This window comes from Balaenoptera ricei, chromosome 17 (genome assembly GCF_028023285.1).
Source record: "Balaenoptera ricei isolate mBalRic1 chromosome 17, mBalRic1.hap2, whole genome shotgun sequence".
NCBI classification, from domain to species: Eukaryota; Metazoa; Chordata; class Mammalia; order Artiodactyla; family Balaenopteridae; genus Balaenoptera; species Balaenoptera ricei.
The window spans coordinates 79,326,908-79,398,996 of NC_082655.1; the positions used below are offsets into that span (position 1 = coordinate 79,326,908).

A 72,089-nucleotide genomic window follows, 5' to 3' on the forward strand; every position below is an offset into this window, starting at 1 on the left:
GAAGACAATCCCAGGAAGAGGGGCTGTAGTCTTAGCTGGGGGGAAAGTTTCTAGATTTAAGCTTGGTCGTTGCCGGTTGCGAAGAATGAGTCTGGGAGATAATGAGTGAGAAGAGCAATGTCTCTATTTTCAATTTTAGTGGGAATTATTTACTGCAACAAAATAAAGTTCAAACTACGAATCACTGTATAACCTCACATTCATTAAATCTAAACTCTGTTCACTTTATATGCCTTAATACCATTAAGGGTGTTCAGCATTTCTCTTTCTCATCTTACTCTTTCTAAACTAGCCAATGTTTAATGATGCTGAATCCAGTATTGACCCGTCCACTCCCTCTTTTTTAAATAACAGCTCTTTTTGAGGTATATTTCACGTGTCATACAATTCCCCCTTTAAAAGTGTCCAATTCAATGGTTTTTTTGTATACTCACAGATATCTGCAACATTAACCATAATCAATTTTAAAAGATTCATCACCCTGAAAAGAAACATTTAGCAGTCACTCCTAACTTCCCCTCCAGACCTCCAGGGCCCCAGGAAATCACTAATGGACTTTTCTGTGTCTGCAGTTTTGCCTATTTTGGACATTTCGTAGAAATGGAATCACACACTATGTGGTCTTTCGTGACTGGCTTCTCTTACTTGTCAAGATGCTTTCAAGGCTCATCCATGTGGCGGCAGTTGTCAGGACTTCATTCCTCTCTCTGGCTGGCTAATATTCCATTGAAGGGATATGCCACATTTGATTTATCCGTTCATCGGTTGATAGGCATTTAGGTTGTTTCTACTTTGGGGCTATTATGGATAATGCTGCTATGAACATTTGTATACAAGTTTTGGTACAGATTCACGTTTTCAGTTCTCTTGGGGTGAACCATACAGTAAATTTGTGTTTAACCATTTGAGGAACTACCAGACTGTTTTCCAAAGTGGCTGCCCCATTTTAAAATCCTACCAGCAATACGTGAGGGTTCTGGGAATTCCAGTGGTTAGGACTCAGTGCTTTCACTGCTGTGGCCCTGGGTTCAGTCCCTGGTCGGGGAACTAGGATCCCACAAGCTGCAGGGTGTGGCAAAAAAAAAGTGAGGGTTCCAATTTCTCTACATCCTCACCAATACTTGTTATTATCAATCTTTTTGATTATGGCCATCAGAGTGGATATGAACAAGTATTCTCATTGTGGTTTTGATTTGAATTTCCCTAATGACTAATGATATTGAGCATCTTTTCTTGTGCTTATTGGTGATTTGTATAACTTCCTTGGAGAAAGAGTCCTATTCAGACTCAAGCTCATTTTGAAATTAACTGGTCTTTTTATTATTGACTTGTAAGAATTCTCTGTGTATTCTAGATCCAGGTCTCTTATCAGATATATGATTTACAAATGTTTCCTCCCAGGTTGTCTTTCACTCACTTGGTGGAGTCCTTGAAAGCACAAAAATTATCAATTTTGATGAAGTCCATTTTTGTCTATTTTTCCATTGGTTGCTTGTGCTTTTTGTATCATATCTAAGAAACTATTTCCTAATCCAAGATCATGAAGATTTATGCCTATGTTTTCTTTTATGAATTTTATAATTTTAGCTATTACATTTATGTTTGATCTATTTCTCAGAATTATATTTATTTTTAGTGATAAAAAAACAACACAGTTTACCATTTTAACTATTTTTAAGTGTACAGTTCAGTACACTCGCATTGTTGTGCAATTAATATCCAGAACCCTTTTCATCTTTCAAAGCTGAAATTCTATAGCAATTAAACAAGAGCCCACCCCCCAGATGAAAGATGCAACCATCTTTCTACTTTCTGTTCCGTGAATCTGACTACCTCCTAAGACTAGAATGGTTGTCTTTTGTGACTGCCTTATATCACTTAGCATAATGCTCTCAAAGTCTATCTGTGTCGTAGCATGCATTAGAATTTCCTCTCTTTTTAAGGCTGAATAATATTTTATTGTATGTATAGACCACATTTTGTTAAGTGTTCAATGGTTTTGAGTTCATTGTTGTTTATGGTGTGAAGTAGTCCAATTTTATTTATTCTTTTGTATGTGGAAATCCAGTTGTCTCGGCACTATTTGTGGCACATTTATTCTTAGCACAGATGAGTAATTGAATTTATTTTTTATTTTTTTTAATAAATTTATTTTTGGCTGCGTTGGGTCTTCGCTGCTGCGCGCGGGCTTTCTCTAGTTGTGGCGAGCGGGGGCTGCTCTTCGTGGCGGTGCGCGGGCTTCTCATTTTGGTGGCTTCTCTTGTTGCAGAGCACGGGCTCTAGGCGCACGGGCTTCAGTAGTTGTGGCTCGTGGGCTCAGTAGTTGTGGCTCGCGGGCTCTAGAGCGCAGGCTCAGTAGTTGTGGCACACGAGCTTAGTTGCTCCGTGGCATGTGGGATCTTCCTGGACCAGGGATCGAACCCGTGTCCCCTGCATTGGCAGGCGGATTCTTAACCACTGTGCCACCAGGGAAGCCCAGTAATTGAATTTAAATGACCATTATTTCAAACTCTTAAATCTCGGGGGCGGGGTGGGGAGGTAGGGTGGGATATCCAAAATCTGTTTTAAAAGAAATAGTGCATGATTAGGATACTTTGTGTTGTGAGTGATCATCTGTATTTCAAGACAAGTATTATATATATATTTTTTAATGTGAAAATGTCATGTTTTTGCCTCTTCCTTGTACTCCAGAATCTTTCTACCTGTTTCATTTTACTATTGCAAAGCAGACCATCACTGCATGTGCTGCTTTAAGAGAATTGTGAAATTGAATAATTCAAACCATAACTTTAAAGTATTCGATAATAATTATTATTACCACCAATACTTAAATATACTGGGTATCATAAAGTATGCATATGGACATAGACATTGGGAAAAAAAAAAGAGTCAAAATCACCTCTACTTACTGTTTAAAGGGAATGTCAATCACCGAGATTCAATGTATACTTGACTACCAATAGGTGGCGCTAGACATTTAGTCAGTATTACACTCATTTTTACATTGCCTATAATATAAATAACTATAAAGTCTTCCACCGGAAAAGAAACCATCTCTAGAGGGAATATAAAACCACTGGGAGAAAATGGACTCTCTTCCTCATAGTCCCATTCAATCTGACAGTAAGTGAAGGCAGCTTTCAATTAAAGTGACCTCGCAGGGACACGTTTACAGATTTGAGTTGCCCCAGCATCCAGTAAGAAACGTCCTCCTTACTCCTATTCAGGCAGCTCTTCAGGTCAAAGATGCAATCAGTCCCTCTGGAACCTACCGAGAAGTAGCCAGGAAACTTTGGAGGTATTGTTCATCATTTCTTTAAGTCTTGAAAGAAGAAATGCAGCTACAGCAGAAAAGAATTTGACTCCATGTAGACAGTTACAGAACCACCAAACAAATGATGGAGAAAAGAACAGAATTCAGCCTCTTGTGTGTATGCCTTTATTATTACAATAGCTGTTAATCTGATCACTGGTCGATTAAATATTATAAATATGTGTGTGTCTATTTATACACACACACATATCCTGTTGATGGTTGTTACATTGATATTGAAAAATGGAAATAATAAAAAAACTGACTTTTTGCATTAAAAATCTACACATTAAGAGCCAGATTATACATTGAACATAGTCTTCTGGATCAACCTCATTTTTGTTTCTGGTACCTCATGACATTGAGGGATTGTACTTTTTTTTTTAAACAATCATTTTTACGTACTCCAGGAAACAGAAGTCTAACGTAGAAGAGAAAGGCACAAAACAAATAACCTGTACTCTCTAACCTATCCCTAGAGTATGTTCAACTCCTTCTGTAGATTGATTGGTTTTGGATAAACTTGGGACAATGTGAGGATTGTTCCAGAGTCCTGAACCAAATGCTGTACCTAAGGATCCTCCCAGGTCTTTAGTCCTAGGACCTCACCTTAGTCCTAGATTCATCCAGCTTTGCAGATGACCTAGTACAAGGTGAAACTTTTGAGACGTCTCTAAAACAGTGAAAACGCTCTTCCTCTATTTTTCAGCATCCTTGGTGAGTTCCTGCATTCTTTATTTTGTCTTTCTGAAGTACAACGTACTCCCCAGCCAGATATCTGCACCCGCCCACCCAGCACCCCTACACCATTTGGAATAATGTCAAGTGTAGCGTCCTATAGTGGAAAGTATCCACTATGCTTACTAACACCAAATGAAAGAAATATATGGAGAGGATGAGCAAAATATTTTTTAATAGTTCCAGATAATGCAACACATGAAGGAAGCTTCTTCACAAATTGTTTTCCTTCCTGTGATGAAAGCCAGGCATTTAAAATTTCATGTGAATTCAATTCCAATCAAACACACTGAGATTTCTTGGTTCATTTAAAAATTTTTATTGGTTAATTTTTCATTTACTTCCACTCATCTTTAGCAATTTAGGTTTTGTAATTTATTTAGCATTTATAAGAAACTATTGCCCTTCCTGGCAGGACTCCATGGGATACTGAGTATACTTATATTTTTTTGTTTTGTTTAGTTTATTTATTTACTTATTTTTTGGCTGCATTGGGTCTTTGTTGCTGTGCGTGGGCTTTCTCTAGTTGTGGCGAGCAGGGGCTACTCTTCATTGCGGTGCGTGGGCTTCTCCTTGAAGTGGCTTCTCTTGTTTCAGAGCACGGGCTCTAGGCGTGCGGGCTTCAGTAGTTGTGGCTCACGGGCTCAGTAGTTGTGGCTCATGGGCTCAGTAGTTGTGGCTTGCCGGCTGTAGAGCGCAGGCTCAGTAGTTGTGGCACGTGGGCTCAGTAGTTGTGGCTTGTGGGCTCTAGAGCGCAGGCTCAGTAGTTGTGGCGCACGGGCTTATTTGCTCTGCGGCATGTGGGATCTTCCCAGACCAGGGCTCGAACCCGTGTCCCCTGCATTGGCAGGCGGATTCTTAACCACTATGCCACCAGGGAAGTCTCTATACTTATATTTTTATCACACCCCAGGTAACTCCTTAAAGGCAGGAGAGCTTTTGGTAGACTGTGTACATTCATATGCTTGTCTAGTGTTTTTCAGAGTAGGATCCATGGACCTTAGGAAATCCCAAACATTCTTAGGGATCTATGGATTTTCTATGAAATGTAGTAGTTTTTGTTTTTTGATTGGTATATATATATATATATTTTTTTTTCCCTGTGTCATGAAGATAACCAGCTCATAATCACTGACAGTTTCAGTTGTCAGGTTGGATTGGTGTTTACCCACAGTGGCACCAAGCAATATGACTTTAATTGTTAGGAGAAAAAGAAACTTGGTGGGGTGGGCAGGGAGTGCGGGGTACCTCTTAGTAATGCTTTGTTGCTGGTTGAAATTACACTCTAAGTTTTCAAATAAAATTTGAATGATGTTTAGTGTTTTCTAAACACCGTTTAAACTTTTCTGTTTTAAAATATGGCAGGTTTATAATAAAATTTAAGATAATTAAGTAGTTAACATTTCTTAAAATTTCAGTGCTAATAATATTATAGTGTCTGTGGGATGATTATTTCCGTGCAGATTATAGTTGCTGTACAGAGCAGGTGGGGTTAGCTAGCATTTCACTACCTGAATCAGAAACTTCACTGTTGAGATACAGACTACTATATATAAAATAGATAAACAACACAGTCCTACTGTATAGCACAGGGAGCTATATTCAATATCCTATAATAAACCATAATGGAAAAGAATATGAAAAAGAATATATACGTATGTATGTATGTATATGTATATGTATATGTATATATATATATGTATGTACACCAGAAACTAACACAACATTGTTAATCAACTATACTTCAATAAAAAATTTAAAAAAGAATCTTCACCATTGAAATAGCTAGCAGGCGGTATACTACTAATATCTACACTAAAAATGTATTTGTTAATCTGAATAAAATGTACTAAATAATTTTTTTGTTGGTAAAAGTTGTAGTGACTCAAAGGATCATGGCCCTTTTGTTCTTGCATAAATGAATTACAGCATCTTAATCCCCTCTTCCAAGCCTTCGGGGCCAAGTAGAAAGAGAATACGATGCGTATTAATTAATAACCCACAGAAGTATGGAACAGCACCCTGTAAGCACACAAACTAAAATTTCAGCACACAACAGGCACATTCACACTCAGTGGATAAATGAAATTAGAAAGAACCCTCAACATCAATTCTTTTCTGCCAAATAAGTTGTACAAATACTTTTGATTCTCCGTGTTTTTTTTTTGTTTTTTGATGTTTAGAATTTCAGATGAGAGGCTGTGGACCAGCTGAAGGCTCCACCCAGCCCAGGTGGCCTTACATCAGAGTAAAGTTGCAAACTGTCATGTGGGTGCTCTTTGGAGTGACCGAGGACAGACAGGAAAGATTTCTTTGGGTCTAGAAGATCAGGAAGTATGACTTTTTAAATTTCCCGGCTAAGCATTTATGCATTTGGCAGGATCTGGCCCAAGGTTTGCAAGTCTCACGAGAGAGACTGTATAGCCCCAAGTACCTCAAGCTGCGGGAGGTTACTGATATTCATCAACGGTGCTCGGCCACGTGGGTGTGGTCAGTGGGCTCACCACGAGCGGTGAAGCCTTCAAGCCCATTAAAGTGGGGAAGAGCATGCGTGTTTTTGTCTCACTGACTTGAATTTTACATTAAGTCCTGTAAAAACCGCACGTAACCCCCGCATAACTGAGACCCGGTCTTGTCGGGAGTTTTTAGAGCTGCTTGAACTGGGGATACAGGATGATGGACTTGAACACATTCTACCACCTGAGCTTTACGTGATTTTGAGAGAGTTACTACTTGATGCCTCAGGATCGTAGTTTATAAACTGGGAAATGACTTGTCATGAGGACTAAACCAGCTGGGGTCAAGCACAAGGCCATGAATTTTATAAGAATTCCAAAGATGTGGGTTCTCTGGAGCGCCAGCGCCAGCGGTCAGATCTGGCTATTTAATCAGAAGGGCATGGCGTGGAGAGCTGTAGGTGAATGAGGAAACCTGAAGGAAGGACGAGCTGAACCTTCAGGAGGGGCCGGAGCGGGAGGAAGAGGAAGTGGGGTTGATGTGGAGGTTCGGCTCCCGTGACCCCCTGGGTGTGTCACTCCGGTTCAGCTGGGCTCTGGAGCAGCACCAAGGGGGCAGGGGGGTGGTGGTGCCAGCACCTGCGCTGGAGGTGGAATCCGGGGCTGTTTCCATCCCTCCATCTTTAATTCCTACACCAAGACCGTGTCCTGTAAGAAGCAGCCTTCCAGCTGCAATAAATAATTCATTACAAACTCAGGGGAAATGAGGAATAGGTGTCATTTATGTACCACAATGTTTTATAGTCTAATTCAAATCTTGGCCCTGCCGTTTATGTGTGTGACGTTGGGCAAATCACTCTGAGCCCCGTCTTTAAGGCAGGTTATAATTGTGCCTGTGTCCCACGGCTGTGGTCAGTGCGATGGTGGCTTGATGCACTTACACTGACCTTACACTGAAATCTGACCTTGGCAGATTTCAAACGAAACATCTCACCAAACAGGGTACATTTTCATGCATTTCTGTTGTATCCGTAGCTACCCTTGGGAGGGAACGCAGTTCACAAAGGTAAACACAGCAACCAGAGAATGAATAGCTGGACATCAAAGCCACTCCCAGGGAGGGGGTCTGTGACAGCGGCTGGTTAACGTGTCACTAGGGGCTCTCTGAGGGCACAGTTCGGTTTCATTCTTTCCCTTCTTCCTTCCTTCCTTCCTCCCATCCACTCCACTGCCAAGGGCTGGGTGGGTCACCAATGCTTGGGGGCACTTGGGGCTTAGAAATAGGTTTCAGATATGTTTTAAGATAATGCTAACTGATTCCCTCCTTTTGAATATTACTTATCTCACCAAAATAAAATGACTCGGATAAAGACATACATTAAAATACCTGCTCCTATATATTAAAGAAAAAACAACAAAACTACACCACAGACAAAAGAAAAGGCATGTTCTAAAATCACAGATTATGTCAGGAGAGCAGAGGCATATTTGAGGTGATGAGAATTATCAGTAAGGAAATTCAGTCCCACAGGTTCTCAGTAGACGCTCCACAGTCTTTCCTTATCTCTCAAAAGGTGATACAGGTCAGGAGTTGGAGAGTATCAAATCTGATAAGTTTGGTGGATAAAGGAGTCTGGAAGAAGAAAGGAGGAAAATGCTGAATTCTCAAAGGGCAGACATTCCCTCCTGCTTCCAAGCGTCCCGGTGGCGGCCAGGCATCAGTGGAGGGACACACCACCCAGATTGCGTTTTCTCCTTGCCGGACTTTGTCTGAGGTTGTAGCGACTGGAGTTCTCCTGTTCTCAGGGCACAAGGTGGAGTGGGGCGGGGGGGCGGGGGACTCCTGCCCCTGGAGGGGGCAGAGAAGTGACCCCGTGGGATAAGCCTGCTGGGCCATGCCTGTGACTCAAACCGTGGGGTGGAGATCCGAGGTGCAAGTGTGCTAGAAAACATCCCTGGGGGGGGGAGCTGGAGCACACCTAAGGGACCCCCGCGGCCTCGTCACGGTGTTTACTATTTTCAGTGGTTTTCAGCCAAGAAGCCCTCAATGAGGGGCAGCTATGGAATCTGGCATCTCTACTTCCACCCCGGAAGGATGGGTTTCTCCACTGCTATGTCATCTACTTTCTCTAAAATAAGCAGTCAGAGGTAATCCCCAGCCCAACCCAGCCAAACGGCGCTATTCAGCCTGCTTGATAAGAGGTGAGCGAAAACAGACCTTCTCTGAACAATCAAAGTAAATCTGAGGAATGTTTAAAGGTCCAAGAGGCATAAACTGTCCGGGTGGTGATGGGGCCGGTCACTAAGAGACTAAGGGGGGTCACTAAGACTAAGAGATGACAGGCTGGGAACACTAAATGAAGCCACGGGGGTGTGGTAGGTGCCAGCGGCCGGGCGGGAGGGAGATGGAGGGACAGAGGGCGGAGGCCACAGCCCTGATGCTCCCCGAGGAAGGGAGCCCTGTCAGAGGGCCTGGCTTGACCCCTGTAGGGAGATGGTGATATTTGGGGTGGCAGCGGGCTGGGAAGCGGCTGAGCTGGGCGGACTGTGCGGTGGCCTAGGAAGAGCCAGCCAGGGTGGGAGGAGGCGTCACCCAGAGCCCGCTGAGCGCAGAGGCTGTTCTCTCTGCTGATTTGTTCGACGGCAGCCCAGGTAGAGAGAGACCCACACGAGGATACTGATCACAGCCAGAAATAAACAGGAATCCTGGAAGTATGGCCCGCCTCTTGCTGAGCCATGTCCCAAACTGCTAGAACTCTTGTGAAGGGCAACCTCAAAGCTCAAGAACATTTCCTCTTCTTCACATTCGTCTGTAGGTGATGTCACCTCTTTAGAAGTGCCCTTTGATGTGACCTGTGAGCATGGCAAGCGTGTTGCTGTCCTGTCCTGCCCAGCTTTGTTCTCCGTAATTCACACGTGTGTCGACTCACCTCAGTTCAGCTCGAATATCCAGGGAGGTGGGCCTGTTCTCTCCACTCTCAGTCGCCCGTTTGGCCAGAGCCTGTGAAATGAGGCCTTTAAGTACCTTCTAATTTTGATATTTATTATAATAGTGTAAGAGTCTGACTATATTTTTGAAAGGAAAACCGATTTGATGGTCACTGAGCAATTCGATAAAAGAATTCCTGATGTGAAAAGAAGGAGTTTAGGGTTCTGAGCCCACAGGGGCCACTTGCAGCAGGAGAAAAATGCTTTAATTCCCCAAATCAGTTCTGTGTGTAGACCATGTTTTACTTTTAACAATACACCAAAAAATATTTTCCTGTTTTTGGGAAAGATCTTCTTTAATGACGTTGAGAAGGAGAATAATATAATCTACAACTTAAATTAAGGATTCAGAAGCAGTTAAGCTTCATCTAGTGAAAATTCAAACATGTCTTTTCTTTTTCTTGGTTGCAACGCCACGGCATGCGGGATCTTAGTTCCCTGACCAGGGGTCGAACCCATGGCCTCTGCAGTGGAAGCGTGGAGTCTTAACCACTGGACCACCAGGGAGGTCCCAAAACATGTCCTTTAAATCAATAGGAAACGAAGCACATGAAATATTTCAGTGAACATGAAGGTTTTAATATAGTTAAATATCTTAATTATTCTTCTAATGGATCTAGGAATTTTTCTTTCAATGTGACTGGCTCATGGTAGAAATAACTAAATTGGCTGCCATACAAGACAGCTCTTTCTAATATGAACTCTCTAAATTTTGTGCTTAGTACTATGTGCTTAAACACAGCAATATATATTCAGAGTTCAAACTCTCAGTGGATCTCCGGACCAAAAGTTTTGTTAAGAAATCAAGGAAGAGGGTTACCATGTGTTATATCTATTTCCTTTTTAAAACAATTCCTAGATATTGCTAGAGACCAAAGTTTCGAATCAAAATGTTTCTGTCGGTTTCCATGTGGACGCTGCCACGGTGCACGTCACACAACACACGCTACCTGGAACCCAGACCTGGAAGTTTGAAGAATCGTGTGGATAAACTGATGGAGAATTCCCTGGCAACAGGGCCTCAGGCATCTTCTAGACAGTTGGTCCTATGGAAGAGATAAGCCATTTCAGCCACACATGTCATTATCCAGCTTTGGAATGCATCCAAAGGAAACAAGAGAGGCTTCTGACATCAGAAAACACCTGTTGATTTTGGAGCATCCGTATCAATGAAGGCAAAACACACAGCAGATGTGAGCCTGCTCTGCGGGAGTAAAAGGAATGTCAAGTATGAAAAAAAAAAATCAAGAGGAAATGGAGATAGACACTTCCAGATTCTTCTACCTCTTTGTAAATATGCCATTAACTAGGTTAATTTTTTTTAAAAATGTGTCCTCAAAAACAATTCTAGGATGGTATTTTCAGTTTTCCATTGCCTTAAACAAAAGTCTGGTTGTAGATATTTTTAAAGATCAAGAGATATATGACCTCAACCCCCCAGTTTGGCCTAAAATGGTCATAGTAACTATTGATAAGGAATGATATTATGAGGAAGTAGAGTCAGTTTTCAAAAGGTTTAGCAATATTTATCTAGATATTTATATATCTTATTTGAAAAAGAAAGTGTTGAGATAAAAGTTCTTATAAGTATTCTTTATCTGAATTCACCAGAATCAGGAGAAATAGATAAGAAGACTTCTAGAGAGAAAGACAGTTAAATTTCCAACCTGAATTGTTGGATTAAAAATAAAATTAGTGGATTGTTTGGTCAGAGTCCTCTTTCTCTGCCTGTTGGTGTTTCCTGACCGTCTGTCCCAGGCTTCTTCTCTTCCCACTGTACACGGCCTCCCTGTTCTATCTCTTCTACTACCATGAGTGCAGAGGACCCCCAGACACACCCCACACTCCTTCCTGAGCCCTGGACCTTTGCGTCCAACAGCATGCTCGACCCCTACAGTTTAATCTTTCAAAAACAGAACTAAAGCACGCAAAAAAGCATGAGAGCTAATAAACGAATTCAGCACATTCCCTCAATCTTGGGCCGTCGTGTCTCTTGAACATCCTGAATCTGTCACATCCCCTCCATCCTCACGCCCACCTTCGTGATTCATAATGCCATCATTTCTTGCCTAATGACCACAACTGGTCTCCATGTTTCCAAGCTTGCCCTCCTCCAGTTCATTCTCATGATTTAGCCAAAGGAAATGATCTTTCTGAAATACATGGTCCCATTTTAAATTAAACCAAGATAATAATTTCTCTTTATCTCCCTTTGAACCTTTCATTTTTCTTTCATACATATGAGTAAATATATATGATTCTGGAGATACAACAATTAGAAGACATGATCTCAGCCGAAGGAGCTTGTAGTCTAGAGGGAGTCCCCAAAAGTATACGGGCAATTGGGGTGTATTACAGTGAGTGCTGGAGAGGGTCATGGTCAGGGAGCCTGGGTGGGTCAGGAGAGGATTCTCGGGAGTGGTGAAGTCTTGGCTGATTCTTGGAGAATGAATAGGAATTATTCAAGCAAAGAAAAGGAAGGGAAATTCCAGAAAAGGAGGTACCTTGTGCAAAAGTCTGGATGTAAGAGATTCCTTATGGAATCTTCAAAAGACAAGGAGAAGCCAGGGTCTCATATGGCCATCTGTGGGAGTCATGTCTCTTTTGTTAAAAAGAAAGATATCAGCTCAGATGGATTTAAACAAAAAAGGGCCTGTGTAACTGAACAGACTGGGGGTGACACGGCTCGGGCAAACCTGAGTCTCAGTGGCCGACGTGACAGAGGTGTGTGTGACCCAGGCTCTGCTCGGTTGGCCCGTCTCTCTCCGCAGGTCCAGGGTCCACGTCCAGGTGGCCCCCAGCAGCTCCGGGCTCAGATCCCCCAGGGTGCATACCAGCAGAACGAGCTCTTCCTGAACAAGAGTTCCAAAGACTGATTTTTCACTGGGCTGATGGACACAAACGGCCAAGCCTGCATCAGTCACGGTGCCAGCGGGACCACATTCCCTCTGCCTGCCAGCCCTGGAGCTGGATTACCCCGAGGAGGTGGAGAGGCACGGCGGGGGGGGATCAAAGCACAGGGAGGGAGGGGGGCGGGAGGCTTCCCCAAGGAAAGTCAGACAGTGTGACCAGAGGTAGGAGGAGGGAGTGACGGACAGGCTGAAACAGCTGCGGCCTGTGAAACCCAACTAAGGCTGCTGGGCTCCTTCCAACGGGCATTGGGGTCCCCGACCCACAGGCAAGAGACGAATCCCAGCGGGGACAGTGATGGAGGCGGCAGCATGGAAGACAAAGACCCCTACCTGGACGAGGCTGTATTCATTCAGGTAACATATTACTGTTCCTGAAATCAATATAGTGTCGCTACAAATAAAGAACACGGTGAATTTGAACGATACCAAGATGGCAGAACTTAGGTAGCTGGTTAAAGGTAGCAACTACGCAAGTGGAGGCTTCTATTCCGGGGCTGGCGAGTGGGGTTGAGAGTGACTCCCAGGTTAAAGCCTTGGGCCACGAAGTGAGCAGAGACCATTGACTCGGGGCAGGGGCCGCAGCCGCTCTGCGAGCGACCGGAGCTCAGCGGCTGCAGGGCACCTGTGTGGCACCCGAGTGCCGCGGACGCAGGTACCCAGGGCTCCTCGTCCCAAGCCCGGCGGAGAACCCAGGGGGTGTCCAGCTCCTGCCGCCCGTTCATTCAGGGTGGAGAGTGGTGAAGAAGACCCATTTCCAGCTGGTAAGTCCTGAGGGACGAGGGCCAAGTCCCCAGTGATAGGGAAGGACGGTGCTGGCGGATGGAGACCCCCGCCCTGCCCTAGGGACCCTGGGAACCCAGGGAGGCGTTTTTAGCGATGAAATCTCAGGCATCATTCAGAGGCACAAAAGCTTCAGGAGATGATGAGACGGAGAATAAATGAACTTACTAAATCAACTATATGCCAATAAAATTTTAGAAAATAAAAATATAAAACAAGAAGCAATAATAATAAAAAAAAATTAACTTACGAAGGCACACTATGCTCCGGAAATCTTTGTTTCCCCTCGTACGTTGGCCCATATATAAAAACAGACTACTGGCAGCTGGCCTCTCTCCTAGGGGTCCGGGAAGCAGGACCACCCACGCAGGACTGGGTGTTTCCGGGCCACGGCCGGGGCTGCAGGAAGAACAGGGTCTGTGGCAGAGATACCTGGAGGTGTGGGCTCCCTGACGCCACGTTCTCGACAATTCTGTGCAAAGAGCCAGAGGATGTGCTGCGGTCTCCCTTCCAGGACTAAGCCCCGAGCATCCCTGGGCAAAACGGCTCATGTGACCAAAGGCCCTGAGGATGAGCCAGAACTGCAAGGTCAACCTGGCTTTCTCCTTCCAGATTCTTCCCCAAGGGTCGGGGAGAGACAGCCCAGTGAGCCCGAAAGCCAGTCCTGGTGGGCAGCAGAGAAGGGTCCGGAGGTCCTCGTGAAAGCGCAGGCACACTGAGCTCTTGACTCACCCACAGCTCCGGGTCCCTCCCTCTTCGTGGTTTTCAGTCTCCAAAAAGGAGGCAGCCTGGGGTGTATGAGGTACTGCTTCCCGAGGCCTAAGGAGAAGTGAAAACAACGTTGACTTCAGGTCAGAAAACTGTCAGGAAAACTGGAGAAGTGCTGTGTGTCACGGTGAGGAAACACAGACCAGGAGGAAAACAGCTTCTGTGTTTCCACGGGTAATTATAACATCATTAAGGAAACAGGAGAAAGCCATTAGCATGACATGAATGTGTCTGTTTTTAAGGGTCGCTCAAACAGGTTAAACCTCAATTGCACGCATAATTTTTCAAAGTGTCCATAAATGATGTTTTACTTTTGCTACTTCACTATTTATTGAAGTATGTGATGACTCTTAAATATTCCATTCCTAAATTACCTCTAAAATTAAGACTAAAACAATAAATACCTGTAATACTGATATGGCAAAGAAAAGAGCTCTCCTGTAATTATACAAAGCTAAGCCCTGGTCAAAGTCAGTATGGTTTGTCAATAGTTATTTGGATAGTCAACTGTATGGAGGATGTGGACTAACTTGGGTGCTAGAAAAATAAGGAAGCACTGTGCTTCCTTTCTGGGGCAAGATCTCTACGTCTGTTATCTGTGGGGATCTCTCGGCTGCAAAGCAAATCACAGTGTTCTATGTATAGCTTTGTTGATTGACGGGGTCTCAAAGGCACACACCCAGGGTTTGTTTCCAGTGAATAATGTTAACAGACAAAATGTCTAATAAACCTGCAATGTTGTCTCAGGCGATGGAGGGAAAGGGAAGATCTTTGGATGATTTAGGTAGTTATTCTTCTTGACCTTGGGGTCCTTCTGTCTCAAAATGATATGAAGATTGGATTCTCCTTCATAGGTTCAACTCATGCAGGTGTGGAGTAGGGCTGGAACGAGGTACCTCTCGCTTCTACAGAGCGGTGGTGTCTTACCCTGGAGAGAGTCTGTGGGTCAGAGGAGCTGGCTTGTTTATTGCCCTACAGGATCACGGCTTTTATTCCCCAGTGGATCCCTCAGGGTCACACTGAAAACTGCAGCTTAGCAGCACGTGAGGGACCCAGCTGGGATCTGCAGTGTGTGCAGCTTCGTAGAACCCCGCTGGGGGAAGGGCTGTTGGAAAGATCGCAGGTCCCTGCAGGGGAGGGACTGTCCAGGGCACCTTCAGGTGCCATCAAATTGCTATGGGTGCCTCAAAATCAAAAGCAGCTCCCTCTAGCACTTTCTGTAACAGCTAACTGTGGCAGGCCTCGGTGTCAGTGCATCAGCTCCCTTAACCGTCCCAGAAACCCCACCACAGGGGCCAGACAGACCCAGACCCGGCTAGAGGAGGCGCCCAGGCCGCGGGAGGCCCAGCCTCTGCTCCTCCCTGCTTAGCCAAACCTCTAGTGTGTTCTGTGTCAGACTATCCTGCATGATGCCCACCTGCTGTCTTCCCCTCTCTCATCATTTGCAAACATATACAAAAGATGGCTGACTAACCTCTTCCGACTTGGGGAGCCAACACCAATTCCCTTAACCTGGCTTGGCTCATGGATCTGAAAATATGCCCTGGACTTTGGGAAATGCCCAAAGGACAGTCTTTTCAGGGAGCAGAGAAGCAGGTGATGTGACGTGGCAGAGGGTGTGCCGGAGTCGGGAAACCCAAGTTCCGATCCCGGCCTTTCTCCAGACCAGCTGAGTGACCGTGGCCAGTCGCTGCCCCTCGGCCTTCAATGAGGCATCAAACGAGGAGCTGGCCCGGAAGATCGCTCCACTCCCCTCAGGCTCACACACTCTACAAGCCCACGGTAGGAGGTTTGAGAGATTTGACAGAGCATTAAAGAAAGCAGGTGGCAGTTCAGGAAGAATGTTAACTAAACATGAAATTTGATAAGAGTGTCATGTTTCTGCCTCTGCTTCCTGCTCACAAATCCATCTTCCCTCTGATGGACAATCTTTGGGCTGAACTGGTGAAGCCTTACTTGAGTGATCGAAATTGTGACACTACTTGTTTCTAAATGCTCAGTTAATAGTTTGATGTTTGAAGAGGACTCAAAAAAAAAAAACCATGATATACACAATGGAATACTACTCAGCCATAAAAAAGAATGAAATAATGCCATTTGCAGCAACATGGATGGACCTAGAGATTATCAGACTAAGTGAAGTAAATCAGACAGAGAAAGACAAATATTACTTGATAGCACTTATATGTGGAATCTAAAGTATGACACAGTGAACTTATCTACGAAACAGAAACAGACTCACAGACCTAGAGAACAGACTTGTGGTTGCCAAGGGGTGGGGTGGGGAGGGATGGATTGGGAGTTTGGGGTCAGCAGAGGCAAACTGCCAAATGTAGAGTGGATAAACAACAAGGTCCTACTGTGTAGCACAGGGAACTATAGTCAATATCTTGTGATAAACGATAATGGAAAAGAATCTGAAGAAGAATATATAGATTATAACTGAATAATTTTGCTGCACAGCAGAAATTAACACAACATTGTAAATCAACTATACTTTAACAAAAATTTTTTAAAGAAAAATGAAGATTAATAATTCTGACATGAGGCTGTACACACACAGGTTTCTCTGCAGGCCTGAAGGATAGGTGGAGAATACTTTGAAAATGAAAGTTATTGTAATCATATCCTTGCAAAACATTTGATTTCTCATCTATTCTGCTGACTTTAAAATGATTAGATGTGGTGTTGTCTTTCAAAACCAGGCAAGTATTACTAGTGGGTTCAATAAGAAAGAACATTTTACTTTTAAAACATTATCACATAACACTTTTCTCAACTGTTGGATCTATTCCATTCGAATATGTAGCTTCTTATTAAACAAATAAAAGTTCCAGTTCCAGAGAAAGCTTTCATTTAAAAAAAAAAAAAATGAAGGATTTATACGCTCAACCCTTACGCTCTGCTACAACTTTAAAATTGTGATTAAATTTATAGCTCTGTTGGCCTTCAGGTGAAGCAATCACCGGCTGTAGCCCTGATCTCCTGTACGTTTTGGAACAAGAGTTACTTCTGATTTGTGACATCAAACAGTATTAAATTTGGTATAGGATCTTAATAAAAAGCTATTTAAACACACCAGAAGGAAGAAATTGAATATAATAATCGGGGTTCTATAGGCATCTCATTAATGTTAAACCAAACACAATTTTTGGAACTATTTCATCAAAGGACTGGAGTATCAGCTGGTTTTGCCCTTATGCTGGTCCACATCTCCAGAAAAGACAGTTCCCAGCTCCAACGTGGGGCTCTGGCCTTTTGACCCTGCAGTGATTTTCAGAGAAAGCCTGTGTGGGTGCGGGGTCCGGGTGGACGCACACTTAGAGACAATATCAAGCGGCCGCGTGAGCTCCAGCTCTGAAAAGAATTGTGAAGCTGCATCCTGTCAGAGTTTCCTCTCATTCCTGTATTTCTTTTTCCCTGTAGCTCCTTATTGGCAGCAAATTGACTATTCTTTCGTACTGTTTCTGTACATTCTTTCCCACAACGCTTTCTCTTTTTCTTTTTCTATCTCCCTCATCCTCCTTTCAGGACCTCTCCCCCCCTCTCCCCCCGTAAGTCACCTGGTTTTCCTTATCTTTCCCCTGAGTTCTTTCATCCCTGCATCCCTTTTTCTCTCCACATCCTTCTCCATGTTGCTAATCTCTGGGAAGAAGCAAACAAAAGCTACAGGGAGAAGGAAACTTCATTTCTTCTGTATCACCAGAGTTACTTATTTTGTGCTTATTTTCTCCAGGGCGAAGCGATTCAATATTCACATCTTGATTGAACTATGAAGAGAAATGAGTTTCTCTGATGTTGGTTCACTGAGAAAGCAAGAGAGCACTGTTCTGACACGCCTTCCCACCCAAATAATCCCCAGCTACTAGTGAGCTTGGATGGCTGCTGGGTGTAGAGGAGATGCAGCCCCACTCTCACGGGGTGCTGGGGACACAGAGACTAGACAATTATCCACAACACGGCGTGACATGGAAAGGGCTGATTCAAACGCACTTCTGAATTCTCAAGATAAAGTAAGCAAATGTGCCTTGGGCTGAGAGAGAGGGACGGTCTCGGAGAGCATGTGACCTTTATGAAGAGACCTGGAAAAACCAGGAGACCCCCAGGCTGAGTTCTGCGGACAGAGAGGATGTGGCCACTCCTGACTGAGGGCACCCGCGAGCCGAGGCCTAGTGACAGCGCAAAGCATCGCTCAGAAATACGGCGTACGTGGGGGGTGGCAGGAGACACCGCTGGAAAGGTCACTAGAGCCAAATAACGAAGGAGGCCGTGTGCCAGAGCCTGGTGAAGAATCCCGAGCTCATTCTGCAGGTGAGGAGGAAGCCTGGAAGAACTTTAAAAACCAAAAGCGACAATGGACACACGTGCGTGTTTGAAGGATAACTCTGAAAGGTGAGGCTGGCTGACCAATAGGACAGTGGCAGTAGTTCAGGAAAAGGGAGATGTAAGCAGGAATAAGGGGAGGAAAGGTAAGGAATGGATATGAGAGCCATTTGGGGGTGAGGATTGGATTTGAGGAGCTACTGCCTAAGGCGGGGGGTTGGTTAGGAAGAGAAGGACTCAAAGATAACTTCACAAGTTTTTTAAAATTATTGTTTTGAGTTTCCTTTTTTATTGTTTCCAAATGAATGGATAATAATATTATTAACCCAAGTAAAAAGTTAGTTTGGGAAAGGGAAGTTGATGAGTTTCAGTTGGAATGTTCACTTGGAGATGCTCGTGGGACATTCATATGCATTTGAAGGGGGGCCATCAAACCCAGGGAAGCAATGCAGATTTGGAAACTGTTGATGTATTGCCAGTGACTGAAGTCAAGGATGTGAATGAGACACCCCAGGGAGAGCATTTAGAGAGTGAGAGAGAGAACCTAAGTTGGAACCCTGAGAATAGCCAGTGAGTAAGGGCAAGGAGCAAGCAAGGGGCGGGGAAGAGCCGGAAGGTGGGAAGAGATAGTGAGAGGGTTAGTGGCGCAGACATCAAAGCGAGAAAGATTTTTCAGAAGGGAGAGGACAACAATGTCAGAGGCTTAAGTGTGGTCAAATAAGATAAGAAACAAACACTGAATTGGATTTTGAAATTTAGGATTTATAGGTAATCTCACTGTGAAGGGCTTCAGAAAAGAAGTAAAAGAAAGCAATATTGCCAAAGGGCTAAGAAATGTGTGGAACTTGAGAAGATCAAGATAATGGGTAGACAGACCAGCACATCTCAAACGTTTAGGTCTTGAGAACCATTTACACTGCGTGAGTATTGAGAACCCCAAAAAGCTCTTGCTTATGTAGACGACATCTATCAGTAGAGGTTTAATATTAAACATTAAAACTGAGAACTTTTCAAAATAGTTATAAATTCATTAAAAATAACAAAAAATAACAAATCTACTGTAGGCAACATAAACAACATGCCTTTTTGTGAAAAATGATTATATTTTTCAAAACAGGTGCTTCTTTCGGGGTTAATGAAAATGTTCTAAAATGGACCGTGGTGAACATGTAGCTCTGTGAATACACTGAAGACCATTGAATTGTACACTTAAGTGGCTGAATTGTATGGTCTGTGAACTATATTTAATAAATAATAAAATGGTTTAAAAACCAAAAGAGTGGGCTTCCCTGGTGGCGCAGTGGTTAAGAATCAGCCTGCCAATGCAGGGGACACGGGTTCGAGCCCTGGTCCGGGAAGATCCCACATGCTGCGGAGCAACTAAGCCCGTGCGCCATAACTACTGAGCCTGCGCTCTAGAGCCTGCGAGCCACAACTACTGAAGCCCTCGTGCCTAGAGCCCGTGCTTCTCAACAAGAGAAGCCACTGCAATGAGAAGCCCGCTCGCCGCAACTAGAAAAATACCGCATGCAGCAAGGAAGACCCAACGCAGCCCAAAATGAATAAATTTATTTAAAAAAAAAAACCCAAAAGAGTGAGCACAGGGTGTTTAATATATATATTTATGGGATGATTATAGTACCAAGTTGTAAACGCTTATTAAATAATTTTAGTAACACTGATTACTTAATCTCACCCTCCTCTCAAACACACAAACAATACAAAAAAAATTTTTTTGAGGCTATTCTTCTTGGGGTTAAGTGCAGGCATTGGAAAAAGAGAGGTGTCATACATTTCCTCATGGAAATAAAATAATAGTATAGGATTTTATTACCCTTTTCCCTCTCCTTTTTTAAAAACAAGTTCATTGAGGTATGAGTTACACACCATAAAATCCATCCAGTTTACATCTACAATTCCGTGATTTTGTGTAAGTTAAATACAGTTACTTAAGCACAGGGAACTCTACTCAGTGCTCTGTGGTGAACAAAATGGGAAGGAAATCCAAAAAAGAGGGGATGTATGTATATGTATAGCTGATTCACTTTGCTATACAGCAGAAACTAACACAACATCATAAAGGAACTATACTCCAATAAAAATTTTTTAAAAATACAGCTACTTAATTCCTCACAATTCAGTTTTAGAACATCTTCATCACCCCGAAATGTTCCCTGGTGACCGCTTTCTGTCAGTCCCTGCTTCTATCCCAAACCCACTTATCATCTTTTGTCTCTGTGCTTCTGCTTTTTAAAAACATTTCATATAAATGTTATCAGACAATATAATATTTTCAGTCTGGCTTCTTTCACTTAGCATAACTTTTTGAGATTGATTCATGTTGTTGTATATATTAATAGTTCATTTTTATTGCTGAGTAATATTTCTTTGAATGAATATACACACTTCATTTATTTATTCATTAATAGATGGACATTTGCAGTGTTTCTAGGTTTTGGTTATGTTCTTTTTTTTTTAATTGAAGTATAGTTGATTTACAAAGCAAAGTAAGAATGGGGTTTGTGAGCAAAGTAACTCAGTTACACATATATACATTGTTTTCTATATCCTTTTCCATTATTGTTTATCACAGGATACTGAATATAGTTCCCTGTGCTATACAGTAGGACCTTGTTGTTTATCCATTCTCTATGTAATAGTTTGCATCTGCTAATTCCAAACTCTCAGTGCATCCCTCCCCCAACCTCCCTTCCTCTTGGCAACCACAAGTCTGTTCTCAAGTTTTGGTTATTATGAATAAAACTGCTATGAACTTTTGTGTACAAGTCTGGGTGGATGTATGTTTCTCATTTCTCTTGGGTTGAATTTCCAGGTTATAGGTATGCATGTGCTTGACTTTTTAAGAAACATCAACTGTTTCCCAAAGTGGCCGTACCTTTTTGCATTTCCACCAGCAGTGTATGAAGGTTCCAGTTTCTCCACATCCTTGCCAACACTTGGTATTATCAATTTGTTTGATTTTAGCCATTCTAGTAGGTGTATAGTCATCTATTCTTATTCACCCCACCCCCTTCCCCAGCCCTAGGCAACCACTAACCTGTTATCTATCTCTGTCGATTTGCTTATTTGTATAAGGGGAATTATAAAATATGTGGTCATTTGTGATTGGCTTCTTACACTTAGCATCATGTTTTCAAGGTTCATCCATGTTTTAGCATGAATCAGTACTTTATCTCTTTTTATTGCAGAATAATATCCCATTGTTTGTATACCACATTTTATGTATTCATGGACTTTTGGGTTGTTTCCACTTAGTGACTATTACAATGTTGCTATAAGCATTCATGTACAAGGTCTGTGCAATGTCTGTTTTCATTTTTCTCTAGGAGTGGAATTGCAGGATCATTTGGTAATTCTGTGTTTAATTGTTTGAGGAACTACCAAATTGTTTTCTGAAGTGGCTGCACCATTTTATCTTCTCACCAGCAGTGTATGAGGGTTTCAACTTCTCGGCATCCTCATCAACACTTATTATCTCTCTTCTTGATTACTCCTATCCTAGAAGTTGTGAAGAGGTATCTCACTGTAGTTTTGATTTGCATTTCCCTAATGACTAGTGATACTGAGCATCTTTTTATGTACTTGTTGGCCATTTGTATATCTTCTTTGGAGAAGGTTCTATTCAGATTCTTTGGCCATATTTTAATTGGGTTGTCTTTTTATTATTTTTTAAATTTATTCTTTTACCGTGGTACAATATACATGACATAAAATTTACCATTTTAACCTTTTTAAACCATACAGTTCTGTGGCATTAAGTACAAAGTGTCGTGCAACCATCACCATTAACCATCGCCAGAAATTTTTCATCTTCCCCAACTGAAACTCTACCCATTCAACAATAACTGCCCATTCTCCCCTTCCCCTCCCTGCTGGAAACCACATTTCTGCTTAAAGTCTTTATAAATTTGACTACTTTAGGTACCTCATATAAGTGGAATCATACAGTATTTGTCCTTTTTGTGACTGGCTTATTTCACTTAGCATAGTATCTTCAAGGTTCATTCATGTTGAAGCATCTATTAGAATTTTCTTTCTAAGGCTGAATAAAATTTCATTGTATGTATACACCACATTTTGTTTCTCCACTCTTCTGTCCATGGACACTTGGATTGCTTCCACTTTTTGGCTATCATGAATAATGCTGCTATGAACATGGTTACACAAATAACTCTTCAAGTCCCTGCTTTCAAGCCCCTGTTCTTTGGGGATATACCCAGAAGTAGAATTGCTGAATCATATTGTAATACTTTGTTTAATTTTTTGAGGAATCACCATGCCATTTTCCACAGTGGCTGCACCATTTTATCTTCCTCCCAACAATGCACAAGTGTTCCAGTTTTTCCACATCCTCACCAACTCTTGTTATTTTCTCAGTTTGTTTTGTTTGATTGTTTTTTTATAATAGCCATCTTAATGAGTATGAATTGGTATCTCATTATAGTTTTGATTTGCACTTCCTAATGATTAGTAATATTGAGCATCTTTTCTGTGCTTATCAGCCATTTGTGTACCATTTGTGTTTTTTTTTAATATCTATTCAAATCCTTTGTTCCTGTTTAAAATTGGATCATTTGGGTTTCTTGCTACTTTCTTTTGATTATTGAGTTGTAAGAGTTCTTTAAATATTCTAGAGTCAAGTCCCTTATCAGATATATGATTTGCAAAAATTTTCTTCCATTCTTTTGGTTGCTTTTTACTATCTGGAGTCCTTTATTCAAAGTGTCCTGTGAAGTGAAAAAAGTTTTTAATTTTTATGAAGTCCAATTTATCTTTTTTTCCATTGGCTGCTTGTGCTTTTGCTGCCATATGTAAGAACTAGTGCAGAATCCGAGGTCACAAAGATTTATACCTATGTTTTCTTCTAGTTGTTTATAGTTTCAGTTCTTACATTTAGGTCTTTGATCAATTTTGAATTTTTTTTTTTTATATGGCACGTGGTAAGGGTCCAGCTTGATTCTTTGGCATGTGAATATCCAGTTTTTCTCAACACCATTTGCTGAAAATACTATACTTCCCCACTGAATTGCACACTTGTCAAAAATCAGTTGACTATAAATATGAGGGCTTATTTCTGGACTCTCAATTTTATTCTGTTGATCTATTATGTCCAGCCTTATGCCAGTACCACACTATCTTGATTGCTGTTGTTCTGTAGTAAGTTTTGAAATTGGGAAGTGTGAATCCTCCAACTTTGTTCTTTTTCCAGGATTGTTTTGGTTTCTCTTGGTCCCTTGAATTTCCATATGAATTTTAGGATCAGCTTATAAATTTTTTCTAATAAGCCAGCTGGGATTTAATAGGAATTGAGTTGAATCCGTAGGTCAATTTGGGCAGTATTGCTATCTTAGCAACAGTAAGTCTTCTAATCCATGAACATGGGCTATCTTTTCATTTATTTAAAACTTTAAAAAAGGGGCTTCCCTGGTGGCACAGTGGTTGAGAATCTGCCTGCCAATGCAGGGGACACAGGTTCGAGCCCTGGTCTGGGAAGATCCCACATGCCATGGAGCAACTGGGCCCATGAGCCACAATTACTGAGCCTGCGCGTCTGGAGCCTGTGCCCCGCAACAAGAGAGGCCGCGATAATGAGAGACCCGCGCACGGCGATGAAGAGTGGCCCCCACTTGCCGCAACTAGAAAAAAGCCCTCGCGCAGAAACGAAGACCCAACACAGCCATAAATAAATAAATTAATTAATTAAATTTAAAAAGAAAACTTAAAAAAATTTTCAACAATGTTCTGTAGTTTTCAGGGTACAAGTTTTGCACTGCTTTCATTATTTCTAAATATCTTATTCCTTTTTTGAAGCTATTCTAACTTGAATCATTTTCTTAATTCCAATTTTAATTCCATGCTACTCTTAACCACAGCAAACCCAATAACTGGGCTTCGTTTCTTGATTAAGAAAGAAAGTTTCAGATGAAGAATCTCAGTTCATTCTGAAATGCTTATGTCTGGACCCAAGGATAAAGTTACAAATTGATTCAATGTGTTTTAAAGATCTCAGATGATAAGACTAAAACACATCTGGACACCCTGTTTAAGTACATGCATCTAATATTCAGATTGAGAAGGAACAGAAATAGGAATACGCTAGCATGATGGTACAGCTTCCTGGAAGTGCAGCTGGAGTAGCTACAGAAATGAGAGAGGTCATGAGGTCACAAGGATGGCACCGCAGCCAGTAGCCTTTCCCACAGTGGTACCCCAGTGACCTTGGGCAAGGGCTTCACCTCTGTACCCCCTCAGTGTGCACATCTTTAAAATGAGAATAATAACAGTTTATACACTGTTTGCAGAGTGGTCTCCAAATTGGGGTGTCCATACTCCATTAGTACACAAACTACCATCATGCAAAAAGGAAACATAAGAACTTCTATCTGTTTATTCACGTCACTCCTCTCATTTGTATTTTTATTTATGCTTTATAAGTGTACAGAATATAACGGGATGGTGGTGTAGTTGCATATTTTACATTGAATTAGCGAACACAATTTGTTGGTTCATGCTCAAACAGTTTCTTACTGATGGAGACTCTTGACTTAAAGCCAGTGCACAGCAAACGTTAGCTATCATCAAAATAATATTCATAATTGTCATATATCATTGTAAGTCTAAAAGGATTCATTATACTATTTTGATTTATTTTCTTGCCACCATTGATGAGATTGTGAAATGCACAAAAGTCAAAGATCAAAATTATCAGAATGAATTACACAGCAACTCAACCATGAATAAATAATTTTTTTATTATTATAATTTAAAAGTATAGGAAAATATTAAGGTCAAGAAAGAAGGAAAATAGATTTTAATTTTCATGTCCTTCATGTGTAAACAGTAAGCCCCCTGAAAAATATTTCCTACTGGACTAGAGTTAGGGTGTGCAGAATCCATTTGTTTTTTCTGATTTTTAAATCTCTACTCATGTCAAACATAGGAGCCCCCAATTGTGGGAATTCCAGACATCTCTCAGTTCTCCAAAGCGGCCAGGTCCAAGGTTTGGGCGTCTAATCTGGGAACGTCCTTCTCCAGCTGGGCCAGCTTCCCTGCCATTCTTCACAAGGACTGTGTGTATGGCACCAGACTTACTTTCCCAGAAGTGCTTCTGGGACCTCGGTCTGCACAAAGGGGCTGTTAAATGTGCTTCCCTCCTGCTGGCTCAGCTGACTCCCGTGCCTCAGGTCACACACAGCTCCTAGTTCCTATCAACTTTTCCCAAAGGAGCGCTGGGCTTCTGCAGGAGCCAGCACTTCCCTGGAACAGGAAGCTCTATTTACACTGTCTTGGAGCCCCGTGCGCATCCATAAAAGGGAAAAGAGTCCTTTAGGAAAAGGGCAGGGTGCTTGGAAACTCTTTAAAAGTGAAAGCTTTGCAACCGGTTTCTGTTGTTTTACACTGTTGGTTGATACAATTTTTCAGAATATAAAAATACGTGCTCTTTGGACTAGTTGAACCGTAAATCTGAAAGCTGACATGACAATAAACAAAAAGAATATGGGGAGAATGTCATGCGAACCCTCCAGAGTATACACCTAGAACAGTTATTTCTTTCTTTCTTTTTTTTTAAATTAATTTTTATTTTTCACTGTGTTGGGCCTTTGTTGCTGCGCACGGGCTTTCTCTAGTTGCGGTGAGCGGGGGGCTACTCTTCGTTGTGATGTGCGGGCTTCTCAATGCGGTGGCTTCTCCTGTTGTGGAGCACGGGCTCTAGGTGCGTGGGCTTCAGTAGTTGTGGCACGCGGCCTCAGCAGTTGTGGCCCGCGGGCTCTAGAGCGCAGGCTCAGTAGTTATGGCGCACGGGCTTAGTTGCTCCACGGTGTGTGGGATCTTTCCGGACCAGGGCTGGAACCCGTGTCCCCTGCATCGGCAGGTGTATTCTTAACCACTGTGCCACCAGGGAAGTCCCTAGAGCAGTTATTTCTTTCTTTAGCCTTCCAGAACATAATTCCAGTTTATACGTGAATTATTCAATCATACTTTAAATGAGGAAGAAAGGCTACTAGACTTTGTTATATCATGATGTTTAGTCTGTGGATGGTCGTTACCAATTTTCCATGCTGGTGTCCAACATGTAAGTAGTCTTCCATCAGCTGATAGACACACTTAATGAGTGATCTGAATCCCCCAATTCAGCAAAAGGTATGCCAGGAAAAGAATGCATTGGGAGAGGGGGGCTTTAGGAATCAGAGCTCTTAGGGTATTTCATTATAATGGTCAATAATTATTTAATCATAATTTAAATTATTAAAAATAATTAACCAGACTAACTATTAATAGTAATTGTGAACAATTATGAATTGTTGCAAAGCATTAAGTGCTTTACACATATAAACTCATTTAACCCTCATGATAACCTTGTGAATTATATACTGTAAGAATTACGGCTAAGTAACTTGGTTAAAGTCATGGTAAGTAGTGAAGCCAGGACATAAACCCTGGGTACCTAGACCCATAGAGTGGTGCCCTAACCATTATGCTCCACTGCCTCTTACACTCTGTGCCTGACCATGTTCTAAGCAGTTTAGATACATTAGCACTTTTAATTTAAACAACACCAATAATGTGGTAGGTTTCATGAGAGAACATTCAGTCATTCTTCATTTATTCAGCACCTGCTAACACCTAGGACCACACCTAGATCGAATGCAGTGATTCTGATGTCCTTGGGGCTGGAGAAAGAGGCTAAGAGGCCGGCATCCTCTGTGTGAGCCCCTCTGCATTCCTGGTCAGAGATGTATCCATCTATCCATCTATCCACCTATCCATCTTTCCACCTATCCATCTTTCCACCTATCCATCTTTCCACCTATCCATCTTTCCATCTATCTATCTTTCCATCTATCCATCTGTCCATCTGTCCACCTTTCCATCTAACCATCTTTCCATCTATCCATCTAACCATCTGTCCATCTGTCCATCTTTCCATCTAACCATCTATCCATCTAACCATCTATCTGTCTATCCATCTATCCATCTTTCCAGCCCCATCTCCCCCACCTCCATCATTACCTCCTCCCCAGGCTTCTGCACAAGGTTCCCTGCATGAACCTGGGCACATGTTTTCTGGGCACATGTTTTCACTGGCTGGAACGTGCTCCTTGCCTTTCAGCCACTCCCCTTCACCCCTCAAACCCCAGCTTGGGCATCGCCTTTCCGGATCCCTGCAGAGAGGGTTCATCTTCCTTCTTGCTTTGTGCCCCCTGGGCCCTGCCGGCCTCACCAACTGCTGGTAGCGATGCATCACCATTGCCTTTTCACAGGGCCAACCTGCAGGTCTGGAGAACAGAGCTGGGTCTTATGGAACCATGAAGTTCCACTGCTGAACCCAGCGCCTCGCACAGAGTACGCAGTCAGTAAATGTGGAGTTGGTCTGTTAAACTGATTCTATCATCTTCTTTGGAAGTTACTTTCTCCAAACCTGCAGGACTCTGGAGAAATTGTATCATGAAGAGAAGCAACCAGTAGGCCAATAGCTGAGAGATGCAAGGTTGAAGGGTGGTTTTTGTTTCTTGCTTGTCTAGCTGCCGCTACTATTGTGTAGATGACACAGGTCAAGGATGGAAGGGACTGGGTAGAGAGGAAGGAGGGGAGGATGAAGGCGATAGCTGAGAGCCTAAAGTTTGGGAGAAAACAGTAAGTAATTTCCTCCCTTCATAATCAAGTTTCTCACATGAGTTGTCTGTAGCTGTCTTGTTGTTTTCTTCACCTTCTAGCACCTTCCATGTGGCTTTCTCAGGGGTCACCAATGACCTCCACATGGCTGCCACCGTAAACCACTTCTCCGTATCTTCAGGACCAGAGCAGGATGTAAAGTAATTCTTCTTTAGAGGAGGAACGGCCACTCGGTTGTATCAAGAGGAGAGGAAAACTAGGACAGATGCAGGTGATGGTACAGATTTGGCGGCCCCAAATCCAAGAGATCTTGCCTGATATTTCTATGTTTTATGAAACAAAAATGAAAACCAAAGTCAATGAAGGAGAGGTGGGGCATATTTGAGATTGAAGGAAATGACAGAAAATGTTTGAAAAGTTTTTTCAGAGGCTGGAGTGTAAGCAGATCAGAGAAGCATGGTGAGATTGCCAGCAAAAGGAGCCCCCCTGAGGTTGGTGGTCCAGGGTGCGTAGGGATACCAGTGTGCGTGGCTGGGGACCTTTCCTCTAGCAGTGCCCAGCTGCCCGGTGCAAGGACAGACGGTGAGTGTAGTCGGGTCCATCCCACCTCAACTTTGCCAGGCATGCGCAAGAAAAGAAGGGCACGTGAGCTTAGAGCCTGCAAGCAAGTGGTGGCTGGAGGGGCCGCAGCATCCGACCTGAATCCTGGCAAAGTTAACAGAGGAGCGACCCACGAACAGGGGGATGGCGCAGAGGCGTGGATGGCGCCCCGAGGTCGAAGGACGGTGCTGGCGGGAATCTCTGCCCAAGAAGAGGTAGGAACAGGCTTTGTGACCAGCAAGGAGGATGTCTGAATTCGTGACTTTGGAGGTGGAGCAGTTTCAAGAGATAACGTGGTTCAGACTTCACATTCTGCACCGTGAGAACAGGAAGCCGTGAACATTAGAGAATAAGGTCACCGGGTCACGGAGCTAAGAGGTCACGGGGTCAGATGTGTCCGAACGAAGGCAAACGCCAGGATGAGGAGGAAGAATCAGGTTCTGCGTCTCTCACGAAGGGCGGTGAGTGGCCAGGAGAGGCCTCGGCCGAGCCCTCCGTCCTAAAGCTCGGTTGTTTGGGCAGTGGGGGCAGGTGCAGGCTGGCCTTGACATTGCCTTGGTTGTCCATTTCCCTCTGCGAGCGCCTCTACGCGTCCAAGGCGGTGAGAGAGTCGGTAGACAAGCTCACCTCTTGCCTTCCACATTCAGGCTTTATCTACTCTTCTCATCTGCCTCTTGAAACCTTCTTAGCTATGAGAATCAGCTGCTCAAGTTAAAGGGAGGAATAAAAGTATAAAAAAAAAATAATGTAAATGGCGCAGCATTTCCTGTTTAAAATTAGAAAAGCCACTGCTTCTCAGACTAGATGTGTATGCAGCCAAAAAAATGGGGTCATATCAATTTCGAAGAAAAATGAGCGGTGGATTTTGCTCGCGGGAGAGTGAGCTTGGCGGTGCAGGGCGAGGGGGGGGCAGCTCCACGCGGAGGCGCATAAGACAGCCTGCCCCCTCCTGAGCGCACCGTGCCCTCTGGAAGCCGGCCGGAGTGGCACTGTACCATTTCCTAGCCCGCATCGAGCAACCTGGACTGAGTCCAGGTTTAACTGAGGAGGCTGAAGAACCTTTTTTATTTGATATCATATCACTTTAGGATCAGGCAACTCCCAAACAGATTTCCTCTGTGATGAAATACCTTTTTTCCTTTAAAAAGTTGCAATTTCTTAGTAAAGATTACTCAGCTAGTCCTTACCATAACCCATGAAGACAATATGTATTTTTAGGTTTTGTCTTAACAGCAAGGAAGCTCACTCACAGATGGAAAATGATTTCACTAAGGCCATCCAGTGAGTCAGGCCCAGCACCGAGCTGGACAAAGTAGGCATCCCAGGTCTCAGCTATTAAACTTCTAGGTCCTGCTAATAATCTGAGACAAAAGAGAAGCACTGTTACGGTATCTTTGGAAAGTAATTTTAATGCCAAGTTTTGTGATTAGACTACACGGCACCCTTTCCCTTGGAAAAGCTCTACTCAGCACCCTGGTAAGGAGGACAGGACAGGAGGGGACAGGTATGACGAACAGAGCACAACACACAGGATGCAGTAGCTGCTCAATAAAAAAGGCCCCCTGCCGCTGCCCTGCCCACCAGTCTCTCTCCTCCCATGGCGTCCCCCGCAGCGAGGCTGGGCTCAAGGGGTGACAGTCCCCCGCCCACCCAGTCTTTCTTCAACACTGACCTGACCTCCTCCTGGTCCAGCTCCTATGCAGCAGCGAGCGAGCCAAGCATCTGGGCTGTGCTTTATCAGTCTCCATGCTGAGGCTCCTACCCACATGTGTATTTTTCTCCTAACTACACATGTGAGAATCTAGTTTTGCCTAAGGGGCTTAGTTATTAATTCACTCAGAAAAACAAAAACAAAAAACTACCTTTGTCAACAGAGCACTCTGATATGAAGAGGCTGAATTTCCCAAGCTCTGCCCAAACCAGTAGCACCCACACACAGCTAGAAAGTCTGCCTCAGATTAAATGTCACTGATCGTTGCTGAAGGGATTCTAATCCTTCTCATTTCTTTTTTTAAATCCTTTTTTTTTTTTTTTTTTTGGCCACGCGGCATGTGGGATCTTAATTCCCCGACCAGGGATCGAATCCGTGCCCCCTGCATTGGAAGCGTGGAGTCTTACCCACTGGACCACCAGGGAAGTCCTGTAAATTCTATTTTAACGGCACACACATCTCTCTAGGTCAGACTCTTACAGATGCTGTGACGGTGGCAATATGTGTATAATGAAGATATTCCCCATGTTATTTTATGGCCTATTTCTTTTAAATGAGGTAGTTCTTTCATTCTATGCCATGTTGTTTAGAAATAGGATTGTATCTGTGCCTCTTTTTAAGGTTCAGTAGGTCTCTTGCTTAGAAAAGAAGATATTACATAATCACTAAAAGAAGAAAGTTTAGTTCTGCAGTCCAGAATCCCTGAATTTTAATATAACCTTGTTATGATGGTTTTTCTTGTTTTACTTGGTCAATAAGGTGAGTAGCTTCTCCCTTCTGAACAGAAGAGTAAAAAAAAACTCTATGGTACTTTTTTTAAAAATGGACATATTTCTTACTTTTAAAAAACGCGCTCTGGTGTTTGAGGAAAATAATAGATTGTGAATTTCCCCATTTAATGTTAATACAGTTTCATAAACTAACGTAAAGCATTGTGATTACTTTTAGAGCGAAACAGGATTAGGAGTTGACACTACAGGCCCAAGGTTAGAAAGTATTCTGCTAAAACAGCACCACGTGCGCCGCTAATGCTACCAGCGCGGCGTCCCGAGCAGGCGCGGGTCTGAGCCCCACCGGCCTCCAGGGGACACAGAGCAATGAACAGGCGCCCCCAGCCCGAGGCGGCAGCGCGGGCCTTCAGGCAGGGGGGTGCTGGCCCCGCGCCCCGCCGCTGCCCCTGGACCACAGCCCTCGCCTCCCCGCGCTCGCAGGCCATCGCTGGGGCTTGTGCAAACCCGCTCCTCCCAGGGGGACGGGGAGGCGGGGAGCTCCTCCCCCAGGGCCCGGCTGGACCCCACTGGCCCCCCTCGGCGGGAACTGGAGCTCCACCTCTGCTCGCTCCCCGCAGGCTCTCCTCGTCCGGCCCAGCGCAGTCCTGGGCCACCTCCCGCTGCGTGGCCCGTGCCCGAGCATCTCGGGCCTCGCCAGAGCTGCCCTTGCTGCCCAGAGCGCACGCCTGTCTGTCCCTCTCAGAGCCCTCTTAGCAAATGCAACACCCCCCACACCGGGGCCCACATGCTCCCCCTCCCAGCCTGCTCCTGCCGGGGTTGGGGGAGGCACCTCGTGCACCCCCAGGAGGAGCCGCTGGGAGAGGTGCCATCCGACACCATCCGCGAGGTGCGGGTCTCCATCTCCGCGGAGGAGGCCGTCGGGATGCACATAAGGGTGGACGCCTGGGGACCACCCAACTCCTGACCCGCTTCCCTCCTGCGAGGCGCGCCTCCCTCCCCATCCTCTTGCCTTCCCGCGGCCAGGGCGCAGCCTTAGGATAAAGTCCAAGCCCTGACCACGGGGCCGGGGTCCACAGTCACTCTCCCCGCCGGCGGAGATGCTTCCACCAAGCTCACGTCGGGTCTCACGCCGGGTCTCATGCCGGGTCTCACCCCGGGTCTCACCCTGGTTCATACCCTCGCCTGCTCCTCTTCCCTCCGGGACTTTCCCCTGCTGGTCCCATTCAGGATGGGCATCTCCTCTTCCAGCAAAATTTCTCTAACCCCGTTGCCCAAGCCCAGGCCCGGGCGAGGTGCCTTTCTGGGACCCACCACGCGACGCTTACCCGGTTACCCAGGTCGTGGCCGCCACCCTACCACACGCGACCCACTTTGTCATCATTCCCCTCCACCAGACTGTGGTGAAAAGTGGATCTGAATCCTGATCTGCTTGGCTCCTGTTTCCCTTCTCCCCCCCTGTACCTGCCTTTCTCCAGGGCATCTGCACATTTCCCATTTCTCCTGTGTCTGAGGAAGGACGAGCGAAGCCTGCTCGCGCCCTGCTATCTGCAAAGTAAACAGTAGGTGCCAATAAAGCCTGCACAGCGCCTCACTGCTCTGTTTCCACTGGCTCGACTCTTGCTTCCTGAGCGTGAAAAAAATGAAATGGGTGCATTTGTTTACGGCATCCTCTCAAATGGTGTGGTGCCCTTATAAAAAGAGCACGTATTTAGTATTTTTTGAAAAAATCTGACAAATACAAGTGAGAAAACAAAACCCATCCACAATTCTAATTAAAAGTTGAAAATATTTTTATAGTTATTATTCAAGTTGTGAGTTTCTCTGGTTTTTATTCTGGCTGCATGTTATGAGTATTCTGTTCAATATTTTTGCCTATTTACCTGCATCGACATCTTTTCTGTTGATTTTCAATCTGAAGCTAAAGAAAAGGCAGTCCTGAGGTCTTCCCTGGGCTGTGTGGAGAGCTCCTTACATAACTAGGGGAAGACACTCACTTCAGTAGTTGTGAGGGTACCATCAGAAAATAACCGACTTCCTGGGCGTCCCTGGTGGCGCAGTGGTTGGGAATCCTCCTGCCAATGCAGGGGACACGGGTTCGAGCCCTGGTCCAGGAAGATCCCACATGCCACAGAGCAACTAAGCCCGTGCGCCGCAACTACTGAGCCTGCGCTCTAGAGCCCGCGAGCCACAACTACTGAGCCTGCGAGCGACAACTTCTGAAGCCCATGCACCCTAGGGCCCACGTGCTACAACCACTGAAGCCCGCGCGCCTAGAGCCCGTGCTCCTCAACAAGAGAAGCCACCTCAATGAGAAGCCCACGCACCGCAATGAAGAGTAGCCCCCGCTCGCTGCAACTAGAGAAAGCCCGCGTGCAGCAACGAAGACCCAACGCAGCCAAAAATAAACTTAAAAAAAAAAAACTTAGAGATGAGCGGGAAATTTGTTAAAAAAAAGAAAGAAAGAAAATAACTGACTTCCAGACATCTGGGAAATTAGAAAAGGGAATCTTTTGACTCCATTTACCGCTGGCTTCTGTGTTTCAAGATTTTCTTGCAACCTTGACTAAAAGAATGCCTAGTAAATACTCACAAATCAGAGAATGGCAGGAAATAAAGGTCAGACATATCAGGAATAAGAAAAATATGCTTTTACCTATTATTACTTACTCTTGCTTTGAAAAGAAAAACAGTTTGGCTTGTTTCTTCATAAATCTTCATGTAATACTGTATACTTTTTGTACAATTAAACTATGAGATCTTTTGTATCTAGATCAGGAAATGTGATTTGATTAAAGTGAGATTTCAGAAAAATTCCTTTTGGGTAAATGAGAAGATAAAGTGTGCACACCAGCTCTTTGGATGACGGTATGATACTTCTGTTTAATCCAGAGTTGCCTCAGCATTTATTATAGAAACGCTTTGAGCCAGGTTCATATTTCGGCACTTCCTTCATTTCGCCAGAATCCCAAAGAGAAGTTAAAAGACTTCTGCAAGGGCTAACAGCTTCAGAGTTAGAAAGCTCATCTTTTTTTAAACTTTTTTTTTATTGTGGTAAAAACACATAACATAAAAATCATCTCAACCATTTTCAGCATATAGTTCAGTAGTGTTCAGTATATTCATATTGACGTGCAAGAGTGCTTTTTCATCTTACAAAACTGAAGCTCTGTCCCCTCTAAGCAACCACTCGCATTTTCCCGCCCCAGAGCCCCTGGCAATCACCCTCTGCTTTCTGTTTCCATGTGTCTGACTAGTTTAGAAACCTCATATGATTGGAATCATACATGTTTGTGCTGTGTCTGGCTTACTTCACTTAGTATAATATCCTCAAGGTTCCTCCAGGTTGTAGTGTGTGTCAGAACTTCTTTCTTTTTTTAAGGTCATAATACCCCATTGTATGGCAGGACCACATTTTGGCGGGAAGGCACCAAGAGCACTTAGAGAAGCCTTCCTGCAGGAGATGCCACCTAAACAGAGACTCAACATCGGGAGTTAGGCAGACGCAAGACCCTCCTCCAGACAATCTGGGACTGAAGTGAGAACATTTCCTAAACCAACGCTTTCCAAGCTTTTCCTTGGCAGGTAGGCTAAAGCCCAGTGTATACAACAGATCAAAAGTGCAGTCTCTCCTACGGGGAAAGAGAGAGGCGGAAACCTCAGTCTTCCGGTTTCTACCTCCCCCTTTTCATTGACTACGGACATGGTTAACCTCATGATGGCACAAGCGTGGTGGATGCTGACTTGGACGTGGGGCACAAGGGGCTTCTTTGGTGCTTGATCTGGTTACACAGGTGTGTTCAATCTGGTGAAATTCATCAGGCTGCCCCGGAGGACATCATGCTCAATGAAGTAAGCCAGGTACAAAAGGACAAACACTGCATGATTCCACTGATATAACTCATACCTAGGGTGGTCAGATTCAGAGAGACAAAGTAGGATGGTGGCTGCCCAGACCTGGGGGGAAGGGGGACAGTGAGTGTTTCATGGTTGTGGGCTTTCATTTGGGGAAGATGAAAAGCTTCTGGAGGTGAATGGTGGTGTGGATGCAAAACCACGTGAATGTACTCAATGCCATCGAGATATTCACCCCAAAATGGTTAAAACAGTACATTTTGCGCTATGTACACTTTTACCACAATTTTATTTTAAAAGAGAAAAATACTAATCAGGCTGTATATTTACGGTTTGCACACTTTTCTACATACAAAAGTTTTTTTAAAAAAAACCTACCCAAAGCCTAGTTGTAATCGTCACTCTCTGGAAACTTTCGAAGCATGGTGTTTTTCCATTCGTTGGACTGGCAAATATTTCTATTTCGTGAAGAACTAAAGGATAGTTCCTGCTTTTGCATCTCACCTCCCAAGTCAAAAAAACCCAAGATTTGACAACCTTGGTGACTCCCCCCTGACTGCTATTTCCTGAAGTTTGTCGGAGGCTATTTCTGCTTCTGTTTAGATTTCCCTCCTCCAAAATGGCCCTTGCTGGCAGGCATGGCTCCAGTAATGAGGAGACTGGGCTCTCACCCTGGTTTCCTCTCTGTGAGGGACCCCGGGGTTACACCATCGTGTAGTGATGTCCAGGGTCAAGCTTTCAAAGGTTCCGTGATTGTCAGGAAAACTTCTTCAGCTGAATGAGTTTTTTAAACTTCCCTGTCAGCAGAAAAAATCCTTCTGAAATAAATTATTCACTTTGGGCATGGAAATCAAGGGAAAATGTTAGAAGATATTTATTTAAGATAATATTGCTGACTTATCATGATAATTTACTTAAGAAAACATTCATGAGCCACTTCTTGAAATGAAAAATCACTTGCTCTTGAACAATGTAAGTTTTGGTGAGGGTTCAAAATTATATAACAGTTACACTAATTATAAAGAACTATTTATTTAGAATTATTTAGATTTGCTACAATTATGATCCGAAATGGCACTATCCAAACAGATTTTAATTAGGGAGGATTCTGTGTATGTATGTAGTCTTAATTCTCTTGGTTGATAAAAAATAGGAAAAAAATAATTGTGAGTTGTTTAAAACCCTACTTACTGAAATGCTGACTTGGATGTTTCTTTCTTTCTTTCTTTCTTTCTTTCTTTCTTTCTTTCTTTCTTTCTTTATGGCTGTGTTGGGTCTTCGTTTCTGTGCGAGGGCTTTCTCTAGTTGCGGCGAGCGGGGGCCATTCTTCATCGCGGTGTGCGGGCCTCTCACTGTCGCGGCCTCTCTTGTTGCGGAGCACAGGCTCCAGATGCGCAGGCTCAGTAATTGTGGCTCACGGGCCCAGTTGCTCCGCGGCATGTGGGATCTTCCCAGACCAGGGCTCGAACCTGTGTCCCCTGCATTGGCAACCACTGCGCCACCAGGGAAGCCCTTGGATGCTTCTTAATTGTCTAAGTCAAAAAAATAGCCAGGGAGTTAAAAATCCAAACTGTTTTAAAGGTGAACTCCCTTTGTAGTCTGTATTCAGTAAAATAATATTTTTAATTTAATTTTTATGATATTTAAAAATATTTGCCATGTCGATATAGTATCATATGCGCTTTCTGAGTTTTTAGTATGAAAATGAATTCATAGACTATTTTTGTGTCAATATATATGTCCTGAAACCATAAGAACTATTCAGATTTACAAGACCATCTACTAAAGCTACATTTTTACTGGGTGTGTAAAATTACTCTCCTTTATTTTTAAGTTCGAGTTGACCATGCATTGAGAAGACCTCCACTGATTCTGCATCTAGTTGAGTGCACTTAAATTATCTCTAAAAAGTTTGAAGGTTTATTAGCCAAACAATTTTTGGAGTACGTCAAGAATTAATTTTATTTTCCCCTGACTTTATTGGGTGTATATATATATATATTTTTTTTTTTTGGCCACACAGCTGTGGGATCTTAGTTCCCTGACCAGGGATCGAACTCGCGCCCATGGCATTGAAAGCACAGAGTCTTAACCACTGTACCGCCAGCCAGGAGATGCCCTATTGGGTGTTTCAATAATAGTAATACAATCAGATGTCAGTCAAATCTTTATGCTGTGCATCTTATACAGTGCTGTATGTCAATTATATCTCAATAAAACTGGAAGAAAATAATAATAATAATACAGAGTCCTATCTCACATTCATTGAGCATTTTCTATTTTCCAGGCACTATTCTTGCACTTTACATTTACAATCTCATTTAATCCTCACGTTAGCCCTGGGGGATGATAGTACTATTATTATCCCTAATTTACAGAGGAGGGAACCAAAGCACAGAGAAGTTAAGTAGCATAGAGCTAACATGTGACATTAGCTAGTTAACAAGAGGCAGAGAATTCAAGCAGGACATTTTCACCCTTAGTCTACTCGGGATCCATTCTGCATGGTGTGAAGGTTCCACATCTGGTCCACAACTGGTCAACAGCACATCCACAGTCATTTTGATCCAAAGCCTGTGCAATCACTGGACGGGCACCGGCTTGGGGACAGGGGTCAGACCTCTCCTCTCCACACCCTACACCTCTCTAAGCATCCATGGGCAAGTTTCCACCCACTCCAGAGAGATGATAGAGTCTGGCCAAGAAAATCTGGTAAGAACTGGAGTGTACCCAATTTTCAATGAAAAATAACGTTGAGGCTGAACTTTAATCTTTCACCACTTCAGTGAAGTAGAATTTAGGTAGAACATCTCAGGATTTCCCGACCTTACCTTTACTCTGAAGGAGAACCCTCTCGGTATAGCTGAAAGGACCACCTGCCTTTAATTAAACCCTTGAACTTTCTTGGCTTTGGAAAACTTACTGGAGGGAAATATCCAAAGACTCTAAAGCTTAGTTTATTTTCAGAGCCACAACTAATATCACCAACTAAATCTGTGGAAGATTCTGGCAAATGGCTGAAGCCGAGATGAGTGAGGTAGTGCCTGCCTTCTAGGTTTTCCAGGAGGAGTAAATGATATGAAGATGTGAAAGGCTGAGCACAGCCTTTTAAGCTGTGTTTTAACCTGTCTGTTAAAATACACCTTAAAAAAGCATCCCATGTAAATTATGGAGTACAACGATTATGAAGCTTCCCCCATTAGAAAGTTCTTCCATTTATTATTAGTTTTCTAGTAGCTTGTTTTACTCTGTAGATTCTATCCATGTATATTAAAACTACAGATCAACACTCATACAAGAAACTCAGCAGAAAAAATGTAATCTGCTGAAATTTTAGAGCTCTCAAAATTCAAACTGAAACTTCTTCTTTCCTGTGAATGAAACTCTAGTCAGGGAAAAAGAAACCTTTATTTGCCATTAAAAGTGTCTTCTTTATCTAAATATTATATTACACTGATTTAAGTCTAACTTTAATGGAATATCTACAATACCGTCTATCTAATGAATTTCACGCCACTATAAATGTCAAAACAAAAACATCAGAGTGTCTCAGTTCTTTCCTCTTTGCCTTGAAATTGGGGTTAATTTTGAAAGCTTTACAATCAAAGTTGTGTGTGCATTAGTTACATAGTACAGAAAAAATCAACTTTTAAAAGACTAAAAATTGAACTACACGAGAAAATGCTGAAGGAATTGGAATTATTAGCAGCAAGACTGGGGACCTAGATTGGAAATGAAATGCATTCAGCTTTTACAGGACTTCCAAAATGAATTTACAAACAGCTTATACTAATAAATTCTAGAACTTTGTGCTAATCAATAGCAAAAGTTCATACTGAAGATTTAAAATATGTTCCACACTATATACGGTCTACATAATCAATGATGAAACAAAGCCGTCTAGGAACCATACGAACATTCTGTACAGATATTCATACTGATCTATTTATATCAGAGTCCCCAGAGCTATCAATTCACAAGAACGTATTATTGCCACAATCTCTTAATTCTGTGTTCCAAATAATAAAACAGCACCAGCAGCTAATCTGTCCCTCACAGGATGCCATAGTTTGACAGCGAGTAAGGCTGCATTTTAAAACAGTGATGAGATTCAATTTCAATCTCAATACCTACAACTTAACTGTCACACAGTAGTAAGTATTAGCAAAGATGTTCCACACTGGGATCTCTAATACACTGCTGGTAAGAAAGAAAAATACTCTGACAATATCCAGTGAACCTGAAGATAGGCATTCAGACCCCAGGAATACCTGAGAAAGACCTGGCATCCAACTCGTAGGTGTTTCCCCAACAAACCCTTGAAAGTGTGCCTCAGGAGACATGGACAAGAACATTCATGGTGGCATTAGGTCACAGCCAAATACTAGAAATGGCCCAAATTTCCACTGATGAGAGAATGGATCAATAGCTTAACGCACAATACCCATACTGTTGAGTACTATACAGAAGTGGAAATTGGTTAAAATTAATGTACTAGTGTTCCATGTTCTGATGGGATAATTGTTTTATCCATGTTTATTACCTCAAAGATTTTCTGAGGGTTATGTATAGCAAACACCATCAAGAAAGTGAAAATGGGAGAAAATATTTGTAAATCATATATCTGATAAAGGACTTATACCTATAATATCAATATATAAAGTGTTCTTATACATACCTTAAACATTAAAAAACCAAGTAATTAAATGTTTTAAATGGTCAAAGGATCTGAAGAAATATTTCACCAAAAAGGATATACAAATAGCCAACAAGCACATGAAAAGGTGCTCAATATCATTAGTCATTAGGGGAATGCAAATCAAAACCACAACAAGATACCAGTTCACACCTACTAGGATGACATAGTAAAAAGACCAGACAATAAGTGTTGACGAGGATATGGAGAAATTGGAGCCCTCATACGACTGCTGGTGGGAATGCAAAATGAAGCAGCTTCTTTGGAAAACAGTCTAGCAGCTTCTCAAAAGATTAAACATAGACTTACCCTATGATCCATCATTTCCACTCAAGCTATATACCCCCCCAAATGAAACATGTGTTCACACAAAAACTTGTACAGAAATATTCACAGCAGCATTATTTATAATAACCAAAAAGTAGGAACAACCCAAATATCCATAAATAGATGAATAAATAAATAAAACATGATACTTCCATAGAATGGAATATTAGACAGTAAGAAAGAATGAAGTACCAATACATGCTACATCATGGATGAACCATAAAAATGCTACATTAAGTGCAAGTCAGATGCAAAAGGTCACATATTGTATGATTCCATCTATATGAAATGACCAGAATAGGCAATTCCACAGAGATAGAAAGCAGATTAGTGGTGGCCTTGGTCTGGCAGGTGAGAGGAAGGGGCGTGTCTGCTGATTAGTAAAGGTGTTTTTGGAGGTGAGAATGAAAGTGTTCTAAAATGAACTGTGGTGATGGTTGTACACTTCTGTGACTATTTTAAAAACAATTGCAAGAGAGGCCACAATAGTGAGAGGCCCACGCACCGCGATGAAGAGGGGCCCCCGCTTGCCGCTACTAGAGAAAGCCCTCGCACAGAAACAAAGACCCAACACAGCCAAAAAAAAAAAAAAAAAAAAACTAAAGCCACATTGAAGGGGGCAGGTGAAATTAATTGTAATGGTATATTTTATAAAAAAAAAACAATTGAATAGTACACTTTAAAGAGATGAATTGTATGGTATGTGAACTGTATCTCAATAAAGCTCATCGAAAAGGTTATATGCATTATAATACAACTTATATTCAAATTTTAAGACGTGCGAAACATTACATATTGTACATGCACATACTTGGAAACATGCAGGCAAGGGTGGCATTCAAAAATATTGAAAAGCTTGTACTGACTCATCAGAGTCAATGCCAGCCTTTACACAGCAGTGAACACGTGGGAGAACATCCATCCAGCAGGCGGGAAAGACAAACGCCAAAGTTCAGACAGCAATCACCTCTGTGCAGGGAGAGAGGGGAGGGGACCACGCTGTCCTCAACTGTTTCTTTAAAAGCAAACTCTCAAGTAAACATCACAAAATGTCCAGATTTTATCAAAGGTGGCTGGTGAGTACCGGCACATTTATTGTAAGATTCCCTGTATTTTTCTGTATGCTGCAAAGCTTTCATGGTTTAAAAAATTCTACATTTCTAGGCCTGTCCCACTAAAGGCCATGACAAACGTCTGATCAGGGCTGTTTGTTGCTGGTTGTTAAACACTGGCCTGCATTCTGCTGAGTCCAGGCCAAAAAAAGCCTGGTCATTTCCACAAAAGCGAGGACAGAAGGGATCTTCACGGGTCATGGTGAGGGAGAAAAGCCGTCTAGGAAGCCGTCTAGGCGTGAAGGGCTAACCCCTCCGCCCAGGTCTCCTGAAACCAGGTTTGCACTACAGGAGCAGGAATTGTCACTGAGCACAAAGCAGACGGTTCGGCTCCCCTGAAACCAGTCTGGTCCAACAATCCTCAAGGAGCGGAGTCCACGGCTGCCAGAAACTTCCTGACCCGGAAGCAGAAGGTTTAAGAGCATTTCTGGTAACTCTTGGATTAAACCCCTGATTTCTGGGAGCAGGTTGCTGAAGTTTCTGGCACAGGCGTGTAGTTAGAAAGACCTCGTCTGTTGTTTAAGAATCTAATCGCAATAGTCCAAAGCCAAGGATGCCAGTAAAACAAAACAAAACAAAATCTCGTCTTTCTTGTCCTGTGCAGCACATTGGTGGGACCGGGGTTTAAGGACTTTCACATTTTTTATAATTTAATCCAGGGGCTGTGTTTGAGAGTCCCTCCTCAGTGTGGACGCTAACGACTGGAGGTGAAAGGCAAGCCCCTCCAGCACCTTCGCCAGGTTTTCCTCTCCCGTGGCAGCCTCTGTGCTGTCCTGGCATCAGAGGAGCTCAGGGATTCAGGAGTGGGTGGCAGGGCGCGACGACGGGCCCTCAGGAGTAAATGGCGCGGGGTGCGGGGCTCAGGTCCCTTTGAGGATGTGTCTGTCTTCCCGGCGCTCAGAAGCCCCAGCGGTCGCCTGCGTTACATAAACTGCTCGGCGAGTTCGTCCCTTCCCCCAGGTGACTCATGACCGCGCGTCCTTCCAGCGGGGATAAAAATACAATGCGTGACAGCATCGCAGCGTCTGCAATTCCCAAGGAAGAAGTGGCTTTAGACGTTTCCCTACCGAGCTTGGCGACGGAGCGCCGGAGAGCGTGTCCGAAGGCGGTGGGCCCTGGGACAGCCTGTGCCGCGATGCGGGGGCAGGAAGCGGCGGGTCCCTGCAGCGCGCTGGCCCGAGATAATGCCATTGTGTGGCCGCCGGCGGCCGCTCCCACCGCGAGAGCCGGGCCTGGCGTCGGGCGCCCTGGCCGCGGGCCAGCCGGGCCTGCCGGCCCGAGGCGGGGTGTGCGGCCCCTCCCGGCGCTCGCACACAGTGCCGGCCACACCTCACCTTCCCGAGGAAATCTGGCCAGAAAGCCAGACTTCGTGACTTCGCCTCCTTCTCCTTTACGAGCTTGCCCGCCCCCAGCCCTGCCCGGCTTTTGTTTTCCACTTGGGCGCAGCGCTGGTATTCGCTCCTCGCTCGGGTTGGGATGCAAGGTCCCAGGCCGTACAGCAGCCGATGACAGGGGGATGGGGAAGATATTTAAGGTCCCAGGCCGTACAGCAGCCGATGACAGGGGGATGGGGAAGATATTTAAGGTCCCAGGCTATACAGGAGCTGATGACAGGGGGATGGGGAAGATATTGAAGGTCCCAGGCCATACAGGAGTTGATGACAGAGGGATGGGGAAGATATTTAAGGTCCCCGGCCATACAGGAGCTGATGACAGTTGGATGGGGAAGATATTTAAGGGCCCAGGCCATACAGGAGCTGATGACAGAGGGATGGGGAAGATATTTAAGGTCCCAGGCTATACAGGAGCTGATGACAGGGGGATGGGGAAGATATTTAAGGGCCCAGGCCATGCAGGAGCTGATGACAGGGGGATGGGGAAAATATTTAAGGTCCCAGGCTATACAGGAGCTGATGACAGGGGGATGGGGAAGATATATAAGGGCCCAGGCCATGCAGGAGCCGATGACAGGGGGATGGGGAAGATATTTAAGGTCCCAGGCCATGCAGGAGCCGATGACAGGGGGATGGGGAAGATATTTAAGGTCCCCGGCCATGCAGGAGCCGATGACAGGGGGATGGGGAAGATATTTAAGGTCCCAGGCCATGCAGGAGCCGATGACAGGGGGATGGGGAAGATATTTAAGGGCCCCGGCCATGCGGGAGCCGATGACAGGGGGATGGGGAAGATATTTAAGGTCCCAGGCTATACAGGAGCTGATGACAAGGGGATGGGGAAGATATTGAAGGTCCCAGGCTATACAGGAGCTGATGACAGGGGGATGGGGAAGATATTTAAGGGCCCAGGCCATGCAGGAGCTGATGACAGGGGGATGGGGAAAATATTTAAGGTCCCAGGCTATACAGGAGCTGATGACAGGTGGATGGGGAAGATATATAAGGGCCCAGGCCATGCAGGAGCCGATGACAGGGGGATGGGGAAGATATTTAAGGTCCCAGGCCATGCAGGAGCCGATGACAGGGGGATGGGGAAGATATTTAAGGTCCCAGGCCATGCAGGAGCCGATGACAGGGGGATGGGGAAGATATTTAAGGGCCCCGGCCATGCGGGAGCCGATGACAGGGGGATGGGGAAGATATTTAAGGTCCCAGGCTATACAGGAGCTGATGACAAGGGGATGGGGAAGATATTGAAGGTCCCAGGCTATACAGGAGCTGATGACAGGGGGATGGGGAAGATATTGAAGGTCCCAGGCTATACAGGAGCTGATGACAGGGGGATGGGGAAGATATTGAAGGTCCCAGGCCATACAGGAGTTGATGACAGAGGGATGGGGAAGATATTTAAGGTCCCCGGCCATACAGGAGCTGATGACAGGGGGATGGGGAAGATATATAAGGGCCCAGGCCATGCAGGAGCCGATGACAGGGGGATGGGGAAGATATTTAAGGTCCCAGGCCATGCAGGAGCCGATGACAGGGGGATGGGGAAGATATTTAAGGTCCCCGGCCATGCAGGAGCCGATGACAGGGGGATGGGGAAGATATTTAAGGTCCCAGGCCATACAGGAGCTGATGACAGGGGGATGGGGAAGATATTTAAGGGCCCAGGCCATACAGGAGCTGATGACAGGGGGATGGGGAAGATATTTAAGGGCCCAGGCTATACAGGAGCTGATGACAGAGGGATGGGGAAGATATTTAAGGTCCCAGGCTATACAGGAGCTGATGACAGGGCGGTGGCGAAGATGCTGTATCCGCCAGGCCTCGCTGCTTCCGTCAGAACCAGACCCTCCCTCTTAGAGGGACCGTGGCCCTCCTCACTCCTCCAAGAGCACTCACCAAGGACTCTTTTAGCCGTATTTAGCAGCAATATTGTTTGATTTTAACTGGACATTGTTCTAAACACACAAAAGAGTTCAAGGATGTGGCCCGTTGCATTTTGTTCTTCTGCCCCCCTCCCCCTCCCCACGATGTCAGGTTTCTCTGGGAAAATGGGATGAAAATGTTTGGGGACATTTCCACAATAAAACACTCTAAAATATTTTTTTAAGATTTCCTTTCTAGTCATGTCCAGATTATAACTCAAATCTGCAGAAGTCAGGAAATTCCAAATTTATGTTGACACTTTCCCCTTAAAAGCCTCACCAGATGATAAAGAGTGTAAAAATCCTGTTCCAATCCAAATGTTCCAAAAATGACACAGGTTGCCAGATTCTTCTAGCAAAAAAGGTGCTTAAGGACAAGAAAGAATGGCCTTTTAAGAAGCAAATAGAATCTTTCAGGCAATAATTTTTCTAAATGATTTCTTAGTATAGACGGTGAAATAATCATTTCAGGAGGGTTGGCTTCTTGATTTAATTTTTACAGATTGAGAGGAATTATATTTACGGGTGGAAGCAATTTAAAAAGTGGTGGAATTTACCCACGAGGTCAGCAGTTCTCAAGGTGGGAATGAGTCCGTGGCATCATCCGGGGGACCTTTCTGGACCACTCAGTCAGGTCAGTCTCAAAGGTTCTGGCGGCCCCAAGCAGAACCCTCATGGGCAGTGGCCCGGCTTCCCACCTGGTGGGACAGGTTCGGCTCCAACCCCAGCCCTGCCAGCAGCAAGCGGTGGATGAGAGCATATTATTTCCATGTCTAAGACCCAGTTTCCTCATCTACGAAACAGAGGATGATCATAGTATCTACCTCATGGGTTATTTGAGATTAAATGAGATAATGCATGTTAGCATAAGAAAGCATGTCTAAAAATTCCTCCATAAACACTAGTGAAAATAACCATCATCTAACAATATTCATGGTGTTAAGGAAATATGAGCACTGTCAACATGAGTATGAGAAAAGTGCATCTGAATACCTTTAAGACGTGGCAGGAAGAACCTGACAAAAAGAAAACCTCAGGGATAAAAGTTTTTGTTTTTGTTTTTTTATTGATGCATAGTTGATGTACAATATTACAGAGGTTACAGGTGTACAGTATAGTGATTCACAATTTTTAAAGGTTATACTACATTTATAGTTATTATAAAATATTGGCTATATTCCCTGTGCTGTACAATATATCCTTGTAGCTTATTTTATACCTAATAGTTTGTAGCTCTTTCTCTCCTTCCCCTATATTGCCCCTCCCCTCTTCCCTCTCCCCACTGGTAATCACTAGTTTGTTCTCTATATCTGTGAGTCTGCTTCTTTTATGTTATAGAAAAGAACTAGTCTGTTGTATTTTTTAGATTCCACATATAAGTGATATCATACAGTGTCTGTCTTTCTCAGTCTGACTTATTTCACTTAGCATAATGCCCTCCAAGTCCATCCATGTTGCTGCAAATGGCAAAATTCCCTTCTTCTTTATGGCTGAGTAGTATTCCATTGTATATATGGACATCTTCTTTATCCATTCATCTGTTGATGGACACTTAGGTTGCTTCCATATCTTGGCTTAGGGATAAAGTTTTACAAGGAAAATGGGATGTACTCTTTTTTTTTTAACATCTTTATTGGAGTATAATTGCTTTACAATGGTGTGTTAGTTTCTGCTTTATAACAAAGTGAATCAGCTGTACATATACACATATACCCATATCTCCTCCCTATTGCGTCTCCCTCCCATCCTCCCTATCCCACCCCTCTAGGTGGACACAAAGCACCGAGCTGATCTCCCTGTGCTATGCAGCTGTTTCCCACCAGCTATCTATTTTACAGTTGGTAGTGTATATATGTCCACGCCACTCTCTCACTTCATCCCAGCTTACCCTTCCCCCTCCCCATGTCCTCAAGTCCACTATCTACGTCTGCGTCTTTATTCCTGTCCTGCCCCTAGGTTCTTCAGAACGATTTTTTTTTTTTTAGATTCCATATATATGTGTTAGCATACGGTATTTATTTTTCACTTTCTGACTTACTTCACTCTGTATGACAGTCTCTAGGTCCATCCTAGAATTACGGTTTTCTCAGGGTATATGCCCAGTAGTGGGATTGCTGGGTCGTATGGTAGTTCTATTTTTAGTTTTTTAAGGAACCTCCATACTGTTCTCCATAGTGGTTGTATCAATTTACATTCCCACCAAGAGTGCAAGAGGGTTCCCTTTTCTCCACACCCTCTCCAGCCTTTATTGTTTGTAGATTTTTTGATGATGGCCATTGTTACCGGTGTGAGGTGATACCTCAAGGAAAACGGGATGTACTCTTAACACACGTTTCTAGGGCCACAGAAATAACTAATTACACTGACAGAGAAGGGCAGTGACAATATCCAAATATCAGCCGGCTCTGTCCAGGGTCTGAAAGGCCCAATGGGCTGCAGATAAAGAAAACAAAAAGAAGCAGCATGTGGTTTCCAAGTCGTAGACAGAAACCTAAACACAAAAAGAGATGGACATATACACACTACCAAACGTAAAATAGATAGCTAGTGGGAAGCAACCGCATAGCACAGGGAGATCAGCTCTGTGCTTTGTGACCACCTAGAGGGGTGGGATAGGGAGGGTGGGAGGGAGGGAGATGCAAGAGGGAAGAGATATGGGAACATATGTATATGTATAACTGATTCACTTTGTTATAAAGCAGAAACTAACACACCATTGTAAAGCTATTATACTCCAATAAAGATGTTAAAAAAAAAAAAAAGAGATGGGCCTTCTGGTAGACACAAAAAGTCGTGGGGAAAAGAGCTCTAGATTATAGACAACCAGCAAGAAGGACCAGGAGAAGTGCAGGGGTCTGGCTCCTCCACACCCACCTTTGTAAACCTGTGACCACTTGGCCACGGCCTGGGATTGCGGAGAAGGGGGACCATGGTCCCGCAGCCCCGAGAGTGTTGATCCCATATCTCCTACTGACCTGACCGGGGGATGACCCAGGGAATTAAGTCACCTTTTTTTAGACTATGGTACGATAAGGAAGTCTTGGAGGGCTGAAGAGGCAAATACATGGTCTCTCATGTTAAAATAAAAAAAAAAAAAAAAAACAGTCTGGCCATGAAATGGACAGATCAGCTTAATCTTCCTGTCTGTAAGGATATTATATTTAAAAGCTACCTGTCAATACACAACCAAGAAGACTGTGGGAAGAGGAAACGCTTTCAGACCAATTTCATTTCCGTCTGTGACGGACAGTGAGACCGTGTAATAAAGGCAGAACAATGGATGTGGAATCGGAGGAAACGTGTCCCAGCATCTGCTGGCGGCGTGGCAGCGAGGCCCGCGGGCGCTCAGGCCACCTTCCTCCTCGGCCTCCCCAGACCCAGGGCCCGTCTGCCTGACCACCTGCCAGCCGGCTGCTTCTCCCGAGGCCCACTCACTGCTGCTGTTTGCTTTTAGATTTGTTTCCAGCCCACGTCTGTTGTTTCCTGGGTTTAAGCGGCAGTAAAGGTTCTGCGGAGAAATAAGGGTGGGATTTGGAGTCAGAACAGAACAGTGATGGCTGCCTGGCCCCGCCATTCACTTCTGTGGACTCAGGGGACCACTGATCCTTTAGAAGTGAGATAGCCTGTCTCAGCCAGTGGGGATCACCACACCATCCTTTCATGATTACGATGAGGATTAAAAATCAAGGACAACTATAAAGCTCGGTTCAATACATGTGTAATTTGCTCCTAACTGTTGATCTTACATCTTTTCCAGCTCTGGGCTTTATCTGGGTTCAAGATCCTTATTGAAAGGTATGCGTATGCTTCCAAAAACAGTCTAAGAATTCACTTGGTTAGGTGTCAGATTCTCTCCACGGGCCCTGCTCTACCCACAGTTCAGTTTGCATCCGGAAAGCAGGCCACGGCCAGGGGCTGGGAACATTAGGGAAGGAAGTGTGACCATCACACAGACTGCAAGGACCTTCCTTCCTTTTCTCTCTCTGTCCTTCATCTCCTCTCTTCCTCTTTTTCATCCTCTTCTCATTCCTAGGCCTTGATGCTGACAATGAGGAAACTCACAGAGTCTACAAACTTGTACCTGAGGCCAAGATTATTTTCAAGACGCTACCTGGGTGGGGGGGGGGGTCACATGACAACAGTATTTCGATGCTGATTTGAATAAATGTGGAGTCCCAGTGAGTTCAGCCCGGGTGTCTGGGCCTCAGAGGACTGGAGCGCACGTTCGTTGACTTTGCCTCCTTCGTTCTGTGCCCCTGGACATCTCGGAGCTGGTAAATATTTGCCCTGCAGTGGGGAGGATGGCAGGGGCTGCGCAGGGACGTGACAAGGCAGCTCATCCTCTGTGTCAATAGCGTGAAACAAACAGTGGCAACGTGCGAGGAGGGCACGCGTTGGTTGGGTTCAGAGCGGGGAGCCACAGACGGCCGTGACCTCCAGATTGCATCTCAGGGCCCTTGGGAGCGGCCCTGAACGTCAGCTCTTACTCCCTGGAGGGGCTGAACCCAGAGATCCCTGCAGGGTTCTAGGACCAGATGAGTCCCTGGCTTTCTCATTATCCTCAGTCTGCTTGCTACCTTCAGCCCCTAACTCTCTGCTAAAAAGAAGAGAAAGGCGATGGGGGAGAAGATACACTTAGATGAATCAGTAAAGAAACAAACGTGCCCAGGGAGGAGCTGGACTGCACTGCCGGCAAAACCAGAAGTGTGCAGAGCAAAGTTTAGCAAACGGCCCCAAGTCGTATGTCTGAGACAGGTGAGGGCTTTGCTCCTGAAGGAAAAGGCAACCAGATGAACTACCCAGATTTCTGTTACACTCTCCCTTTCAGTTTGCATAAACAGTCTCAAAATATAAATGGAATTGACAAACTGAACTTTCCACCCCTTTCAGTCATACGAAGCTTTTCAGGATATCACAATATTAGTCTATAGTAAGTGACTTCTGATGAAAAAGAAAAAATTAGTCAGCATTCCTAGGAATTGCTAGTGAAAATATGTTCTAACAATGCAAAAATGAAAAATAATACATAGCGATGCATTGTCTCAACCCAAATGGTGCAATAGCATATGGATATGTTTGTTTCATAATTAACAATATGTATGATGATCTTTTGAAATTTCAGCTTGAGGACTCAACATGCATTCTTGGAAGGTAACATGCATGGCCTGGGCGAAGCTTTCAGAAGACTGATTAAACCCATGGGCTGTGGGTTTAACATTCTTGGAAGGTAACATGCATGGCCTGAGCCACCTGGGTTAGAACACTAGCTCTGCCACTTTGCCACTCACTAGCTGTGTGACTCTGGGCAAGTTACCTTAATCTCTCTGTGCCTCAGTTTCCCCAGATGTAAGAGTAACATCACCTCCTTCACAGACTAGCTGTGAGAATGAAGGGCGATAATCCAGGCCAATCGCTGGGCACAGTGCTTGTGACATAGGAGAGAGGAAAGCTGATCAACAATATCACATTATTAAATGAAGTCATTTAAGTGAAAATGCCTTATACCTTGTACAATTCTGGGTACACGTCAGCTATATTTATAAGCATTATTAATGATAGTTGTTGATATATGTGGAATCTAAAAAATAAAATGAATAATTAAAACAGAAACAGACTCACAGATACAAGAGAATGAACTAGGGTGTAGAGAGACGGGCAAGGTGGGTGAAGGGGATTAGGAGGTACAAACTCCTAGGTATAAAATAAATCAGTTACAAAGATGTAATGTACAGCATGGGGAATAGAGTCAATATTTTCTAATAACATCGTATGGAGTATAATCTATAAAAATATCGAATCACTATGTTGTACACCTGAAACTAATATAATAAGTCAACTACACTTCAATAAAAAAAGAGAGAAAAAAAGAAAATAACCAAAAAGAAAAATAATATTTGTTGAGCACTTAGCACACGTAAAGTAAGGTCCAAGGTACAGGAGTACAAAGAAGTCGGGAGATAGAACATTAAAAACAAAAATAAATAAATTAAATAAAATAGTATGATGGTTCCTTAAAAAATTAAACTCACAAGTACTTACAAGTACCATGTGATCCAGCAATTCCAGTTCTGGGTATACACCCAAAAGCAACCAAAAAAAGGACTGGAACAGATGTCTGTACACCTGTGTTCATAGCAGCATCATTCGTAAGAGCCAAAAGGTGGATGCAGCTGAGGAGTGGATAAACCAAATGTGATGTATACGTACAAAGGACCATTATTCAGCCTTGAAAAGGAGGGAAACACTGCCACGTGCCATAGCCCGGATGAACCTTGAAGACATCGTGTTACGTGAAATCAGCCAGACACAAAAGGACAAATTCTGTATGATTCCACTTATGCGAGGTCCCTAGGGTATCACAGTCACAGAGACAGAAAGCAGAAGGGTGGGTGCCAGGGGCTGGGGGAGGGAAGGATGGGGAGTTAGGGTTTAAAAGACACAGCAATCGAAATCATCCACCTTTAAAGCCAGAGAGGACTTCCCTGGTGGCACAGTGGTTAAGAATCCACCTGTCAATGCAGGGGACACGGGTTCGAGCCCTGGTCCGGGAAGATCCCACGTGCCGTGGAGCAACTAAGCCCGTGCGCTACAACTGCTGAGCCTGGGCTCTAGAGCGCACGAGCCACAACTCCTGAGCCCACACGCCACAACTACTGAAGCCCGCGCGCCTAGAGCCCGTGATCCACAACGAGAAGCCATCGCAATGAGAAGCCCGCTCACCGCAACAAAAACCCAATGCAGCCAAAAAAATAACGATAAATTAAAAAAAAAAATGTTTTTTTAAAGGGTTAAAGCCAGAGAGAAGAAAGCTCTCCTTGTCCCCTCTCTTTTCCACGGCCCCTCATCCAACCTGTCGACAAGTTCCTGTGCTTAAGATCTGTCTACTTCAAACCACATCCCAAATGCGTCTTCTTCCGGCACCTCTACTGCCACGCCCGTCTTCTCTCCACTAGACGGTGGCGACAGCCCCTGACTGCTGGGGCTGCATTTTCCCCGCCCCCACCCCCAGTGTCCACACAGCAGTCACAATAATGTTTTCAAAAATTTGTATTGTGGTAAAATATACATAACATAAAATGTACCATTTTAACCATTTTTAAGTTTTCATTTAGGTGGTTTTAAGTACATTCACATCACTGTGTAACCATCCCCAGTACCCATCTCCAGAACTTTTTCATCTTCTCCAGCTGAAACTCTGTGCCCATTAAACCCTAACTCCCCATTCTCCCCTTACTCCCCACTCCAGTAACCACCATGCTTTCTCTCTTTATTAACTTGATACTCTGCGTACTTCACATAAGTGGAATCATACAGTATTTGTCCCTTTGTGACTGGCTTATTTCACTTAGCATAATGTCCTCAAGGTCCATCCATGTATCTGTATCATGTGACAGAATTTCCTTCCTTCCTGTGTATATATTATATCACATTTTTTTGGAATAACACTTTCAAAACATAAAAATAGCTGATAACATAATGAACAATTTCTATGTACCTATATTAATTCATTGAATCCTTAAAATTACCCCAAGGAGTTACTACCACTATTGTCTTTCTGTAGTCAAAGAAACCAAGGCCCAGAAAATTTAAGGAACTTACACAATTATACCTCAGTAAAGCTGGGCGGGGGGAGAAAAGAAAAAAAATCAGAGAAACCCAAACTGAAAGACACTTTAAAAAGTAACCGGCCTGTATTTTTCAAAGATATTGATGGCAAAAGACAAACACTAAGGAACTGTCTCAAATTTTAGAAGACCCCCAAGACACAGCAACTAAGTATAACAAATGACCCTGGTCTGGATCCCACACCAAAAAATTTTAAAATAGCTATAAAGCACTTTATTGAGATAATCAAGAAATTGGAATATGGTATGCATATTAGATAAAAGTTTTGAAATAATTTAAAATTTCCCAAATATGATCATTAATCTGTGGATTTGTAAGAGAATATTCTCACTTCTGGGAATGCGTATAGGAAATACACACTGATGGGCATGATATAGGCACCTACATACAAATGGTTCAAAAAATATATATAAACATGTATATACAGGGTGAGATAGAGAGAGAATGATAAAGTCAACGAATTAAACAAGCAAACAATAAACACTGGAGACGTATCCCAACCACAGCAGGTTAATTCTGAAGGGCACCTTTTCCTAGCTAGTGACATGGTTTAACAGAGTGAGTTTAAATTTCACCATAGGCTTATTGGGCAAGCAGCATTAGCATGCCCCAGTGTTGTTAATTAGTGATCTAGAATCGCCTGACAACTAGGAGGAGACAACCTTCAGCAGAATTTAGGAGCAGTCCGGCACAAAGGGACCATATCTTCACTGACTCTGTCTTCAGAGCTCTACTAATCCCAGTGTCCATGTGGATCGTTTTACGACACAAGTTGAGTTAGCCACTGGGCTTGATGCTGATGGAAAATACTCTAAGGCGAATAGCATAGATTTCTTGCTTATCTCAATAAGATTAGTATTTGCAGATAGGTCCCCGAAAGCCACCCTATTTCTTTCATGACAGAGTTAAACAGATACTTGAAGGAGTAGAGAGAGGGGAACGCTAGCTCTGTGAGTCACACATCTGGGGACTTTCGTTGGCTAAGGTTGATCATCACAATCTAAACTATGGACAAACAGAATTAATCTTTCTATACGAACTTTTCCAAAAAATGTTACATTAATGATTGAAATACTCAGGAAAGTTGGATGGACACATGAAAAAAATACTTTTAGAGAAATTGAGCAAATGTGCATTTGCTTCTGAGCAAATCAGGGGCCTATAGAGTTGATCACGTCTAAGCCTTGAAAAAAAGAGGTGCCTCGTATTTATAGTTAGTTATACTCAGCCGGTTGTGGAAATAATTTCCGATTATGTTTTTCAAACACAAGGGTTCTAACTGGGGTGCAGAGCAATGCAGTGAATGTTCCCCTGATAAACGGGCTACAGTTACACAACCCCAAACACACCTGCTCCCTGGCTTCTGAGCTGGAATGGGAGAGGCCAAGAAGAGGGGGACCTTGTGGGCTCAGGGGGCAGATTGGGCAGATTTGGGAGCGAGCCTGGCAGCTTCCAGGAAGGGGAGGGGGCTGAACCCTACTGCTCTGAGACTAGAGAGACCTGCTTCTCCTTCTCGCTCCTTGAGGAAAAGGGAAGCATTCTTGGCCCAAATCACAGGGCACAGGGCCCACCCTGCATGCCCCACCATCAGCATTCCATGAAGAACAACAGCCGCTTTTCTTATCAAACTAAACTCTGCACATTTTTCCCTTCTTTGTAGTTTACTGGACATATTGCCCGGTCACATGTTCACAGCTCTACAAATCAGAGAGAACTTAGGAGACGTGCATGAAAATAACTGCCCTTATTTGATGAGTGAGACTACAAATGGCCAGGGCATGAGTACGGGCAGGGAGAGTAAAGGAGAAGATTGGTGTAATTCAAATGGGAACCGCATGCCTGCTTTCAGGCAATAAGCTAGGACCGGGAAGGAGAGACCATCCATGCAATACTAGCAAAGGATTACCAGAATTTCATGACACAACCTCGCTTTTAAAGGTTAGTCACTGAGTTAACCATAAGGGGCTGGGTGAAGCCAAGGCCACTTAAGAAGGTTTCTCTTCTCCAGGTGGAGGTTCACAGTTGCTCTCCTGGATTTTCATCGGCCACTCTGTGAATGTGGATGAGTAATGACTTTTTTCCTTGCATTCTTTCTCTCAGCTTCTCGAAACCCCCTTGACCCTCTCTGCTCTGGTTTAACAATGAAATCAATGACATCCTTGCAACCTGAGGAAAGAAAAAGGAATCCCTCAGGTTCTTTTCTCAGAGGAAATTAATTTGGGTGTTCTCTAGCCAACACCTAAAGCGTTAAGATTTCTATACCAGATGAATTCTTAGCAGTGTAGGCAACAAACGAAAGACCCAGGATGCGTACGCTTTTTACCTAAAAAGGCAAACCACCTTAGCAACAAACCATCCATCTCAGCTCCCCCCATAAGGAACTGAGAAAGATAAGCGTTCTGCTTCACCAACATCCATGCATGGACCTGGGAGTAAAAGTTTTCCATCTTAAACTCCAAGGACAGGTGTAAACAGAGGCTCAGCCTTCCTAAGAGGCTGGTTACAAAGGAGGACTAATCAGAAGCCTTTCATCTCTGACCCTTTACCTTTAGGACTATTCTGGGGCATGGAGGTGACAGGGTTTGTGTCCTTTGTGCCCAAGGAAGTGACAGGCAGCCTGTTGATCAATACCCGCCTTTAGTAGTTCTTCAGAACTTAGAAAAGGGGCCAGAAAATGAAGCAGAAATCGTCGATACCCAGGTCTGGGGAGAAGGAGGTTATCATCACATTAATTTCATTTCTAAAAAAGAAAAAACAACAAAGGCAAACCGATGACATTTGTGTTCACTGGGAAATGAGTGTGTTCCCTAAAGAAACGAGGACCTGAGAGTCCAGGCTTTAGTCAGTGCGATGCCCAAGACGAGGTGGGGCTGAGTCTCTGAGATCTGATACCACCTGCACTGTTCACCCGGGCAGCGATACTCAATTTTCCAAGAACCGCTAGCTGGACAATAATTTGTAGCAAAAAACATAAAAGGGAAGAATTTCCGACAACAAACCTGAGGCTTTAGGAATAAGCAGTTCAGTAGATAAAGGTTTGGGAGAAATCAACAAAGCAATTAAGAGAATGGAAGGATTGATTTGTGGGCAAGATCATTCCTTTGATGTTTAGCTTGGCTAATCAATAATTCTTTTTTTCCCTTTTTTCACGTGGATGAAGGGACAAGAGAAGAGTAAAAGATTAAGATTAGTAACCTACCAATACCTGAAATAAACAATTTTACAGGAGAGACAGGAATTCCTTTTAAATGGTCCAACATAATTCAATAGATCTAAGAAATTAATTCAGAAAGTACTGTGTCACAACTTTTTTTTTTTAATCCCCCAGTCAGCTCTCTTTAATTACTTCTTATACTGAATATGCATTCACTGGCTCTTTGTTAGTTTAAAATAGAAAAAAAAAATGCAACTTAAATTCTTAATAGAAGGATGTTTGAAATATGAAAACAATTGCTTTTAAGAAACAATAAAAACTCACCCCAGGAGATATTTAAATTACATCAACACTATGTTGAATCAAATAGAGATGAAAGGACTGAAGTTGTCTCCTCCATTTCTGGTATATAAAAATTCTTGTGGGAAACGTGTTTTAAAATTTTCTTGACATATTTTCCTATTGAACTTCGCCCTTCTAATTAGTACAAGATTAAGATTTGCGGGGTCTGATTCTGACAACACAATATCAACTTAGCTCTTATTTGGTTTTTAAAAAAAAAGAAAAGGCTGAAGCTAGAGGCCGGCGCTCAGGAGATGCCTTGTAGGGTCAGTAGCAGCATCGGGCGGTTGTGCTGGTACCTGATTCGCACCTGCACCTGGTCTTCCTGCTTCTCCTCCGACTCTTCTCCACGTGCTTCTCGCAGGCAGAGGATGCTTTTACAAGTACGCGTTGGATCATGTCGCTTGCTCCCTTAGAGGCCTCCCATCGTACTGGGATCAAACCCGAGCCTTGACGACACCTTCGAGAACCAGCCCGACGGCGATCTCCCTCTGCCCTCACCCCCATCCCGACTTCCCTTCCGACAGTGCCCCCTGCCCTCGGCCGGATGGCTCTTCCCGCAGATCCGGGCAGAGCTGACCCTTCCCTTCCCAGGCCTCGCTCAGGGGACCTGTGCTCAGAGGGCCGCCCCGGCCCCAGCAGCACACGCTACCTCTTCTGGATTTCTCCGGATTTATTGCTCTCCTGCGTCATATGATTTATTCACTTATGCATTTGCCTTCTCCATTAGTTCATCCCATGAAAGCGTGGCCGTGCAGTTCGCAGAGGCATATCCCCAGCATAGGGTAGCAACCGACGGGTATTTGATGGAAGGAAGGGGTGGGGGGGGGGGAAGGAAAGAAGGAAAGAAAGGAAGGGAGGGAGGGAGGAAGAAAGGAAAAAGAAAGAGGGGACGGAGGGAGGAGGAGTCATGCAGGGTGTGATCACAGGGCTCTGGAGAGAAGCATAAATACATACTAGGAGTTCCCAAAGAGCAGAGGCAATGTCTTTTTATTAGCAGCACACATACGCCTTGTGTCTGGCACATAACACGGCATTGGAAGATATTTGAGAGCAGAAACTGAATAAATGAGCTAAAGTTTACAACCCTGTTGAGGATAATCTCAGAAAGGTAACAGTGCCGTAACAACTCTGCAGCCTGGCGCTGCTCTAGGTTCTTCGCAGGATAAGCACCGGACTAATCCTCAACAACCCGAGGAGACGCACCCTGACCATTAGCCCTGTTGACAGTTGTGGACCCAAAAGCACCATCCACAAAGGAGGTATGTGTCCCACGGCGTAAGCTAGTGAGTGGCAGGGCCAGTGTCCAAGGACACCGTCTAGTGCAGGATCCATGCTCGTTACCACGAGCCTCTCGTCACCGATGGGGTGGGATCCCACAGGAGACAAGGCTCACAGATGGGGGGGGGCATGAGAACAGTCCAGAGAGCAGGTGGGGTGGAGGAGCCATGCGGCAGGTGTCGGGAGGCGCAGGTGGAGAGTTCCCACACCGTGTTCCAGATCTCCAGGGTGGATGGTCCAGGGGCACCTTTCCTGACTTTCTGTTTCTGTGCCCAACACCCGGTACTTATCCAGTAAATGCCTCTTGGCCTGGTACGTAGAGGACGACTAGTGAAAAAAGTGAGATGAGATGTAAGAAGGGTTGATTGGGTCCAGGCCACTGAGGGGCAAGGATTTGGGATGCATAGAAGAATAGAGTGAAATTATTAGGTGAATTATTCAGATGATGCATGGGATGGACGGGAAAGAGGAGAATTTTAAGACAGAGACAGACTAGGAAATGAAGGAACTTCTGTGTCCACTAGAGTAATGGAGTAGTGATAAAATAGTAAATTAATAAGATTAAGAAACTATTAGAAATGTCCACAACAGATGAAGGAATGAACAGATGTGGTCTACACATGCAATAGAATATGATCCAGCCTTAAAAAGGATGGAAATTCTGATACTCGCTACAACATGGATGAGCCTGGAAGATATTCTGCTGAGTGAAATAAGCCACAAAATGACAAATACTGTACAATTCATCCCATGTGTGATACCTGGAGCTGTCAAATTCACAAACACGGAAAGTAGAATACAGGTTTCCGGGGCTGGAGGGAGTGGGGAGGAATGGGGAGTGATTGTTTCATGGTACAGAGTTTCTGCTTAGTATGATTTTTTTTTTATAAATTTATTTTGTTTTTGGCTGCGATGGGTCTTCATTGCTGCGCGGGCTTTAGTTGCGGCGAGCGGGGGCTGCTCTTCGTTGCGGTGCGCGGGCTTCTCATTGCGGTGGCTTCTCTTGTTGCGGAGCACGGGCTCTAGGCGCGCAGGCTCAGTAGTTGTGGCGCACGGGCTCAGTAGTTGTGGCTCACGGGCTCTAGAGCACAGGCTCAGTAGTTGTGGTGCACGGGCTTAGTTGCTCCGCAGCATGTGAGATCTTCCCAGACCAGGACTCGAACCCATGTCCCCTGCATTGGCAGGCGGACTCTTAACCACTGTGCCACCAGGGAAGCCCTGCTTGGGATGATTTTTAAAAGTCCTGGAAATGGAGAGTGCAGGCGGTTGTACGATCCAATGAATTTACTGAATACCACAGATCTGTACACCTCAGAATGGTTAAATTGGTAAATTGTACGTTATGTATATTTTACTACAATAAAAATACATACACATATACAAAAACTATTAGATATGGGACGGAGAGAGTGAGAGGTGGAAGATGGCTCTGCATTTGGACTTGGATAAACGGGGGACGGCTGACGGGAGAGCAGGAGAGCAGCCAAGATGCAGGAGTTTGCTGGGACGCGTGGGTGCGAAGGTGCCTGTGAGCCTTCCAGATGAATCTCCAGCAGGGGTTCTGTTGCCATCACCTGGCCCTCAGGCGAGGAGACGCCCTGGGAGGCTGGACCAACTAGGCCGTAGACTCACCCCACAGGCACGGGGAGGTGGTCAGCTCACGTATTCGCTGCTGGCATATTTCCAGGAGAAAACAACAGGCTATTGAGATGTTGTCTGCAGGGACTTCCCTGGCGGTCTGCCGGCTAAGACTCCGCGCTCCCACTGCAGGCGACGCGGGTTCGATCCCCGGTCGGGGAACTAAGATCCCACAGGCTGCGAGGCACCGCGAAAAGATTTAAAAAAAAAAAGATGCTGTCTGGGTTGTAACCTGTGGGGATGTATCTTTAAGGCTGCGTTGAAGGAATTCACACCTGGAAGAAGGTTTTGGTTCCTTCTAAGTGCCGGGCATGGCCCTGCGTTTCTCCCTTCGTGGGGAGACTCCCCTTCTGAGGCCGAGTCCTGGTCTCAGACTGGGCGGAGTCACGTGGCCTGGAACAGACCTGCCTTCACTTAGGCACCCGGGACCCAGCAGGGCCACCCGGGCAACCCCGATAGAGTGGGTGGTTGCCTCACCGCTCCTTGGGGCTCACAGAGATTTCCAGATGTCTTATCTAGGCCCCGGAATCCGCCTCTCGGGCCTGACTCACCCCCTCACTTGCCAGCAGATTCTGCAGGCTCACAATGTGAGGAAGTCAGCGTGCACAATCAATCGGGGGGCCTTTTGTATGGCGGCGAGCTTCACTTTTCCTGGCTCTAAATAGCACCTCTGCGGTGGCAACACCACGGCAGGGTCACTTCTATTTTCAGTTCTTCAGGCTGAGCTTCTATAGGTTTACGTTAAACCAAATGTCCAGGGGATGTTTCCTTTCATTAATAGGATGGCTTCATCTACAAAGTGATGACAACACCCGCTCCCTTTAAAAATTGAGAAAAACTAACTCCCGCCCTTGTATATTGATACGTTGCCATCCAAACATTTTAATCTTAAATTTAAATAGTTGCAAAGGATGTGACCTCCAGTGTATTGGGAACATTTAAATTTGTGAATAAAAAATATATATAACTGAATCACTTTGCTGTACACCTGAAACTAACACAATACTGTAAATCAACTATACTCCAATAAAAATTAATTTAAAAAAAGACTAGCTGAACTAATCAACAAAAAAGTAAATTTGTGAATAAAACTCTTTACCTCACTTTCCAGTGCACCCAGTGGAATTCTAGTACCACAGTCATCTGTAACCTATCATTATCTGCTTTAAATACGGGAACAAGGGGCTTCCCTGGTGGCGCAGTGGTTGAGAATCTGCCTGCCAATGCAGGGGACATGGGTTCAAGTCCTGGTCTGGGAAGATCCCACATGCCACGGAGCAACTGGGCCCGTGAGCCACAATTACTGAGCCTGCGCGTCTGGAGCCTGTGCTCCGCAACAAGAGAGGCCACAATGGTGAGAGGCTCGCGCACCGCGATGAAGAGTGGTCCCCACTTGCTGCAACTGGAGAAAGCCCTCGCACAGAAACGAAGACTCAACACAGTCATAAATAAATAAATAAATAAATAAATAAATAAATAAAAGAACGTGAATTTCTTTAAAAAATAAATAAATAAATAAATTCGGGAACAAGATTTTTCAGAAACCGTCAGAAATTTGACAACCGTCCATTTTCCACTCAAAAGCCACCTTTCCAGTCCACATTCCTTTCAGAATTTTATCCTCATGTAATATACTTATTTGCTTGAGAATTTATTTTACTGATCACCCATCATGTGTCCCTGGAAAAAATGTACGTAAGTTGAAATCTGATATTTTGAATAGAGGTACCTTATGATCCAGCAATCCCACTCCTGGGCATATGTCCGGAAGAGATAAAAAGTTTAATTCTAAAAGATACATTCACCCCAATGTTCATTGCAGCACTATTTACAATAGCCAAGACCCGGAAGCAACCTCAGTGTCCATCGACAGATGAGTGGATAAAGAAGATGTGGTACATACATACAGTGGAATACTACTCAGCCATAAAAAGAATGAAATACTGCCATTTGCAGCAACATGGAAGGACCTAGAGATGATCATACTAAGTGAAGTAAGCCAGACAGAGAAAAACAAATACTATATGATATCACTTATATGTGGAATCTAAAAAATAATACAAATGAATGTATATGCAAAACAGAAACAGACTCACAGACATAGAAAACAAACTTGTGGTTACCAAAGGGGGAAAGGGGAGGAGGGACAAACTGAGAGTTTGGGATTAACAGATACACACTACTATATACAAAATAGGTAAGTAGGAGGATTTACTGTAGAGCACAGGGAACTATATTCAATATCTTGCAATAACCTATAATGGAAAAGAATCTGAAATATATATATATATATATATATATATATATATGAATCACTTTGCTTTACACCTGAAACTAACACAATATTGTAAATCAACTCTACTTCAATTTTTTTTAAATTTATTTATTTTATTTTATTTAGTTATTTATTTATTTTTGCTGCATTGGGTCTTGGTTGCTGTGCACGGGCTTCTCATTGCAGTGGCTTCTCCTGTTGTGGAGCACAGGCTCTAGGCACGCGGCCTCAGTAGTTGTGGCTCACGGGCTCTAGAGCACAGGCTCAGTAGTTGTGGCACACAGGCCTAGTCGCTCCGCGGCATGTGGGATCCTCCCAGACCAGGGCTCGAACCTGCGTCCCCCGCATCGGCAGGCGGACTCTCAACCACTGCGCCACCAGGGAAGCCCTACTTCAATTTTTTAAAACCTGATGTTTTTAGTATTTCTTGTGATCAGGTGGTTTTAAGTTTTAAAAAATTTATCCTGGATAGGATAATCGATACAAATTTTGCTAGAATATAATTGAGCCAAACAACACATTTCCCAATTTTGATAAATGATTATTAAATACCAAGGTAAAATTTCATTGAAAGTATCTCTTCACGAAATGCAGAGGTGGAGACATTGACTTGATAAAGGAAACAATATTTCAAATGGTTTCTTTTTTGATGGCTTAGAGATTATTGCACCTCAAGGCAGTGTATAGCAATGGAATGTCCTTCTCTTTTCAACTGCGGTCGGGTTCATGTGAAAGCACAGGTAGATCTATACATTATAATCTTATAAGATGGATAATTAGGTGGTGGAGGAAGATGAAAGAATTCTAGAGAATCCCAGAGAGGTCTGATCTGTCCCTTGAATGTTCATGAAGGCTTTGGGAAACGATATGCTCCCAGGTACACTTGGGGTATTGGGTTCAGCTTTCACAACAGCCAAAGAGGAAGTTATCTCTCAGCTTCAACTAATGGAACCAGTGGAACCAAGGCGGTACCTGTACTATTTCAGCCTCAAGGAGTGATCACAGTTCCTGGCAAATGGCCAGGAAATTGCTTATGTTATTGAATTTATACTAGAAGTATAAATGGTCTTTCTCCCAGGGATTGTAGAAAAATACTTCAGCTAAGAAGTCTGTCTCCTTCTTCTAGCTAGCTGTCTAGAACGGAGATCTAGCCCGACTCAGTGAAATCTCCAGTGTTGCCCAGAGGTGAATTTAGTTGAAGTTAATGAAATTAAGTTTTAGGGTTTCCCACTCACATTGGCCCTTTCCAAAATCCTAGAACGGGTCAATTGTGTTCAACTGGTCTTTTCTTTTTTTTAATTTGAAAAAGTAAGATGTTTCACAGCAATCAGTTAAGATCTCTGCCTCTTTCCACTCTGCCTCTCCTCCATCACATTTCATCAGATGGTGCCCGAGTGGCCTTACACATTCTACATCTGGCTATGACACTGATGTCAGGGAAGATGATCTAAAATAACATGAAAACACTACAAGAAGAACATTAGTGATAAACTGCCTGTTTTCAATTCTAAACACATGTAAAAGTAGTTACTTTACAAGAAAACTTGACATGCCTTAATATCTTACACTCATAAATGAAAGAAACTTGATAGGGGTGTTCCAAAATTTGACAATTATTGTATAGATTTACATGACACTGTCAATAACAAGTTGTGAAACTGAAAGAAATTTGTCTACACTATCAAAACTTTAAAAAATCAGTCAATCATGCTGAAAGACTGATTCATCTTTATATTCTCCCTGTAGAAAATGTTATTACAAAATCAGTGTTATATAGAGAGCCATTTAATGAGCATGTCCCCAAAAAAGCATAGAAAGAAGGCATAGAGATATGTCAACCAATTAGTTAATAAACTATGTGAGGGTTGTTTTTGGATTTGGTGATTTTTTTGTGATGCACAGTTAACTTTTTAAAATTTGTAATTTGTAGCACTTCTTTCTTATTCAAAATAAATATTTATACATAACATCCAGTGTACTAAAATACTAAAAAGGACAGATGTAATAATATTAGGTATTGATCGAAACACTCAGTAGCTCTTATTGTAATTATTGCTGTTTTTAAAAATTCCGAGAGGTTAAATATTTTATTTTTCTCATATTTGGGCTCCCCACTGTTATGTTAATAGACTTGATCTGTTGATTTACCATTAGATAGCACTTGTCTCTTGTCTTTAATAAATCATCTTTCTAATTAAAAATACCTAAACATTTCCTTTAATATTTTTCATGATTGGCTATATGCTTATCTTTATATCTAGACATTATATCTAAAATGCCTAAACAAAAATTATATTCGTCAAAACAAAAATATTTCTATTTATTATTAATACCAAGGCATCATAATATACTCTCAGTTATAATTTCTATAATTTAAGTTTATGCCACTTGGCTTGTAAATACAAATTTTACTGGTGGAAAAAAAAAGCTGTTTACTAAACACACAAGTTAAGATGTCAGCCCTGGAGGAATACTGTGCATGCAAACTCAGAAACATAACTAATTTTCCCTAAAAAATCCTTGATTTGATTATTCAGGACTTTTCAGATTGCAAGTGACAGAAAATCCAACCGAAACTGATTTGAGTGAACATGGAGCTTCAGAGTCCTAAGTGGGGAGTGCGGGGAGGGCCCTGGTGGGGACCCAGGCCTGGGCCCCAGGTCACAGCCATACCCTCCTCTGTGTGGGCTCCGCTCTCCAGCAGACGTTCCCCAGTGGTGGCAGGTCGCTTCCAGCAACTCCAAGATTACGCCTCACAACCTCAAACCCAGCTGGAAAAGGGAGGGTGCTTTTCTCTCAACAGTCCCAGCAGAAGCCGGGTCTCCCTGGCTTCGATGACTCGACCCAAGACCCAGCCCTGGGGCCAGCAAGGGGCACTGTGCCCAGGGGCCAGGGCTGACACGGTGCTGTTTTGTTAAAGACGGGGAAGTAGAGCTGGGCGGGGGAATAACTGCTCTGACAGGTCATGAGGTGTGAGAGTCGAAAAGTTAGGAGAGTGGTTTTGTAGGTGCTGCGTCCACGACGCCATGTGTGTGGGATGGCAGTGAGTGTGTGTGTGTGGTGTGTGTATGTGGCGTGTGTGAGCGTGGTGCCTACACGGAGAACAGAGTGTGGGCAGTGAAACGCGTCCCCGGCGCCCGGTGGAACTGGAGTGGGTCCGGGCCTGTGGGTACCCGGCTGAGCGAGGCCGTGTCTCCGGGTGAAGCCTTGTGAAGGAGCCGAGAAAACAGCTGCCGAAGCCAGCAGTGCGGGCGGGAGGGCGGGAGGGAAACGGAGATCGCGGAGCCCGAAGTGGGCACGCTGACATTTCCTGCGCTTCACTAACTCTGCTTTGTGGCCTTCATAAATTTCACTCGGAATTACTGTCAATGAAATTAATGAAATCACAGGCTGTTCAACAAAAGGCGTATCAACCTGTCGTTTTCCATGGGGTCAGAGAGACCTCAGCTTATCGCAGGTGTGCTTCATCCAGGGCTGGGCGTGGAGTTTGCTTAAAGGACCTTTCAGGGATTTCACGAAAATTCTGTGTCCTGATCTTTCTCAAGAAAGTTCAGCGAACTTTTGGAGCTGGAAACCGTGCTTTAAAAAGGAAAAAAAACACCCAAAAGACAAAACCCTTGAGTCAGGTCTGATAAATTGGTTTCGAGCTATACTTTTCCAGAATGAGACCCTGCTCCAGCTTTCTTAAAAGATGTTTGCAAAAAGTATTTGTACTTTTATTGTTCCAAATAGAAACAGAAAATGGAGAAGACAAGGATTCTTTGAAACATATCACTTCCAAAATGCAAGATGAAAAATAGGCATTATACAGATGTTATTATCCGGGTTTCTTTCCTGAAGGCTTAAAGCATATGTGTGCAAACACATATGTGTTTGAGTGTATCGATAGAATACTTAACTTGAAGACTTTTTAAGGAAATTTCTACTAGTACAGCATAGTCATTTTCCTCAATATTACCTAAGTTAGAAAATAGAATTTTATTTTACTAATGGAAAAAGATTCATATATGTTATATAAAATGATCAAGCCCCACATTAAGGAAAAACACTGTCTGCATGTTCCAGATCAAAGGACAATAGCAAAATTGAGACCAAATTTACACTGGAAATTAAAAATTTTATTTCCTTTGCCAGTTCTACAGTTTACTGCTTAAGGATGTAATTCAGGTTACCTCTATTTCTCCATGTGGAGACGGCTGTTCTCTCTTAATTATTCTAAGATTTGAAGAACTAACTGTGATCCTGAGAAAGGGAGAATTAACGTTCTGTTCTCACTATTAATTTTGTTTTCTTTCCAAGAGTTCATTATGAACTGTCTTTCCCTGGATCAAGTGACCCTATCTTCCCACCATTCCAAACAGGGCAAGTAGTTCCTCTTAAGGTAACTTGTTTCCAGGAACTACTCTAATCTTATACCAACTTCTCATCTTCCAGATCAGATCAAAATGAAATATTTGAAACAAAAAAAAAAAAATGAAATATTTGAAGTATCACACCGATATGTGTGTACACATGTAGAATGAAGGAACATTTCAAAAATGAAAATGTGTACTAATTGAACTAGCAAAAGATGGCATTCTTAAATAATCAATATTTTCTTGAAAAGAAACTTTCAAAAATAGTAACAAAGGCTGCATTTCCTCAGTTCTGTGTGAGCAGAACTGTGTAAGTACTTCACAGTGATTTCCTTTTTTAATTTTTATTGAAATATAGTTGATTTACAATGTTGTGTTAGTTTCAAGTATACAACAAAAAATTGAAATATAGTTGATTTACAATGTTGTGTTAGTTTCAAGTGTACAACAAAGTGATTCAGTTATACATATATATATATAAATGTATACATTCTTTTTTACATTCTTTTCCGTTACAGATTTTTGCAAGATTTTTGCAGGGAACTATACTATATTGAGGATAGTTCCCTGTGTTATACAGTAGGTCCTTGTTGGTTATCTATTTTACATATTGTAGTGTGTATATTTTAATCCCAAACTCCTAATTTATCCCTCCCCCCCACCTTTCCCCTTTGATAACCATAAGTTTGTTTCCTATGTCTGTGAGTCTGTTTCTGTTTTGCAAATGAGTTCATTTGTGTCATTTTTTTAGATTCCACATATAAGAGATATCATGATATCTGTCTTTCTCTGTCTGACTTACTTCACTTAGTATGATAATCTCCAGGTCCATCCATGTGGCTGCAAATGGCATTATTTCACAATGATTTTCTTATTCAGACCCCATAACAACCCTATGAACAAAGGGCTGTGATCCTCAGTTTATACTTAAGTGGACTGAAGTTCAGACAAGTCTCATCACTTGCCCAAACTTACACCGCTTTTGCAGGTGCAAAGCTAGAATTCAGGGGGAGGTGTGATTCACTGATAAAGGTCGGGTTAAAACCATCATAACCTACTGATCCCATGTTATTTCTTTGGTAATTATCAAACCCTTAGCAGGCAAAAGACTTGTCAAAAGGTCTGGAAGTCGTGTGGAGAAGTTGGAACCTGGTACATGGCTGGAAGGAAAGTGAAATGGTGCAGCTGCTGTGGAGAACAGGGTGGTGGGCCCTCAAAAGTTAACACAGAGTTACCGTACAATCCAGCAATTCACTCCGGGGTCTATTTCCAAAGGAACGGAAAGCAATGTTTTGAAGAGATGCTTGTACATCAATGTTCATAGAAGCAATATTCACAATAACCAAAGGTGGAAGCAGCCCAGTGTCCACCGACGGATCAACGGATAAACAAGATGTGGTCCGTCTATACAGTGGAGTATTCTTCAGCCTTAGGAAGGCCTGACATTCTGACACAGGCTAGAACATGGATGAAACTTGAAAACATGCTAAGTGACACAAGACAGTCATGAAGATGACCAACTCTGTGTGATTCTACTTAAATGAGGCACATAGTGTAGAGAAGTCAGATTCACAGCGACAGAGAGTAGAATGGGGGGGCTCCAGGGGCTGGGGGAGGGGGAGTCAGTGTTTAAGGGGTACAAAGTTTTAGTTTGGGAAGATGAAATAGTTCTGGTGATAGATCGTGGTTGCACAACCACGTGAATGTACTTATTGCCAATGCAGGGGACACGGGTTCGAGCCCTGGTCCGGGAAGATCCCACATGCCGCGGAGCAACTAAGCCCGTGTGCCACAACTACTGAGCCTGAGCTCTAGAGCCCACGTGCCACAACTACTGAAGCCCGCACGCCTAGAGCCCGTGCTCCACAAGAGAAGCCACCGCAATGAGAAGCCTGCGCACTGCAACGAAGAGTAGCCCCCGCTCGCTGCAACTAGAGAAAGCCCGCACGCAGCAACGAAGACCCAACACAGCCAAAAATAAATAAATAAAATAAACGAATTTTTAAAAAATGGTTAAGATGGTAAATTTTATTTTACCACAGTTAAAAAAAAAACTTGCCAAAGTCTTAACACCTTGTCATGGAGATTTAGTCACCTCTAGTTAAAGTCTTCCATCTTCTCAGGGCTGTTTCAGGATGAAATCTTGAGAATCATAGATTTTGTCTGCTAATACCCTAACTCTCATGATAATCTGGTCTGTGGACGTGTGTACCAACTTAGTGAGCAAATCTCCCTTTAAGAGCTTATTTATAAAGTCACATCATGTCCCTTCCCTCAAGCGGTTTGATAGCATCTGACTCGACAAACAATCACGCTCTAAGGCAGATGATGACTAAGAGGAGGGACATTAGCAGCTCGGCCATTTGGCAGCAACTGTGCCAAGCATTTTACATACATTAGTTCCTTTAATCCTCAGAATAATTTCAGGAGCGTGGTTCTACTATTATCTCCACTTCACACTCAAGGCACATCTTGGAAAGTTTGCGTAAATGGCCTAAGGTCACAGAGCAGGTAATCGTTGAAGCTGATGGAGAAAGGAGAGGGGAAGGTAGGACTGTGGGAAAGTCTTCCTGAAGGAGGGTGGGTTGTGAAGGGTGGGTATCATCTCCAGGAAGAAATTCAAGGAGACAAGAGATTATGTGTGTTTAGCTGACTTAAAAGTTACAAGCTCACCCAACCGTGAGCCCATTTTGTGTGATAATAGTGCCAGTAAACTGTGCACATGAAAGAAGGTAAACTTCAACTTCTGATACAACGGAGCTGAGTTCTGACTCTAATTTCAAAAATCGGAAGCCTCTGCCTCATGGACTTAGATGAGTACATTTTTTCATATTTTCTTTTCAAAGAATGAAACTATATAAACACAGAGAATTATAGACAGAATAACATAAGAAACACTCTAGAATCCATCACCTAGCTTAGTCAATTCTTGTATTTGCTTCTGTTACAAATAAGTCTATATTTCTATATATCCACATCTGTTTAATATATAATGTTGTAGACAGTCCCCTTTGACAAAACATGATGCTGCAGTTCAATTGCATCAGAGCTTGTAAGTGACAAAAGAAGAGGTAAATTTAGAGTCCCAAAATTGAAGAAAAGATCCTACCGCTCAGAAAAGCAGGATATGCAGGGATAAGGGGGAGGGGTGGTCCACGAATTCCAAAAAGGATGATCCCTGAGGTATGCAAGGTGCATTTGCAAAGACATCCCTAACACCAGGCGTCCAGTACTCCACAGAAAAGAGAATGGCATGTCCACAAATTCCCTTAATATGTCCCTTTGTTAGAAATATTGACTAATGTTATGTCTAGAACTCTGTAACTAGCCTGTAAAGAAGGAAATAATGGTGGTTTCTACCAAATGAGATCATCTTGCTGCAAAACTGCCCGTCAGTGAGAGCAGTTGCAAGGCACTTGCTGATTAGTGACCTCTGGGGCTTGAATAACTTGGAATTTGTCGTGATTCACTGAAATTTAACTTTGCACTTCCCGTGAGAGTATTTACTAGTAATTTTTTTTAAAAAAGCACAGAATTGTACATTTTATTTTATTTTATTTTATTTTATTTTATTTTATTTATTATTATCTTTGGGGAGCCATGCCACACAGCTTGTGGGATCTTAGTTCCCCAACCAGGGATTGAACCTGGGCCACAGCAGTGAAAGCCCCGAGTCCTAACCACTAGAACCGCCAGGGAATTCCCAGTTTTTTAAAGTGACCAAAGGAAAGGTGCGGCCTGCTTAAAAGTGGCATCAATGAACAGGAAGAGCTCCTGGAAAATCATCCCATGCAAACCCTGCTGTCAAACCATCAGTGTGATAATCATATTGTTTCTCTGTCTTCTCCTTGTTGGGTAATAATAATAAAGAATATGATCGTATATCCATAGCTACCTATCAACATCTTTATTTTTATTTATTTTTTTTATTGAAGTAGACTTACAATATTATATTAATTTCGGTATACAACATAGCAATTCTATATTTTCATAGATTACACTCCATACAAACTTATTATAAGATATTGACTATATTCCTTGTGCTGTACATTACCTCCTTGTAACTTATTTTATACAGAGTAGTTGGTACCTCTTAATCCCCTTCACCGATTTTGCCCCTCCCCTCAACCTTCTCCCATCTGGTAACCACTGGTCTGTTACCTGTATCTATGGGTCTGTTTTAGTTTTGTTATATTTGCTCATTTGGGTTATTTTCTAGATTCCACATATAAATGAAAATATACAGTACTTGTCTTTTGTTGGCTTATTTCACTGTTTAGTACATCTTTCTGTTTATTAAGTAAAATAGTCAAATGTATCCCTTCCTTCCCTTTTCTATTAGTAGAGATGCTCTATGAACATAAAAGCAATAAAATTAGATTTCTTCAAATAGTCTACATGTCAAATTACCTTCGATCCAACTAAGGAAAATTTTGATGTAGTCAATAAAATCTGCCCATCTTTTCACAAATATTATTGCAAATATATTTTATCCACATAAGAATTTCTCTAATAATGTTCAAAATATCTATATATCTGTCCATGTCTAAAGCTATATAGTACATACTTTGCTAAATCTCTTCACAAAGGTCCACAGCAAGGAATTCAGTCAGCTCATAGTTACTTGAGGATGGCTGATAATAAAATATTGATAGTTTAGGAACTGATTGGTATGATCACTGGTTGACTGAAATTGTTTGGTTTCTTTATTAGGCAGATGGAATCTTAGCTTTTAAAAAGGAGAGGGGGCTTCCCTGGTGGCGCAGTGGTTGAGAATCTGCCTGCCAATGCAGGGGACACGGGTTCGAGCCCTGGTCTGGGAAGATCCCACATGCCGCGGAGCAACTAGGCCCGTGAGCCACAATTACTGAGCCTGCGCGTCTGGAGCCTGTGCTCCGCAACAAGAGAGGCCGCAATAATGAAAGGCCCGCGCACTGCGATGAAGAGTGGCCCCCACTTGCCGCAACTAGAGAAAGCCCTCGCACAGAAACGAAGACCCAACACAGCCATAAATAAATAAATAAAAATTGTATAACTTAAAAAAAAAAAAAAAACAAATAAAAAGGAGAGGGCAGGTGGGGTGGTGAAAATGTTCTAGAACTTGGTGATGGTGGCACAACTTTGTGAATTTACCAAGTGCCACTTTGAAATGGTTGAAATGATGAATTTTATGTTCTGTGTATTTTACCACAATAAAAAGAAAAAAAGGGTATTTTATTCTGTCCTCCTTGCAAAGGATACCCCTGTCCAGCCTGACAGGCCCTTTTTTTTTTTTTTTTTTTAATGTTTATCTTCCTTTTTTTTTTTTCCCCTCTTTTTTTCTGGCAGTGGTATCTGGTCTGAGGTGGATAACACCTGATTTAAATCCTGACTCTAGGACACAGCTGAGAAGGTCATTCCCAGAGGAATAGGAAACATGGCAATGTACCGGAAGGCTGGAAGCAATTTAGCATCTGTCTGTCTGTGAAAATTTGGCTGATAATATTCACTTTGTTTTCTACCACTGAGCTCCCATCAGGCTGGCAAAGCAAAAGGGGAGACAAGACATCCCCTGGTCTGCACTGCCGACACACGCCCCGAGCGAGCGGGCCTCCTCCCGGCGGTGGCTGGCTTTCTAGACGACACATAAACAAGTGTCTTTGACAGAAAGGCCCGGCGGTTCCAGGTCCTGGCGATAGCACACGCTCACAAAGCAGGGAAGTGGGGACTCCGGTCTATTTACAAAGCCTACGTGCTGGAAAGGACACAGATAAAGCCGTTCCCAGGAGGCGACTTCGGCGCAGCCCAGCCGTGCCCCCCTCGCTCCTGCTCCTCGGAGGACATCCAGGCCGAGCAGAAGGGACAAAGTTTTAGCCTTGACCGCACGGCAGGAGACATTACAATCCCAGCCCCCGGGGAAGGATCCTCTACAAACTGGGGGAGCGTTCAACCGCCCACCGCCTAGCCCCGCCCTGCCCACACCTGTGGGCACACCTGTGAAAGCGAGACAACCCAGAGGCGCCAGCCCCCTAGACCCAGCACGTAGGCAAGTGTCCAGGTTGGCGGCGGCGAACCATCGGGCACCCTGAGGCTCCTTCCACCTTGAAAGAGGATGAGACGCAGGAAGAGGTGGGGCGAGGGGAGAAGAGCTCCGCCCCCCACTGACAGCCGGGCTCTCCTTCCCTCAAAACTCTTCCTTCCCTCAAGGGGAACTGACGTATCGTGAGCCCCAGCTCTTGGGTCATGACCGGATAATTCATGTAAATTACCATCAATTGAATTCCCAAGTCTCTGAGAGTAGATAGTATCCAAATTTTACAGATAAAGAAATAAGGGCTCAGAAAGTGAACGATGTGCCCACGATGACCCAGCTAATAAGCGCCAGACACCACGTGCTGTCAGCTGGGTGGTGCAGTGACGCTCTGGAAAACAAGCTAAGCCGGATGATTTGAAAACAGGACTGGAGTTCTTGGGAAACAGTTTCCACGCCTACCCTAAGCTGAAATTCCCCTGCATTAAACCGGAATGCGTGCGGCCGCTCTCCGGTCAGCACCCGAAGCTGCGAGCCCCGGTGTCCGCTCAATTCCCTCCTCTCTTGGCTCCGCAGCCTGTCACCAAAACCTAACAACCGTGCCTCAAATCTGAGTGCGTCTCTCCGTCCCCGCGGCCTCCTTCCACGCTGGGCCCTCGTCTCCACGGACCTTTTCGGGCCTTCTCAGGTCTCTGACCCTGCAGCCCGTCGTCCACGCAGTCACAGAGGGGCTGGGGGACAACGGTCATGCCACTGCCGCCGAACCTCTACTGGAAACTGCTGCCCACGGGAAATCTACGTGCACCGGGACAGGCAGCCCTCGATCCTTTCTGGAGCAAGCAGGGTTCCAGTAAGAAGTCCACCTAGAAGGTCATGACGATCTGGCTAGACGTGGCCTTCCAGCTCATCGCCCACCGCTCTCCTACCCAGTCGTCCAGCCTCCCCATTTCAGCCCGGAACCGGGCACACTGATCTTCTCGCGGTCCACTTTTGGGGCCCCCTGCGTTTGCCCACAACACTCTCTGTCTGTGGTTCCCTTCTCCTTTCCCTGCCCGGCACGTGCCTGCCCGTCCCTCCTGAGTCAGAGAAGGATGCTCTCCCCTACAGACACCGTGGCACGCGTCCCCAGGCAGAGTG

The 72,089-nt window shown here is 43.8% G+C and overlaps 1 long non-coding RNA gene across 3 annotated transcripts; it reads right to left on the reverse strand.

Moving 5' to 3' along the window:
- Nucleotides 1–7,937: 7,937 nt before the first annotated feature.
- LOC132351452 (uncharacterized) lies at nt 7,938–42,308 on the reverse strand. Of its 3 annotated transcripts, XR_009498348.1 has the most exons (8): nt 40,643–42,307; nt 13,920–14,006; nt 13,438–13,586; nt 12,192–12,383; nt 12,000–12,096; nt 10,459–10,541; nt 9,438–9,508; nt 7,938–8,140 (listed from the first exon to the last, which is right to left on the reverse strand). It is a non-coding gene; the product is annotated as an uncharacterized LOC132351452 (long non-coding RNA). The 3 variants fall into 3 exon arrangements; XR_009498346.1 differs by having other exon boundaries at nt 12,000–12,383; nt 40,643–42,308; XR_009498347.1 differs by having other exon boundaries at nt 12,000–12,383; nt 42,011–42,052.
- Between the last annotated feature and the right edge of the window lie 29,781 nt (nt 42,309–72,089).